Below are 67,946 nucleotides of genomic sequence, written 5' to 3'. Positions count from 1 at the left end.
AGCCCCTGCTCTGGCAGCCACTGCCAGCCCCAAATTCACATCCCCCCCCACCCCCCCAGTGTCACACTCTCCTGCACAACAGCTATTGTGAACACACGTGCAGCTGAAGGTGGGGAAGCAGCTGAGGGAACAGGGCTGGCCCTTTAAATCTGGTGGGGGAGGAAGGCACCTGAAGGCAATGTGGCTGGCCCTTTAAAGTAGGGGGAGTGCATCGGCAAGGCAGCTGGGAAGAATGGGGCTGGCCCTTTAAACCCTTTAAATTAGTGAGCCAGGATGGAGCTTGCAGCTGGGGTCAAGGCCAGGCCCAGTGCCTGCCAACAGGGGGCACAGCCACATACCATGGGGAGCAGCAGCGGGGCTCTGGGGTCCCTATAGCACCCCAAAGCTGCCCTCCGCAGATCTTCATAGCCAGTGCCCATTGCACATCGAACCCCCTGCCACTCAGCCACGCAGAGCCCGGCTCAAGCCGGTAACCGCCCAGCTGGCTGGCCCCTCTTCCAGGCTGCTACCTTGTTCTCCAGCGACTGGGCCAGGCGCTGGCTGTGCGGAAGCACCTGGGAAAATATCGAGGACAGGGAGACACGTAACACAAGGGTCCAAGGCAGCTCTCTGTGGCTATGTTCTCTGGCAGGCCAAGCCCCGGGAATAACCTCACTGCAGAGCCATGAGATGGGAAGGTGCAGCAGAGCTGTGAGCATTCAGGATCAGCCCAATGGGCAACATGGCCCAGTAGCTAGAGCATTCCTGGGTTCTATTCCTGGCTCTTCTGCATGACTTCAGGCAAGTCACTTTCCCTTCTGGGCCTCAGTTTCCCCTCCCACTCCTCATCTATTCAAGCTGTGAGCTCTTTGGGGCAGGGGCTGTCTCTCATTGTGTGTCTGTGCAGCCTCCAGACAGAGGCTGGAGGACTCCAACCCTGGTGGGGGTCTGGGCAGCACCTGGCACAATGGGGGCCCTGTGGAGGGCTGTGGAGGGCCTATCACTGCACGGTGGCCTGACATGACAGGGGCCTGATTTTGGTTGCTGCCTGTAGGTGCTACAGATAGTAATGTTCTCTCCCACTCCCTGTGCCAGGAGAGAGCTGGGAAGCCTCTACTGGGGGTCATCAGGGAATTGCCACACACAACCTATTGGGCAGCCATGCGATCTCCCATTAATGAAGTTCCAATTTAATGGCCTGAACAGCTGTTCACCGCGGGATCAGGGGATTAAGCGGCAGGAAAGCAAAAGATAAACATCTTCAATGGTTTTATATCTTAAAGCCATAAGGCTATTAGAAAGTACGGGACACGATTCAGGGAGCCAGCTGCACCGTAGGGATCCCCATAGCCTGGCAGCTGGTGGGACCAGCCAGGGGTGCTGATCAAAGCTACAGTCTCGCTGCCTGATGGGACCAACCCCCCTGTGGTAACGCCAGGGGGGTAGATCCACCCTGGTGGGGCTTGGCAGGGGGAACATGAGCCGTAGCGCAGGCCCAGCACAGACAACACCCCCTCATGCCCCAGAACATCTCCTCTTGTGAATGCAACCTGGTGCCTGCCCACCATGCTGGGGTGGGTCTCCCCTGCCCTATGGTGGTCTACAGGGCCAGGGCAGAGGGATGACTCAAAGAAGGGGGCAGATGGGCGGTTCTTAGCCCGGCAGCGTGGGGCCATGCTGGCAGCTGTGGGGCGTGGGTGCAGAAAAGTGGCCCAATGCACTCAGCTTCTGAGCTGGAGAGCAAGCACATGGGGCTGCGGGCAGCTGATGTCCATACAGGGATCTGAGGAGACAGGCAAAGGAAGAGCAGGTATTTAGCTTAACAAAGAGCAGGTTATGGGGGTGACTTGATCACAGTCTAAATGTACCCACATGGGGAACAGATATTTACTAATGGTTTCCTCAGTCTAGCAGGGAAAGATCTAACATGATCCAATGCCTGGGAGCTGAAGCAAGACAAATTCAGCCTGGGAACAAGGCGTAAATGTTTAACCACTGGACCCACTTAGGAGCCTTGTGGTGGGTTCTCCAGCACTGGCAATTTTTCAATCAAGAGGGGCCACTTTTCTCCACTCTGCTCTGGGAATGATTTGGGGGCAGGTCTCTGGCCTGTGTTACACGGGAGATCAGACAAAAGGATCACAATGGCCTTGGCATCTAGGAGGGAGCCAGGAGTCCAGGGAGCCAGGCCTTGGAATGATCAGGTATCAGAGTCTGGGCAGGAGAAGAAACGAACTGCAACTGGACAGCGCATTGTGTGTGCCCATGTCTGAGGGTGCTGTGCCCAGTGTGCCCAGTGTAACAGGCTGAAGGGTAGGAAAGAGACAGGCCCTTGGGGCAGACCGATTCCCCCTTCCCCGACCAATTCACGCTCTGCAATAAGAGTTGACCCCCCTGCCTCCAGTGATCCTCTCTGTGATCATGTGTCCCAGGATTGCATCTGCTTTCCCCTCCTCAATTCTGCAGAGGATCCGTTGCATTGGGAAGAGCCCCTTGGTTAGCCCACCACCGCCCTCTGCTGGAGGGGAGCATAGATGTGTGTCATGGGCCCCATACTGCTCCCAAAAAATGACAAATCCCGGATTGTCCAAGTGCTGGGGTGTGGGAGGGGCGCTGTCTGGGCAGGAAGTCTCTGGAAAGGCAAGGCTCTGCACAGTACAGCAGGGCGCACTTTCTGTGCAGGGGGCACTGGCAGGGCAGGTTACAGCCACGCTCTCCCTGTGTCTGGCCCAGATTCCCGGGCCCCCGGTGCCCAGAGCACAGCACTGCGTGTGACATCACAGCAGCTCACTGACCCACTTTCCAGCCAGTCAGCGAGCCCCACGAGCACAGAGTCCTTGGGACGCGGGGCACTTCCCGCACGCACTGATGCACACATGCAATGATACACACTCACACACACACACACATAGAGTGACATGCACACACACACCAATGCACACGCACTCACAATACGCACAGAAACATCAGATACATATGCTCACACACAGAAAGACACGCAATGGGCACTGCTGCGGGGAAGCTCGCAGTGCTGCAGGCAGGCTAGTACTGTTGCAGGGAAGCTTGCAGCTCTGTGCTTAGGCTGGCACTGCTGTGGGAAAGCTCGCAGCACCATGGGCAGGCTGGCACTGCTGCGGGGAAGCTCGCAGCGCTGTGGGAAGGCTGGCACTGCTGTGAGGAAGGTCGCAGCACCGTGGGCAAGCTGGCAGAGCCGAAGTCTGTAAAGTGACCCATGCCAGTGGCAGTGCAGACAATGCAGCGGGTCAGGTTACCAGCATGAATGTTTAATACCCCACAGCCCTGTCAGACCTTCTGAAACCCTAGAGGTGCCACTCACCTTACGCCCCCGCCCCCCACTCCAGCTGGGCCCTTCCCCCCACAGCCAGGCAGCTGATCCCCTCCCTCCCCCCCACCTTCAGCTGCCTCCGTGATTCATTGTCCCTCCCGCAGCTTCTGGGCTCTCCAGATCCTGTCTCTGTGGCCCTCTCCACTGCCTCTGGGCCCCAGCTCCTATCTCTGGGGCCCCCACTTCTTCTGGCCCCCAGATCCTGTCTCTGGTTCCCCACCACCACCCCCCACTGCCTCTGGGACCACAGATCCTTCTCTGTACTCCCCCACAACCCCACAACCTCCCTACACAGGGACACAGAGAAACAATTTTGCCCCAAGTAACAAGGGGGCGGGGGGCAGTAGGGTCCAGCCTGCCCAGAACATAGCCAAGGGCCCCTCTATCCCCCCCTTTCTGTCTCTCTTCATCCTCTGTCTCTCTCCTGCCCCCCCCCCATTGTGGGGGTGACCCCTGGTCTTGCGGGCTCAGCTCTTTCTCTTCCCTGGGGACAGTCCCTTCATCATCCTGCCCAGATCTGCACACCAAGCCTGGCCTGTCGTCCGCTGTCCCAGGCACACACCTGCCTGCCCTCCTCCCCGCAGGGAGCACAACTGACCAGCCCCCCACCCCAAAGCAGATGAAGGGGAGTTAACCCTTCCCATGCTGGGGGGGGGCATACCCAGGAAGAACCCTTCCCCCCAGGAGTTGGGGGAGCAGTCAAAGAAGGGGGGAATCCCTTTGTGGGGAGGAGGACCAGACTCAGTTATTGGTGCTATTAAATGCCTGACCCCCTCCCCCGCCATGATCTTCGGTGCTCACCCCATGCACCCCGCACGCCCCTTGCCAGTGTGGACCTGACTGCTCAGTGTGGGGAGGGCGGGAGGAGAGGCATAGGCTGGGGAAAGGGGGACAGGCACAGGGGGGAGGAGAGATGGCCCTAGGACACGAGTTAACACCCCACAGTGACCCATGGGGCAGTTCACCCCTCTCAGAGAGATCAGCTCAGGCCCTGTGCAGAGTCAGGCAGCGTGTCAGTTACACACGGGGCTGTTCACACCCCTCCCAGTGATGGGTTCAGGCTATGTGCAGCCCCAGGCAGGATCACTGCAACGCTCACACCAGGGTCACAATTTGATGTGTTTTCCGAAGGCAAGAAACTTGCTGCTGCTTTTTTAACTGCCAGCGGAGCTGGATGCAAACCCGGGAATCCTGGGCTGGGGCTGCGGCTTGGGGCTGCAGCACCTGGGCCTGAATCCAGAGGCCTTCACCTAAGATGATGGACGTGGAGGAGGCAACTGCATCTCCTCCCTCCCCTGCCCCATCACCCAGGACCCGGGCCTGGCCAGAGCTAAGGCATGGCCATGTTGGGAGCCAGCGCTGAGGTAGGTGCCCCCACCTAGGATCCCAGCCATGCAAGGGGCAGGTTAGTGCAGGGTGTGCTGGGCAGGTGGGGTGAACCCAGGGCATGCTGGCGGGCGCTCTCGCTGTCCCAGGCACACACCTGCCTGCCCTCCTCCCCGCAGGGAGCACAACTGACCAGCCCCGCACCTCCCACCCCAAAGCGGGCGCCATGTGGGTCGGAGGGGGTTGACAGCCCCTGAAGTGCCCACCTGGCACACACAGGCCCCTGCCCTCCTGCTGTGATACTGCCTGGTCCCTATTGTCTCCCCTTCCTCCTTTTGTGCCCCTCCCCCTGCCCTCCCCCAGCTCACGCCTCTTCCCTCCTGTGGTGCAAGCCCAACACCTTGCCAGGCGTTTGCAGCCCTGACTAAGCGAGAACCTCCCACTCACAGTGCCTGGCCTTTGTTAACCCTTGCCTGACCCCACTCCAGCTGGGGTGGGGGGGAGGCTGCCCTTGCTGGGAAGGGGGTGCAATGACAGAGAGCTCAGAGGGGGTGCTGCACCCCTCTTCCCAATCAGAACAAGGTACGCTGGGGGCATGGGCAGAAAGCATCCTTAAAACTTGGCTGGGGAGCCGTGGAGAGGGCGGGGGGAGCCATGTGTATGTGGGGCAGGGTTTTCCTCCTGGCAAAGCTGCACCAGTGCCCCCCCACTGCCCACTGGCAGGGCAGTGCCCAGAGGGCACAGATCCCCTGCTCAGGGACCCCTATCTCAATGGCCCTGGGGCAGTGAGGATGCTTGGGGGGCAGCCTCACCCCCTGGATTCTTGGGGGCGCAGAGGAGAGCTGAGGGGACTCAGCCCTGCTCCCTGGCTTCAACCCTCCTCCATGATCCCTTCGCCCAACACGCAGCCCTTTCACAGCATCTGTTCCCTGCAAAAATCGGGTTGTTTTCCCTTTTCTAGCCCCTCCCAGCGCCTTTGTTTACTCATCGCTGCCTCCTGCCCCCATGCCATCTTCGGGGGGAGGAGTCCAGCCCTCACCCCCAATAACATCTGGGCCCCTCCCCACATGTCCAAGACCCTCCTCCTCAAGCCAGCCCTCCCCTCCCGGCCCTGCAATGAGCAATCGGGGGTCCCTATGGGAATGGGGTCCCCTTTCCACACCAGGGCATGGGTTGAAGGCAGACAGAGTGGGGTGTGTGGGGCATGCTGCTGTGGGGGAGATCCATCACCAAGGATGATCTGACCCCCAAGGGCAGATGCCCTAGGCATTAGTGCCCAGTGCTGCTCGTCTCTCCCTGCCCTGACTGCAGCCAGTGCCCGTCTACACAGCAGCCAAGTGGGAGATGGCATTCCTGGTCCCTGCCTGCCAACACCCAGCTCTGCTGGGCCTGACCCCTCAAGGGTTAATACTGGAGGCTGCCTTCCCAGGGAACCAAGACAATGGGGGGGGGGGCGCAGAGGCCCTGTGGCCTGGAGACCCCAGCCTGATTGCCCCCTCCCCAGGAGGGTCAGGTCCCTCGTGCCCCTGCTTGGGGAAGAGACCACCCCAGGCATCAGTGGGGGGAGGGATAGCTCAGTGGGGGGAGGGATAGCTCAGTGGTTTGAGCATTGGCCTGCTAAACCCAGGGTTGTGAGTTCAGTCCTTGAGGGGGCTATTTAGGGATCTGGGGCAAAAATCAGGGATTGGTCCTGCTTTGAGCAGGGGGTTGGACTAGATGACCTCCTGAGGTCCCTTCCAACCCTGAGATTCTATGATTCTATGATTCTATGTGGCTGTGCTAGCCCCCACATTGACCCCCCCAGCCCCTCCCCACCTGGCCCATGACCCCCCCCTCGGGTGCCGGGATTAGAAGGGGCGCAGTCCGGCTTCTTCTAATAATCTTCCCTGCAAGGGGAATTATTTCCTCCTGCAAGGATTAGCATGGGCAGGGAGAGGGAAGTGAAGGGCTCTGGCTGGGCCGGGGGTGGGCCTGCCCTGATTGCCTGGCTGCCTCCCCACCGCTCTACTGCAGATCGGGGAGGTGTGGCATAGTGCCACACCCTGGGGTGGTCCCTCCCGACAAGCAGCATGGTGCTGCCACTGCCAGGTGGATGGCCCTGCTCTGGCCACTTGGGCTGCGCCTGAGGCTGCCGGGTGAGACCCCTCCACACCTTCCCCAACTGGTGTCTGCGCTCCCCAGGGCTGCAGAATGGCGGCCCCCTGTGCCCATGGGAAGGTGGCCCACACAGGATGGGCAGCATGGTCTGTCTGGTCATGGTGCTGCAGCACCACCGGCTTGGCATGCGCCTGCTGGCACCCACAGCTTCACCCATGGATTGAATGGGCACCAGCCAAGCCTCTGCCTCCGCCCTGCCCGGCTGATGTTGTGGGTGGAGATCTCACTGGGCAGCCAGCCACTCATGGGCCATTGCTCCGCTCTCCTGCTCCCGCTGCCCCCAAGGTGGTCTCCTCTGCCCCCGGGCAACTGGCTCTGTGCCCCACCCCCAATGGGCTTTGTGTGCAACTGCCCTGGGAAGAACTGGGACGGGATCCTGGCATCTCGGCACATGAAATAACCTCAGTGAGAGACAATGGTGAGAAAGGTCGTATAACACAAGGGGTCACTGTGGGGGCAGCCACCCCTAGTGTGGGGGCACAAGGCCTAGTGAAACCCTACCAGTGGGAGAAGAGTGGTGTCTAGTGGTTACAGCAGGAGGAGGGGCTGGGAGCAGGATTCCTGGGTTCTATCATTAGCTCTGGGGCGGGGGGGTTGTGGGGTCTAGTGAACAGAGCAGGAGTGGGCCTGGGAGTCGGAGTCCTGAGTTCTGTTCCTGGTTCTGGCACTGACATGCTATCTGGCCTTGGGTAAGTCACTTCTCCTTTCTGGGCCTCAGTTTCCCCATCTGGCCCATGAGGAGATCAATACTTACCCACCCCACAGGTAGGACGGGGAGGCTCCTTTCATGGGTATTTGCCAAGTGCCCTTTGTGTCACCTGCCCTCCCTGCGGGTGAGTGCATTAAACCCAGCAGTGGAGCAGGCTTTGCCCTGGAGCCCATCTTTTAATGGCAAACTTGGATCTCACCCCGGGCTTATTTCCTTGAAGCAGTGCCGGAAAGGGGAGCAGAGCGTTCCCTTCTTGCCCCTGTGGTTGGGGAAGCAGCCAAAGAGTTAATAGGGCCTGGCTTTCCCTCTTGCCTCTGCCCTTTTCCTGCCCAGCGTATAGGAGCACCCGCCCCCGTCTGATGGAAGTCTACCTGCTGCATCTCCCTGCCATCCGTTGGCATGAACTGAGATGGCAGCCACCAGCGTGGCGCTGGGCCAGAGGAAAGACGTGAGACAAGAACATCAAAGAAAGAAAGAGAAAAAGAAACTCTGCGTTTATTAACATAAATGGCCTTTAGATTCAGCCCTAGCCGATAAATCATATTTCCCTTTTCCCCTCTCTAGCCTGTTCCAGCCCCAGAGGTCAAAGTCCTTTGTCATTAACAAATTAGCCACATGACCCTCCCATTACTCCCTTTCGACAAATGGGGAGACTGAGGAACAGAGCAGGGAAGGGACTTGCCCAGGGTCACCCAAAAGGTCAGAGCCAGGAATAGAACCCAGGAGTCCTGGCCCCCAGCCCAGTGCTTTAATCTTCTTCAGTGTATCACATCCTTGCACCTGGATGTGATACATACTCTTCTGGCAATGGGCAAGCCCCTCCCCCCCCCCTTTTTTTTTTTAATTTAGTATGTATGGGAGGATTTGGTACCAGGCAGGAGAGGGGTCTGGGATTGCCATGGGCACAGGGCGAGGTGGTCTCAAGGCTAGGGTGACCAGATGTTCTGTTTTTAAAGGGACAGTCCCATATTTAGGCCCTCCTGCAGGCGTCCCGATTTTTTCTTAAAAATGGGCAAATTGTCCCATATTTTCTGTCTCCCCCCCATCAGTACTGGCAGGTCCGGCTGCTGGTCAGATCGCTGCTCGCCAGCCACCCGCCCACCAGTGGAGGGGGGGGAATCCAGTGGCCGCTGATGTGGGTGGGTGTGCAAGGCTGGTTGGCGGGGTGAAGATGCAGCATGTGGGGCTGGCCACTCCCCCTGCTGGTCCGTCAGCACAGCCCCCGCTGCGTGCTGGCTTTGGGCCTGCAGGGCCCCAACCCCTGTCCCACTTCCAGCTGGCGCTAGCTGCACACTGCAAACTGCCATGGCTGGTGAGTGTGGGCAGGAACCAGGCAGTGGCCAGTTACGGGTTGCCTCTGCTGCCCACCCATTGGCCCTTTACGTGCTCCCCCTCTCGCTGTCCTCTCCCTGCTTTGCCCCTTCACCCCCCCCAGCCCCGCTGCTCCTCCATATCCCCTTGGTGGGGCACGTCCCACTTCCAGCGCTGTGTGGTGCTCCCCCCTCCGTTGGAGCACTCAGCTCACTAGCAGCTGGGCCAGCAGGCTCCTTCCTGCCTTAAAGATAAGAAGGTAAATAGCAAGAATCCAACTACGCAGAATTTCTTTTTAACAGGAGCTCAGTCAACTTGATGTTAATTTGAATGTTTGTACTATATAGTTCTGATTGATTACTGTTGAACTCACTTGAATATTAGTAATTTTTTCAGGTGTCCCATATTCAGTGTAAGCAGTGTCAGGATGAGCTCCACCCTGACATCTGGTGGTGAGGTGTGGCAAGTTGTGGAAAAGAACTTCAGGGGCCAATCTCATTTGCATAGGCACACCCACCACGCCTAGAATGAGACCACAGCTGCCCAAATGGTCACTTTGGCTGCTGTGGGATCCCCAATGTCTCTGTTATTGGGGCAGGAAGAATAAATTGTTATTACCCTGATTATGGGAACTGTGCTTGGAACTGTACGTGGCCTTTTGTTATGATGGAGGGATTCACCATCAACTAAGTAGCACTCGCTAGGCAAGGGTCATGGGTTCCAAAAATCTGTGAATAGAGAGAGGCTTGGGACAAGTATTAATACTTGGTGGCATGGGCCCCTTGGTGAGGGCCTTACATGCTAATTGCACTTCCTCCTCTCTCCACTGTGGAATATCAGAACTAATTTTGATTTCATTAGAAGTCTGGTTATAGGCTGCTGAGCTCACTTTGGGCTGTTAGTGCACCAGCACTGGGGCACCCCTACTACAAGCTGAATTCACCTAAGAGCTGACATCACTGAGTGTTGTGTTAAGTAGTGGGGGAGCCTGAAGATATATTGTGGAGCAGTCCGATGTGGAGCAGTTTGTGGATGGCAGGAGCTGCTTGTGGGCCGTGGAGCTGAGCGAAGGAGCTCGTGGGGCAGCTGGCGGAGCGGAGTGCAGCTGAGCGAAGGAGTTTGTGGGGCAGCTAGCGGAGCGGAGTGCTGCTATGGAGCGGTCAGCTTCAGATCATGTAAGGTGCCTCTGACCCCTGTCCCATTTCCACCCAGGTTGGGAGGTAAAGCTCCACAGATAAACTTTCGAACTCTGGGGCTGCCCTGACCAGGGACAGAGACTTTTGGGACTTTGGGTGATTTGGGGTTGCTGGACTCAAGAACCAAAGGGAAAGGGCATGCCCCAATTTGCTTGGGGTGGGGTTTTTTTTGCTCATGGGTTGTGTTATGAATCCTGTTGGTGGTGTTTCCCCAACATAATGCCACATTGTTTCTCTCTGTTATTAAAAGGCTTTTCCTACACTCAGACTATGTGCTTGCCAGAGGGGAAGTATTGCCTCTTGGAGGCGCCCAGCGGGGGTGGTATATATTTGTCCCAGGTCACTGGGTGGGGGCTCGAGCCGGTTTGCATTGTGTTATTGGAATGGATCCCCTAGATATTGAACCCGGCCCTTGTTGCTGCCAACTCTGACGGGCAGTAGGGTTACATCAGCATAGGGAAATATGCTGAAACCCTACTAAGGGCTGACTGTTCGGGTCACTGGCTGAGGGCATGGCCTGCATTACCTCACTGAATTCTCCTTTGATTTTTGAAAAAAAGAAAAGCGAAGGAAATTCTCCCCTCCTTCCCCCCAGGCAAAACACCTGCTGTTAACCCCAAACTTCCTGCAGGGTTCGGCTGCTCTGACCAGGGCACCATCCAGCCTTGCTTTGCATTGCATGAGAGAGAGCATGAGAGTATGTGAGAGAGAGAGCCCTGCCCCACCCCCCCCGCCACACATGGCATCAGCAGCTGGGCCCTGCGTAGAGGAAGAAAGGGGCCAGGGACCCCACACAGTGTGTACAGGCTAATACGTGACTGACCCCAGCACCAGCCCTGCTGGAGCTGGCTCCTACGGAGACACATGAGGGCACCAGTGTGTGGTGGCACGGGGGAGGGCAGGCGGGGGCTGGACCCACCAGAGTCGGCAGGAGATGGGCACTAGGGCACAGGGGCTGGGATTTCCCCACAGAGCTTGGAGAGACAGAGCCTGGAGGCTGCACCCTGACACAGACCCCTGTAGTTAGAGCCTCACCTCCTCTTCCACTCATAGGTGCCCCCCAGCCATTAGCCCCTCTACCCATCCCAGGAATCTCAGCTCATGAGGGAGCCCCCTCCCAGGAGCCTTGCTCCCCCCACTCTGCTCCTTCCCTTACCCTGCCTGCTGGCAAGCCTCGCCCTCAGCCAGTGCGTCCATCATGCTTGCCGGTGGGTCCCTGGCACTGAGAGACGCAGCCCATCGAGCGGCAGAGTGGGATCCAGCTGCCACGCCTATCGTGACTGGGAGCACACTGTGCTGCCAAGATATTGAGGGGACAGCAACAGGGGACAGTCCCCCTAAATACAAACCCAGCTCTGGGCAATCATGTGGGTCTGGGCTTCAGCTCCACTAAGAAGAGGATGGGGCAATAACATCCATGTCACTGATACTGCAGTCCGAAGGACCCCCCACAGCCCTTTCCAGGGGCAAATGCAAATGCAGCCATCTCTGGGGGGGAGGCGCAGCAGCTGTTATTAACACCACAGCAGAAGCATTTAGGCAAAGAAACAGACCAAAGCGCTGCCGAAATGAAACTCCATGGGGCAGTGAGGGGAAGCAGAAGATAAATACAGGGCTGGAGTTGCGGGGAGGGGGGAGCGAGGAAATGCCCCTGTGCTTTTGGAAAGTAAACAGGCTCTTCTGTTATTGCACCTAAGCCAGGCCTCATTTGTCAGTCTCATCTGAAAGCTAGAACCTAAAACAGCACCGAGCCCCTTAATGCCACATTGGGGTCAGCACTGACTGTGAGGGGAGAGCACCCCCTATCTAGTCCCCCACTTCCTGCAGCACAGTGCCCCCGAGTGCTGCGCTGGGGCATTGGAGGCTGCACTGACTGTGGGGCGAGATGAAGCCCTACAGAGCCCATACCCTGCTCTTTGTAGAATGGCATGCCCAGTACTCCATTGGGGCCAGTCTGGAGTGGGAGGGAAGAGTGCCCCCTACTGAGCCCCGTGACAAATATAGGAATTTTTGTCATATTTGTATGATTCAATGCGTGCCTCAATTTCTCTTAGTGCTCCATGCGGCTGGCTATACACGGAGTGTAAAGCACAGGAGACCCGAGGCGTCTGGCATGTGTAACTGCATGGGGTGATCTGAAGGACTCATTAAGGGCAGACTGGCACCAATGCCAATCACTGGCAGAGCCTACAGAGACAATGGCAACCCCAATGACCACCACCAAAGAGCCGTGATTGCCAGTTGTTTTGCTGCACACACCGTCCCCAGCAAGTGAAGCTGAATGCCTCCCTACAGAGGCAGCTGAACATGTCAGCGCAGCCCAGTACCATCCGGAGCAGAGCAGTAGCAGGAACCTGCAGTGAATATTGGCCTCCCAGAGTCACTGGTGCTCTCCCCTGGGACCGAGACGAAGCCAGGAAGCCAAGGATGGTTCCTAGAGCAGCATGGCTCTAAGGAGCCCTGGCATAGACCAGGCTGAGCTCTGTCTCACCCTTTGCCTCTCCCTGCTGACCTCAGGCCTTCCCCATGCGTGGGGCCAGGTGACTAATAACCCTGGAGATGGCAGTCTGGGATCACTGCAGATAAGTGTAGAGGCGCGCTGGTCACTGGCCAGGCGTCTGGCTCAACTGGACATGCTGGGCGCAGTTTGCGGGATGAAGGAGAGCTGGAGCCAGAGGCTTGGTCTTGGAGGCGTTGAAGCCACATAGAATCATAGAATATAAGGGTTGGAAGGGACCCCAGAAGGTCATCTAGTCCAACCCCCTGCTCAAAGCAGGACCAATTCCCAGTTAAATCATCCCAGCCAGGGCTTTGTCAAGCCTGACCTTAAAAACTTCTAAGGAAGGAGATTCCAACACCTCCCTAGGTAACACATTCCAGTGTTTCACCACCCTCCTAGTGAAAAAGTATTTCCTAATATCCAACCTAAATCTCCCCCACAGCAACTTGAGACCATTATTCCTTGTTCTGTCATCTGCTACCACTGAGAACAGCCTAGATCCATCCTCTTTGGAACCCCCTTTCAGGTAGTTGAAAGCAGCTATCAAATCCCCCCTCATTCTTCTCTTCTGCAGGCTAAACAATCCCAGCTCCCTCAGCCTCTCCTCATAACTCATGTGTTCCAGCCCCCTAATCATTTTTGTTGCCCTTCGCTGGACTCTCTCCAATTTATCCACATCCTTCTTGAAGTGTGGGGCCCAAAACTGGACACAGTACTCCAGATGAGGCCTCACCAATGTAAATGGCCTGTCCTGGTGCAAAGGTGTGACCCTTTGGGGGTCTGGTGTGTTTAAAGGAGTCTTCCCAAGGGAGGGCTTCCAGGGAAGGCATAGCATAGAACCTGTAGATCCGTGACACCCCACCCTTGCTCCCTACAGCACAGCGCCCCCTAGCACCACGCTGGGGCATAGAAGCCAGCACTGACTGAGGGGACAGCACCTCCCACCACAGTACTAACCAGACCCAACCCTGTTCTGACTGGGTGATCACAGGGTGTCATGAGGCTGCAGCGAGTGGTGCGGCCAATCACCATGGAGGACACGGAGCCCAGCCAACTGGAGCAGAGCCCAGGACCATCTAGCCCAGTTTCCCATCTCCAATAGTGGCTGGAACCAGCGGCTGCCCTGGAAAGTGTAAAGAATCCCATAGGATCCGATGTGGGATAATCTGCCCACCCCCCACACACATTAGGTCTCATCATCATCACTAGTAATCAGAGATTGGCTTAAACCTCACAGCCGGAGCTCTAATATCCCTGCCCCAACGCAGGCAGCATTCACTAAAACTCAGCCTAATCTTGTTACTCACAGAAATGGCCAGTCCCTTTTTGGAGCCCTGCTGTTGGCCTCACTGCAATCTTGTGGCAGGCAGTTCCCCTGGCTAATGGTCTCTTGTATAAAATAAGACTTTCCACTCTTGGGGTGGGAATTTGCCCCCTTTCCACATCTCCAACTGTCCCCTTGTATCAGGAGACAAGGAAAGCAGCAGCTCCAGCTCTCCCTTTGGTATTTTATAGACTTCCATCCCGTCTGCGCCCACATCCCTTCTAAGGTAACAATCCCCCATTTCTTCACTCTCTCATCGTTGGAGCATGTTTCCAGGCCCTTGGATCATTGTCACCCTTCCTTGAACCCCACAAGATCTGCACTATCCTTCTGGGGATGAGGCGACTTGTGCAGCGCATGGTGTCCAGAGGAGACTGCACCATCCATTGATAGGAAAGCACTATAATATCCTCACTATTATTCACCATCTCGTTCCTTCGGCATCCTCACAGCTTTGCTGCTCCGACCGTGGCTGCACATTGAGCAGAGCTCTCCACTGATCTGTCTGCAATGACACCCAGGCCCCTTTCTGAGCTGCAACAATTATTTCAGACCCGTCAGGTGGGACGTGGGGTTCAAATTCTTCCATCTCCTTGCATTGAGCAGACACTGAATTCCAGCTCCCGGCATGTCGCCCGTTCCTGTCCCTCTGGGCTCCCTCGCTACGCCTTGACTGACCTCACGCTCTGGGTGTGCTCTCCGCTGCAGCTGCTGCCGCTTTGCCACTAACCTTCTCTGCCAGCACTCTAAGCGCTTAGACACGGGAACCGGTGCAGAGCCAGCAGACCTGGCATTAACCCGCTGCCAGGATGATCTTGCTCTCCGATTCCTGCCTCTTGGCCCGTTTTTGATCTGGGGCAAGACTTGAGCCCCTGTTCCTTAGATGCCACCTCCCGAGGAGCCTTGTCCTGAGATTCCTGGAAGCCCCAAGAGAGATGGGATATCACTGGGGTGGGGCCCAGATCCCCTAGACACAATCACCACCAGGCCTCATATTTGCCTTTTTATTTCCTCTGAAACATATGAGCAGAACAATAAATTAAATCCCCCCCCCCCCCGGCTGTGGAGCACCAGCGATGGGGGAGGAGAGAGACAGTGGGGCTTACAGAGAGGAGGGGGGCAGGGGCCCATTCCCACCTCTTCCTGGCCAACCCCTTTGCTGGCCCCCGGGAAGGGGATGCAGCACCACAGAGAATGGATGCAACGCCTCCATGGATGTCACTGGAAGGTGGCCAACTGTGGTTGCTCCCCAACGCTGCCCGGAATGACAGAGATAGCCTGTGATTTCAAGCACCTCCCTTCAGTACTGCCAACCCAGCGCCTGCACCCATCCCCCGAGAAGGCCGCAGCCGGACTCAGAACCCACTGTTGGATCTGATCCACCCTTAGTACTATTTGTGGACATGGACGTTTGCTCTCTCCCAAATAAGAGATGAATAGGAGTACCTGAGAAATATGCACCCGGCAGCCACTCACCCCAGACACCTCCCAGGGACTGGTTCTGCTGGGGTGGGGTGGGATCCACAGCCACCATACACAGCGAGATAGCTTATAAAATAGGGGAGGGGAAACTTGATCAACACTCCAGTGTCAGGAGACAAGAGTGTGTCTATAACAGAAGGAAACTTGATCAACATCCCAGAGTTAGCAGATAGAGGGTATCTTGGTGTGGAGTGGCCTGAGAAGGGAGGGGAAACTTAATCAGCACCCTGCATTGGCAGATAGAGGATGTCCTAGAAGAAACAGAAAGCTTTATTGACACCCTAGCTTTGGCAGACAGGGGACATCCTAGAAGAGAACATAAGAGTGGCCATACAGGGTCAGACCAAAGGTCCATCTAGTCCCGTATCCTGTCTTCTGACAGCAGCCAGTGCCAGGTGCCCCAGAGGGAATGAACAGAATCATAGAATCATAGAATATCAGGGTTGGAAGGGACCCCAGAAGGTCATCTAGTCCAACCCCCTGCTCAAAGCAGGACCAATTCCCAGTTAAATCATCCCAGCCAGGGCTTTGTCAAGCCTGACCTTAAAAACCTCTAAGGAAGGAGATTCTACCACCTCCCTAGGTAACGCATTCCAGTGTTTCACCACCCTCTTAGTGAAAAAGTTTCTCCTAATATCCAATCTAAACCTCCCCCACTGCAACTTGAGACCATTACTCCTCGTTCTGTCATCTGCTACCATTGAGAACAGTCTAGAGCCATCCTCTTTGGAACCCCCTTTCAGGTAGTTGAAAGCAGCTATCAAATCCCCCCTCATTCTTCTCTTCTGCAGGCTAAACAATCCCAGCTCCCTCAGCCTCTCCTCATAACTCATGTGTTCCAGACCCCTAATCATTTTTGTTGCCCTTCGCTGGACTCTCTCCAATTTATCCACATCCTTCTTGTAGTGTGAGGCCCAAAACTGGACACAAAACAGAATAGGTAACCATCAAGTGATCCATCTCCTGCTGCCCTAGGGTGACCAGATGAAATGAAGAAAATATCGGGACACATGGGGGAAGCAAAAAAAAAAAAAAAAAAAGCGGCCGGAGTTGATGAAGCAAAAAAAAAACGCCAGAGCGGCCTAAGCCGCAATATCAGGACAAATGGCGTCCCCACCGTGCATCGGTCGGAATGCGGGACAAAGACCTAAACATCTGGACAGTCCCTGTGCTGCCCATTCCCAGCTTCTGGTAAGCAGAGGCTAGCGACACCATCCCTACCCATTCTGACTAATAGCCATTGATGGACCTACCCTCCATGAATTTATCTAGTTCTTTTTTTATTAACCCTGTTAGTCTTGGCCTTCACAACATCCTCTGGCAGAGTTCCAGCAGGCTGACTGTGTGTTGTGTGGAGAAATACTTCCTTTCATTTGTTTTAAAAGAAACTTTATCAACAACCCAGTGTGAGCCAATGAGGGACATCCTAGCAGGGTGAGGAAACTTTTTGACCCCTCCATGTTAGCAGATAGGTGAAGGCTCAGTCAGGCAGGGCAGAGAGGGGGAAGTTGTGATTCAAACCCAGGACCTGGCAGCTACACAGTTTCCCCATCTATAACATGGGGGGAGGAGGGGAATTCTGATACTCACCCATCAGTTTGACAGATGAAAGTGGCTAGGTAAGTGCTAGAAATTATTATCCTGAATGCCCTGATCCAGCACCCCTTTCCATGGGGCAGATCTTTATGGGAAGGCGCGTCCTGATTTGGGGCTTAGGAGTGCACCCCGATCTTTGGTTAGCTATTTACAGCCATAGAGCTTTATAAAGTTCACTGCAAAAATATATAGATCTCTCTCTCTCTCTCTCTAGATATATATAAAAAAAACTATTAGAAATTCGACGCAGCTCGGCTATTTCCATGGCTCCCGCGTATTGAAACCTACAAGTGTTTCTTTTTCCTGCTCTTAGTGTCTCATCCCATCTGTTCGGCAATCGTCTGATGAGCGGATCTGGCATTTTGTTCTATGTCACCCACGCTCTCCCCCCCGCCCCCCCCCCCGTTCTCCAGCCCCCCCTATGCCTCAGTGTCATCAGCGCTCAGCATGCCATTGAGGGCCACGCCGTCCTGGAGTTTGACTTGGGCACTCTCAGCCAGGTCCGGGATCTCTCTGAGCGTCGTCTGGTCCTGGAGCAGGGTGCGCCGGAAGTAGCAGAGGTAGAGAGGCAGCAGAAAGCCCAGGAGAGAGAAGATCAGGAGGCCAAAATTGACCTGCGGGGAGGAGGGGGGGGTGCAAAGCAAGTGGGAGAGATTTGGAGGGGGGGGGAAAATCAGTGATTTCATCTCACAGCTGAGCTACCCACTCAGTGATTCAGCCACCAAAATATGTTCCTTCTCCACCCCCTATTAACTGCACGGCATGCTGGGAAAGGGGCCCGCTCCACAGCCCTGCACTCCTCCCCTGGGGGGGGCAAGACCTTTTTAGTGCCAACTGGGCAGCTTTGCCAATCTGGACACAGGCACCTGCCCCACCAGGGACTGTCCCACTCCAAGCCAGCCAGGCGCAGGGGCCAGCACTCCCTAGAGGGCAAAGACTCTGGGTCTTACCCCCCAAGCCAGTCAGTGACCCCATCCTGGGGTCAGATCAGAGCCAGTGCCTCGTAGAAGGGAAAGGCCCTATGTCCCATTCCCCTCTTCCCTGAGCCATCCTGTTCCTTCCACCCAGTATACCAAAAGATGCTCCTTTTCTCCAAGGGCAGGGAGGTCCCTGTGGCCCCTTCCAGGATGGTAGGAGGAGCCTGGGTCTAGCCCCACCCCTCACCTCTCCAGTGTCAGCTAATGCATTCAACTGGGGCAAATGGCAACCTCTGGTCTAACGGGGCCAGGTGCTCCACAGAGCCCCCTGCCCAGCCAGGGGAAAGGGCACCAGATCCAACCCCCCGCCCCAGCCTCCCTCACCCCTTGGTGGATCAGCCCCAGAGCAGGGCAGAGTCTAAGCCCTTGGGGGTGGGGTCAGGAACTGGTATTGCCCTGCCCCCTTGCCGTATGCTAGCTCCATGGGGTGGGGGTGGGGGAGGGGGCGGGGGCTCCCCAGCCTGAGGCCTGTGGGAAGGGGATCCCAGGACAGGGTTGGCCCCGGGTCATGGCCCTCTCACTTACCCAGAAGGGGTCGCCGGCCAGGGGCCCCACCACAACCATGAAGAGTGGCTGCTGCAGCAGAGCAAAGACGGCGCTGATCAGCGACTGCAGGCCAGTTAGAGTGCCAAAGTGACTGGACGGGAACCTGCAACCACAGGCCAAGCGGCCAGTGAGGGCTCTGCCCACCTGGCGCTCCTTCCGGGTAACCAAAGTCCTAGGAGTGACGCCCCCTTGATTAGTGACCCCCAAACCTCTCCCCTTGGCCCCAGCAGACAGGAGAATGAGAGGACTCAAGGGGGCAACCCCCCATCTCCCCTCCCGCCTGCCCCACATCCCAGCTGGTTTGTATCCCTCCCCCCATATATTTGGCCATCAAGAACGACTAACCCACACCGAACTCCATCAACCTTAGCCAGCTGGGCTTGGACCCCCAGGAAGATTAAGGAGGGAGGGAGACGGGGTCCCCAGCTACTGGGTCATGCCCCTGTGGGCATCCCCAGCCAGTGCTCCAGGACTGGGTGTGGTGGGGTATGCAGGAAGGTCGGGGCGGAGCTGGGGGGGGGCGACTCACACAGCTGCGTAGAGACCCCCGCAGGCGGAGTGGAAAAAGCCTCGCACCATGGTGTGAAGGACAAAGGTCAAAAACTGCAGAGAGAGAGAGAGAGAGATGGGGGCATCAGAACGGGGGATCAGCAGCAGACAATGACCATTGGGCCTGGGGCACAATGGGAAAGGTCAGGAGACTCAGTGCGGCACCAGCTCTGGCGGGCCATGAGGTGGGAGGGAGCAGGGCAGAGTGCCAGCGGTACCTGCAGAGGTAGGTTGTTGATGAGGCAGGTGACCCCAAAGCCCCCCAGCAGCAGGTTGGTGAAGGTGAAGGCCCGGATGGCGTTGGTGAGCTTCTGGATCTTGCGGTAACGGGGCCTAGCAGGTGACTTCTCAGCCCTGGCGCTGGGAACGGCAGGGGAAGAGTCACCAGCCAGCCCAGCGGGGTCAGCGCCCTGGGGCATGAGCACCAGGATTCACACATACACACACCCGTCCCCCCAGCAGGGTCCATGACCCGGGGCACCAGTGCAAGGATTCACCCCCCAGCTTCCTCAGCAGAGTCCATGCCCCTGGGCATGAGCGCCAGGATTCACCCCCCAGCAGCCCCACTAAGGTCTGCGCCCTGGGGCACCAGCACCAGGATTCGCACCCCCAGGCCCCCAAGCTGGGTCTGCACCCCGAGGGACTAGTGCCAGGATTCACACTCCCAGCCCCTCAGCAGGGTCCATGCTCCGGGTACACACTCTCACCCAGCTGCTGTGATGGCACCCATGCCCAGCGGCCCGTCCACACAGTCCTTCATGCGCCAGTCCATCACGTAGCCGATGAAGGGGCAGGTGACGAGGCAGAGCAGCTGCATGACCCCGAAGACGGAGGCGTAGAACCCAACTGTCCATCAGGGAGACTGTGAGAACTCGGTGCCCAGGCCCCGCCCCCAACCCCACTGCCACGGAGACTCCCAGGCCCTGTCCCCACGCCCATCAGAGCGGAGACCCCTGTGCCCAGTCCCCACCCCCAGTCCCTGATCAGGGAGGAGACCCTTATGCCCATGCCCTTCCCCATCAGGGGGAGAACACCACACCCAGACCCCATCCTTCTGCCCTATAGGGGAGAACCCTGCCTGCAGGCTCCGCCCACACATCACCTGGGGAGGGCATCAGTGCATCGGCCACCCCATGTGGGAGACCCCACTTCCACTTTTTGCCCCACTGTGGACTGGGGCTCCCCAGTCTCTTGGCAGCTCCATAACTTGCCAGAGCTGGGGCCAGGGACAGGACTCTGGGATGCTCCACAGCACTGCCTCTCTCTCCACCCCGGCCTGGCTAGCAAGGCTGGAAGGGCAGGGGGCAGGGCTGGCCTTGGCTACCCCCCAGGCGCTCCTACCTGTGTCCTCGGCCTGCTCCATCCGCTCCTCCGGCACTAGAGTCAACGAGGGAGAGAGACACAGACAGGGGATAAAGGGCCTGGAGAGAAGGTCCCCTCCCTCATCTTAGCTTATGTCCCTCCAACATCTTCTCCTCCCCACACCCATACCCAGCTCCTCCTGCTGGCCTCTGCCTCCCCCTCCTACCCCAACTCCCCACACACACAGCTCCCTCTGTGCTCTATGCCCTCCTGTGATGAAGTGATGATTTTCTGAGATATTTTTATGCATGACTCAGTTTCCCTCTGTATTTTGCCTTGCTACTTGTGGGCACAAAAGGATTAAAAGAGGTTCTGGGGGCAGGAGGTGTTGGGTCCCATAACAGCCTGGGGCCTGGCTCCACATCGATTGAGGGTCTGTAAAGCCAGTGGGAGCCCCAGCGATCCCTGGGATCCTCCTGCAGGTGGATGGACAAACTCAGCCCTTGGACAACAAACTGAGAGCCAGCTGGGCTGAGAGTTAGGGCAGGTTTGTGCTGAAAATCACATTGGCACGAAGAGTGGATGTGTCTGTGGCCAGAAGCCTGGCTTGCGCGGCCTCACTGAACAGAGCTCCCGGTGGATCCAAGAGGCAGGGAGGCCGCGTGACTGGCCATTAAGGAAGAGTGGGGCCCTCTGTGGGGCTCCTCCGAGGGACAGGGGAAACGACAGGGCACAGTACGCACCCTGTGGGTCCATGAGAGCAGGCCCCCACCTAACGCCTCCACCTGGCCTATGTCCCCTTGTGACCAAGTGGAAATTTTGTACTATGTTTATGAGCCCTATGCATGCCACAGTTTCCCTGTGCTTTGATTACTCTGCACAGGAGTACAAAGGATTAACCAGCTGTTCTTGGGGCAGAGCAAGAACCATGAGGTGTGTGTGTGTCCCGTGGCTGGCTGGGGTGGTACAAAGGGTAGGCAAAGGACTGGCGAAAACCAACCCACATCAATGGAGAATCCAGCAAGAGAGCGAGAACCCCAATGACCGGGCTGTTCACCCCAGCAGCCACCAGCCAGGAGGAGGGAGATATTCCCCTGGCCCTCAGATGGGAAGCAGCGCAAAGGCCCCAGCGGGAGAACAAAGGGGAAAGGAGGCTGGTGGCCAGGCCTCGGGGCTGACAAGGAGCCAGATGGAGATCGAGGCCATAACAGCTTGGCTGGCTAATTGCACCGGCGCTGGCCAGGCTGGACTATAGCTCAACCTTTGCCTCTCTGTGCTAACCCAAGGCCTTTCCGATGCCATGGGCAGGCGGGTAATACGCTGTTCCCCCGTGCCTGGGAAGGCTGCTGCTGTCGCTGCAGATATCACTGACAGTACAGCGCCCCGAAGGGCACAAACCTCCCGCAGGGGACTGGCTCAGCTGGATTCGCTGCAGGGAGCCACGGAGACAGACAGGGCTTGCTGGGGCCCTAGAGGCCATGGGCCTGCCCCTGTGGAACGAGGTGGGGCCTTGGGGGCCACGGACTGGTGAGAGGTTGGGCATGGAGCAGAGCAGAGCCTGTGGATCCATGACACCCCACCGCACCCCTCTGCTCCCCTCACCGTCTTGGCCGCCGCCTGTCACCTGGAACTCCAGCATCTTGTTCATCGCTGCCATGTAGAAGATGACGCGCAGCTGGGTCATGCCCATGGTGATCAGGCTCCACAGGAAGATGGGGGAGCAGACACTGCGGCGGAAGGGGATCAAGTCTGCAGGTGGGGGCGGGGGCAGGGGCAGGGAGAAGGCAAGGAGGAGATGTCACTGTCTGCCCCAGACAACCCCCACATCTCCTCCACCAGACATGATAGTACCCACCATCAGAGACACCATCACCGCAACAGCCTCAGCCAGAGCCATCCCCACACTCCCCTCACCGCAATTCCCGTCCCCCCCAACAGCCTCACCCAGAGTCATCCCTACGCTCCCCTGACCGCAGCCCCCATCCCCCCAACAGCCTCAGCCAGAGTCATTCCCATGCTCTCCTCACCGCAGCCCCCATCACCCCCCTACAAACAGACAGGGGTGTCTGTCACAGCCCACCTCTTCTCTCGTATGTGGGAAAGGTGAATCTCAAAACTGCTGGATTCTTGGCTTCTACTCCCAGCTCTGTGAGAGGGAGGAGTGGGGTCTAGTTACAGGGTGGAAGTCAGGACTCCTGGTTGTAGCCCAGCTTTGGTAGGTCAGTGGGATTTAGTGGTTGGGGGGGGGGGGGGGGGGGAGGGTGTTGTTGGAGCCAGGACTCCTGGGTTCTCTCCCACCTTGAGCCCAGTCTAGCAGCTGCGCAGGAGGCTGGCCGCGTGGGTGACAGCATGCTCCGTTCCCCCTGTGGGTTAGGGCCGCCCCAGATCCCGCAGGCAGAACCCAGCGCAACTTATCGGCGTCTGGCATATGGCCAGGGAAGGTCAGGCTCCCCGATCCCTCCAGCAGGTGGAGCCAGACACCCAGGCAGCACCCCTTGGCCTGCAGAGTCACTGCCTGATGCAGGAGGTACCTAGCCTTGCGCGGAGCAGCTGCCGGGCCATAAATTGGCAGGTTGGGGGCATAGCTGGCACCACCCACACACAGCTTGGGGAAGCCCCACGCACACACCACCTGCTGCCCCAGGCTGCACCTCCCAGCCTGGGAGAGCCCCTGCAGCACCCAGCCTGTTAGAGCTTGGCACCTCCCAGGCTGGAAGAGTCCTGCACCTCCCTACGGTGCCCTGTACCCCCAGCCTAGGAGAGCCCTGCACTACAACCCCTGCACCCTCCAGCCTGGGAGAGCCCTGCACTCAGTGCTGGGTTTACAATGGAGCCGGGCCCATGCTCAGAAGGGGCCCTGGCCTGCTCCATTTGCACTGTGCCCCGAGACCCCACTGGCTCCCTGCCCACCACTTGCTCATTTCAGCCTGCCCACTGGCTGGCCGAGGGCTCCTCTCCATCCTCATCCCCAGCCCCCTGCTTCTCTCTGCCCCCGGCTGGCCTCCAGTGCATCTCTGGCTCCGAGCAGTCTCTGCTTCCCACCACCTGTGGGGCCCCGCATGTCTCCCCACAGCTGAGCCGCCTGGGACTGGTCCAAAAGCCTGGCCAGTCTCAGGTCTCAGCCGGTGCGGGGGGATGACAGTGGTGGGGAGAGGGGGTCTGGCGGGCCTCTCCAGGCAAGTGGGTCCTCAGGGAGCCCAGCCGGGGCAGGTCCTGTTTGGCTGATCGCGCCACTCCCAAGGGGCCAGAGCGATTCCCGGACCTGGGACCAGCTCTGGCTGAGCTGACAGTTCAGCCTGGCAGACAGCCACCTCCCAGCAGAGCCGGTGAGCGCGGCCAGAAGGCAGGGCGTGGGGGAGTGGGTCTCTCTCTGTGGCGGTGCTGGGCTGTAAGGGGGCAGGGAAGATGTGTGTGTTGGGGCACTAGGAGTGGGGGTTCTACGGGGGGTGCAGGGCACTTGTGATGGGGTTCTGGGCAGGGGTGGTGTTGTGCAAGGCGCTGTGCATTTATGGAGGGGTGGAGAGGGCACTGGGCATAGTGGATCCAGGGGAGCCCTGGCCATAGGGAGTCGGGAAGTGTTGGTTGGGGGGGGGGGCTGTGTGGCACAGCATGGGCCCGCCCCACGAGGAAAAGGGGTATGCTGGCAGCACAGGGCCAGGCAGGCCACTGTGCGCTTGGCAACTGCTGGTTTGTAAATAGTGCCCTCGCACTGGGCTGGGCGGAGCAGGGCCGCCCCTGCCATGCCATGTCCCATTGCCCATGGCTGGCCTTACTCTAGGGACTGACCTCCCCGCGCCATGCTCCATTGCCTTCATGGGGGCCTACAGATATGTTTGGGTGCTGGGCCCACAAAAGGTTAATCTGGCCCTGCCTGCACTGCACCCCCATGCAATCCTAGCCTGGGAGAGCCCTGCAACTCCCTACAGTTTCCTGTAGCCGCAGCCTGGGAGAGCCCCGCACCCGCCCGCACCCCCCAGCCTGACAGAACCCCTTCACACACACTGCTCCCCGTGGGGGTGTCAGACCCTCAGACACTCTTGGGTGGCCCTGTCATACTGCCGTCCTCAGAAAGCGCTGCCTCCCACCTTGGCAAAGCCCTTCCCCCTTAACACCTTGAACCTCCCCCCCACACACTCTGGGGAAGCCCAGCAGCCCCCAAACCCTGCCCACCCGGGGCGCACACAGCCCAGCAGGGAGCGCTGCAGCAGGACTTCCCTCACCCAGAGACCCTGCCCTCTGCAAGGTACCCTGAGATCTTCCCCCATGGGTGCTGGGGCCACCCCAGGCTGGGTCCAGCTGGCACTCACACTCGGCAGGCATCGTGGCCCCATGGCACAGGTCCTGCGTGGATGGGCAAAGCTCCTTGCCCTCCTGCAGGCACAGCCCCTTCTGGCTCAGGCGCTGCCCCACGGTGGTGACATGGGTGTAGAACCGATCGCCTGTCACCCTGTGATCCAGTGCCAGCCGGCTCAGCTTGATCTTCTTCCTGACCCAGAAAAGGGGGGGTGAGAGGAGAACCAGCGCCCCCTGCTGGGGGAGACCTACCACTGCCCCCCATTACACCCCCTGCTGCGGGAGACCGGCCACTGTCCCCATAGCGCCGCCTGCTAGGGGAGACCTGCCACTAACACCTGGTAGGAGAAGCTGAAGCTGGAGTAGCCGGGAGCTCCCCCCACAGCCAGTGCCCCCGCTCTGCTCCCTACAGCGCCCCCTGCTGGGAAAGGCTGGAGCTCCCCCACCCTCACTCACGTGTAGTTCGCCTCCTCGGGTGCCGGGAAGGACTCCTTGGGCCAGTTGACCAGGCAGTTGAGGAAGATGAGGCAGGCCAGGCCTGACCAGGTCAGCATAATGGCAATGAAGGAGACGCCAGCGTCGTAGATCAGCTGGGAACAGGGGAGCAGGAGGTTAGGGGGGCGGATGTGGACAGGGAGGATCTGGATGGCCTCTTGGGCAGGGGTCACCCCGATACCCCTGATTTCTCCCCACGTAACCCAGGGGTGCTGATAGCTCTCTGTGAGCCCCCCAGTCCAGCAGCCCAGGCCACCCACTGCTCTAGGCCAGGAAGAGGGGGTTGAACCTGCCTTGACTGCGGGGAAGGTGACGGCCGAGGAGGCGTAGGAGCCAATCATCAGCGCCATGAAGGTGGAGCGCAGGTTCCCAAACATGTTGGGCAGCTGGGGAGGACACAGAGCAGAGAGGTTAGTGGGGGGAGAGGCACGGGGGGGTGGGGGACAGCTCCCTCCCCCTCCAGCCCATGGACACCACTTCTCCCTGCTGCAGGCCCCTCCCCGGGCCCGGCTCAGGCCCACTTTCCCTGAGGGGCCCACCTCTCCTCAGGCCTGGGGTAGCCGTTTCCCTTTGACCCCCGCTGAGGGGGGTGTCTCACTAGGGGAGCAGCGGGTGGGGGAAGGGGACAGGAGACCTGGATTCCCCCTGGGGAGGGATCCTAGATACAGGGTTAGGGTGCCATGGGGGAGGGTTAGGGCTGGATCCCAACTCTGGACAGTGTCGGGGGCCCCATGGGGGAGGGGATCAGGGCTGTTCTTCCCCTCCCACAGATACAGCTGCAAGCAGCAGGGCACCTTGGTTTAGTAAACAGGCCAGCACGTGGTTGGGGCCCTAGCCCAGCTCCAACACGTGCCCTGCCTCCCATCCCCTCAGCAAGGGGGTGTGCCCCACGATCCTGCCTTCCTATTGGCTGCCCAGCTACCTGCCCAGATCACGTGACTGCTGGCAGGTGTGGGGGGGGGCTGTGCCTGTGCCAAGATGCAACATGACCCCACAGGGGTGGGGAGTGTGTAACCCCTCATATGCTGGATGGAGAGATTCCCCTCCCCTGACCCAGGCAGTGCCCCATGCCAGAGGCTGCAGCACTGCCCACTCTGCTCTGCCCTGACCATATAGAGCAGTTCCCATCCCTTTGCCAAGGTCACCTGGCAGCCCAGCCTTGAGGGCTCGCTGGCACCCAATGCTGGCACACTTCCCTGCTCAGAGTGCTGCATGCAGCGTGTGCACAACCCCCAGGTCAGACCCCATCACAGAGAGGGCAGCATGCGGGCTCATGCTGGCAGCTGGCATGTGGATATGGCCCCCAAGAACACCCCAGACCAGTTCCACCAACTGGGGACCCAGCCCCGCCCCCAATGGAAACCCTGCAGTGACATTCCCGCCAACCGGCCTTCTCTGTGTGCCCAGAACCGCAGTGCCCAGCTGCGCACCCCCCAGAAACCAACACAGACAGGAGCATTCAGCATGGGGCGAACACAGCCCCAGCTGCCACCTGACCCAAGCGGGCGCACAAGGCCCTCCTGTGCCAGGCTCAGAGCTTGGCCCTGTCCCCACCCCACAGGGCAACCAGCCCCACCCAGCCACGCTGGGTGCCGGGTCAGTGCCCCTGCCCCACCGGACAAGCCACCAGTCGGGCCCATGCAGAGGAAGCCAGGAGGCAGATGGCTCAGAGCCTGGCCCAGAGCGATGGGAGCCGTGGACGTGGAAGGCAGGCGAGTGGCACATCAGCCCGAAGCAATGAGGGGAGAGCATGCTGAGCCTGGGAGATGGCGAGAGACAGCACAGAGCCCCCTGCCAGTGAGCACGACGTTTCGCACCCCCCCCCCACACACACACACACACTGGGGACCCAGGCTGGGCCCCACCCTGAAAGCTGGGTGCTTCGCCACGCTCCTGAACCAAACCTCACATGGGGCAGGAGTGGCTGAGTGAGCTGTGACGCCTCCATTCTTGGGCACAGGCCTCCTCAGCGGGGCAGGGCACAGCACAGCAGGGAGTCGTGGAGACCCAAAAACAGGCAGGGGAGCTAGTCACTCCCCTGCCATGTGACTCCAGGCCAGGGTCCTGTCACACCACCTGCCTCCTCGGTACTCAGCTGTGGGGTTCAGGCCCCCATGGCAAGACCTGGGAGGAGACCAGGGCACTGACCCCTGTGGGCATCAAAGGGGGAGCCTTGGGACCAAAGATATTTTGTGCCCCTGGGGAGGGCTGGCATGCTACCTCTTCCTCCCCTCTGCTCCCCCCAGCCAGCCTTCCCAAGGGGCTCAGCACTCCCTCCTGCCCCACAGGGACAAGCACAGCCCCTCTTCCCAGGGGGGCACAGATCCCACACTCACCGTCAGCGAGGTGAATGTCAGGCAGATACCCCCGAAGCCATTCAGGGACAGGCCGAGGAAAATCAGTGGGGAGAGAACTGGGGGAGAGAGAGATGGGGAGAGTAGATGAGTCTGAGCTGGAGAACTTGAAAAACGGGAGAGCAGAGGAGCACAGGGCTGGGGGAGGGATAGCTCAGTGGTTTGAGCATTGGCCTGCTAAACCCAGGGTTGTGAGTTCAATCCCTGAGGGGGCCATTCAGGGATCTGGGGCAAAAATTGGGGACTGGTCCTGCTTTGAGCAGGGGGTTGGAATAGATGACCTCCTGAGGTCCCTTCCAACCCTGATATTCTATGATTCTATGACGGGAGAGCGGAGGAGTGCGGGGCTGGGGATTTGGGGAGATGGGAGAGCAGAGGGGCACAGAGCTGGGTGTTTGGGGCATGGCAGAGCAGAGGAGCACAGGGCTGGGGTATTGGGAGACTGGGGAGCAGAGAAGCGCAGGGCTGGGAGACTAGGGGACGGCAGAAAGCAAGATAAGCAGTGGAGATGGGGGGACTGTGTCAGTGGAGATATGGATCGGCTTCAGGAAACAGGTTGGGGAGACAGAGGGGTGGGGAGCTGTGGGAAGGGGCCCTCACCTCACCTGGGGGGTTGTAGGCAGCCAGGGCCATCACAGCACAGGAGACAGCAAAGCTGAAACTACAGGGACACAGGGTAGTAATCAGCATCCCCTATGGCCCTTCCCCAACCCTGGGATCCCTCCATCCCCATGGCCATCTCCCACAGTGCCCCCAACCTTGAGATCTAGCCACCCTAAGCATATCCCTGAGCCCCCCCCCGACAGGACCAAGCCTCCCCCATGGGCACCTCCTGCACCCCCCACCTTGGGACATCCCCAGTAGACACCTCCCCCTCCATTTACCTTGTCCCAGCCACTTCTCCCATCTTAGGACCCAGCCCTGTTTCCTCAGGGCCACAGCTCCCAATCCATGGGCCCCGCTTCCACACAACCCCCACCCAGGGGGTTCCTGACCCCCAGACTCCCCCGCACCTGCCGAGGAGGCGGAGGGGCCGGGGCCCCAGACGGTCCATGAGCACCCCCAGGGGCAGGGTGGCAGCGCTTAGCAGGAAGGACCCGATGGTGAAGCCCAGGTTCAGCATCTCCTCCTGCTCCACGCAGCTAGGCCAGTGGTTGGGGGGCAGCTCCAGAGCCGAGCCGTTGGTTCCGTTTTCACCTGGGGACATTTGCAGTGTCAGACCAGCCCCCCCCCCACTCACCCTGACCCCCCTTGCCCCAGGGCCGTACCCACCTCTCACTCCATGACTGAGACAGGGGCCCCTGGCGGAAGCTATTTGGGGGGGAGCACAGAGTCTCGTCAGGGAGCAAGAAGGCTCATGCGGGGCAGGAAAGCTCTCAGTGGGGGAACAGGAGGCAAGAGGTTTCAACTGTTGAGAGCAGAACTCTCAATGGGGGCAACAGAGTCTCTATGAGGGTTGAGGGGGCCCTATGGGGGATAAGGGGCAAAGGGGGAGCAGGGGGCTGTCAGGGGGAGGGTCAGGGTTCCCATGGGGAAACAGGAGGCAAGGGGGGATGGGAGGGGCAGGGGTTCCCATGCAGGGAGCAGGATCCCATTGGGGGCAGGAGTGAAGGTGGACCCTGCGGGTCTCCAGCCTCCCAGCCCTGGCTCAGGAATGCTGTACGGCATCACGCCTGGCAGGGTCTGTGACAAGCACCGGTCTTGCTGTCACCCTGTCCACAAGCATGCTGCAGCCCCATGGGGTGAATGTCAGGGGGGCCAAGGCAGGATGTGTCCCTGCACAGCCTGGCACAGGGCAGACATGTACATCAGTGCCCAGGGCCCACTGAGGGGGGCCTGGCCTGGCCTGGCCCTAAGCAGCTGGGGTCAGTGGGAGGAGCCAGAGGCATGGTGCCTGTCAATCCCCCACAGGTCCGTCTGTGCCTCCCCGGGCTGTGTCTGGCTGGCTGTGCCTCGTGCCAGGCAGAGGACCCAGACCCTGTCAGATCCATCCACCCCGCCGGGTCTGCCCGCCTGCCCGCCCGCCCGCCTGCAATGAGGGGCCAGAACCAGCCCGGCTGATCTGGGGAGGAACCCAGCTATGTGGGGCCTCTGGCAGGGACTGAGCCCCAGCCATGCCCCAAACACACCCACATTCCCCCATTCCACCATCTTCCTGTGGCTCCTCCCACCCCATCTCAGCTCTGCCCCATCTCATCTCAGGCTCTACCCGTTCCCTGCTTGGCCACACCTGTCCACATCTCAGCTCCTCCTCGGATTGCCCACTCCCACTGCTTCCCTTTGCCCTCCATTCCTCATATCATCCCCCACTCCTCTGCTGATTGGCCCCTCCCATTTTATTGTTGTCCTTCCTTTTTCATGTTTGGCCCCTCCCACTTTCTCTTTGACCTTCCTCTCTCGTCTCCAGCTTGGTCCCTCCCACTCTCTCACTCAACCCCACTCACTTTCCCTGGGCCCCTCCCCTCTCACCTGTGCACATGTGGGAGTAGAAGCCCTCATGCTTGAGCATGATGAGCAGGGAGCCCCAGCCCAGCAGCACGGCGGAGAAGAAGAGGTTCTCCAGTACGGCGGTGCATGCCATCCACCAGCGCCGATGGTACGCCTGCTGCAGAGTCAGCGCCATCCTGGCTCCACTGGGGCCACAGGCTGAGGACACAGAATGACTGGCTCATTCTTTGCCCCTCCCGTCCCCTGCTTGCCCGCTCCCACTTTCTCTCCTTGCCCCTCCCCTCTCTAAATAAATGGTAAAGCATAGGAGGGGGGTGCTGCAGAGATCTGGTCTTATTTAACCTCTGCCGTACCAGTCTGGAAGAGGGAGTAAACAGCACAGTATCCATCTGTCAAAGAGACTTACCAGGCCTGTAGTGTCTGAGCCCCTCAATGCCTTTGTAGCCTCACACAGACAGGCCAATTATCCATTTTGTACAGATGGGGAAAACTGAGGTACAGAAAAGCCAAGTGACCTGCCCACGTCTGTGGCAGAGCAAGGAACTGAACCTAGGTCTACTCAGTCCCAGGCTAGCACCCTAACCACTGGGCCATCCTTCCTCCTATTGAAAGTAACAGATGCTATGAGCCAGGCCAGGGAAATACCCACCAGGGCTGGGAGAGCTAGTCCACCTGGGCAGGAAATGGAGACTGGCTGTTTTTATAGATCTGCTCTAGCTCAGCAGTGTTTGCAGGGTCGTTGTAGCTGTGCTGGTCTCTGTAGAGCTGAAAAACTGGACAGAAGTTGGTCCAATGAGCGGGGTTACCTCACCTACCTGGTCTCTCTCTTTCAAACACAGACTCGGTCAAGGCAGCTGGAGGTCAGACGAGCGGTTCACAGTGGGCCGGTCTGGCCTTGGGATCTGTGACTCTCAAATACCAACACGGGATTTCACATGGGAAAGCCAGTGCTTGATTTGTAACGAAAGAGTTGCCAGGCTCAAGCAATTGTTTTGCTTTCTTAACTGACACAGCAAACTCAGAGGTGTGGGGGCTATGATCTGCCAAGCCCAGCAATGTGGGGGCTATGATCTGTCAAGCTCTGAGGTGCCGGGGCTGAGCCCTGGCATAAATTAAGCACTGGGGAAAGCAGCAGCCAATCCAGTTGGAACAACCCGATCCCAAAGCCAGGCGCCCCCCCACCGGGGCTGAGGGCAGAGACTTTGAAAGAGACCAAGGTGGGGGAGTGGGGCAGCGCTCCCCGAAATGAGGCACAAGTTTGGAAGCTGGAGTGAAGAGGCCGGAGCAACATGGGGCTGGAAACCACGCCATCCCAGCCAGGCTTGCCCTTGGCCTGGTGCTGGGGCTGATCCTACACGGGGCTCATTTCCAAGGGGAGACAAAATGTTCGGAACTCTGTTGAGTTTGCAAATCTCCAAAGGTGGGATGAGAGAACATTAAGAAAGAGGAATTTAGGTGGGAAAATGGCTTCAAAGGGGAATAGCCCCCTGGGGGAAGAGCCAGGAGCCCTGTCGCTCCCTTACAGGGGGATGGATCCAGCCAAAGATTTGTTCCCTGGGGGAAGATCAGCCCCTAGACCAACCCGTGTACCTGAGGGGCTTGCCCTGCCCCTGGGCTGTCCCACAACCCCCTGGCGGGAGTGGAGGTGCTAGGCCTTCCCCAGCTGCCAGGATTCTCATGTCAGGCTTCTCTGGCAGCACTCTGGGGTACCCCCATCGCAGGGGTCTCCTCTCCAATGCCCCTGTATCCCTCCAACATCCCAGCTCTGTAATCGACTCAAGCATCCTCTTCAGCATGGCTTCCCGCCACCCGGCAGCCTCCGTGAGTCCCCCTCACCTTCTCTTCTTGTTCCAGCACAGCCAGCCACATGGCACTACCCCTCCCCAAAAATAGCCCAGAGTCAATACAGGGCTGGGCTGGGCCCGGCCTGGCTGACCTGCCACGTGGACCGCACAACGATCGCTTTGCCCCAGTCACACACGTGTGACACACTCCAGTCCCCTTGGCCCAGCTGGCCCCCTCCCCAGCCACCACCTCCCCTCACACCGCTCCCCCTTGGCACCTCCCACCCAAACTTACCCTCCGGAAGAAAGGGGTCGGGGCTGGGGGGGGCCCAGCTCGGTGATCCCGGGGCAGGGAGAGGTTGAGCAAACTCTCCCTCTGCCTCAAGCCACTGGCTAAGCGGGTTGTTTTTTTTGCCTGCTGTTTGCTAACAGCTGGGGTTACAAACGGCTCCGGAGTTGAAGAGCGTTTGTGTGTGTCTAGCAGTGCAGGAAGTGAAAAGAGCATGTGCCTGTCTGCTTTATAAGGGCATCAACTCTGCATATGTGTTTGAGAAAGAGAGAGCAAGAGCCAGGAGATGGATAAGAAGAATAAGGAAATATGAAGGAGCTAAAAAGGCAAAGAACAAAATAAAGAGGGAATTGAAAAATGAATAAAAGAATGAATGAGTTAAAGAAAGACTGAAGGAATGAAAGAACTAATGAGCAAAGAAAGAGTGAATTAAAGAAAGACCAAATTAAAAAAAGAACAGCCAAAAAATGAATTGAAGGAGGAAAGAAAGAATCAGTGAAAGAATTAAAGAAGGAATGAAAGGCAGAAGAAATGAAAGAACAAACTAGAGAGGGAAAGAAAGAGTGAGTTACAAAAAGAATGAATTAAAGAAAGAACAAAACGTGAAAAAAAGAATGAACTGAAGGAAAGAATGTATGAGTGAAAAAATTAATTAAAGAAAAAAACAGCAACGAAGAACAAATTGAAGGAGGAAAGACAGAATGAGCGAAAGCATTAAAGAATGAATGAAAGAAGAAATGAAAGAACAAACTAAAGAAGGAAAGAATGGGTGAAAAAGAATGAATTCAAGAAAAAACAAGCAAAAAATGAATTGGAGGAAATTCAGTGTTGATAAATGCAAAGTAATGCACACAGAAAACATAACCCCAATTCTACATACAAAATGATGGGGTCTAAATTAGTTGTTACCACTCAAGGAAGACCTTGGAGTCATCATGGTAGTTCTCTGAAAATATCTGCTCCATGTGAACTGGCAGTCAAAAAAGCGAACAGTGTTAGGAACTATTAGGAAAGGGATCGATAATAAGACAGAAAATATCATAATGCCACTATGTAAATCCATGGTAAGCCCACACCTTGAACACTGCCTGCAGCTCTGGTCGCCCCATCTCAAAAAAAATGCATGAGAATTGGAAAAGGTGCAGAGAAGGGCAACAAAAATGATTGAGGGTCTGGAACAGCTGGCACCTGAGGAGAGATTAAAAAGACTGGGACAGTTCAGCTTGGAAAAGAGGTGACTAAGGGGTGACATGACAGAGGTCTATGGAATCAGGACTGACGTAGAGAAAGCGAATGAGGACGTGTTATTTACCCCTTCACGTAACAGGAGAACCAAGGGTCACCCAACGAAATGAATAGGCAGCAGATTTACAACAAATGGAAGTACTTTTTTCATACAACGCACAATCAACCTGTGAAAGTCGTTGCCAGGCGATGTTTGGAAGGCCAAAACTACAACTGGGTTCAAAAAAGAATTAGGTAAGTTCCTGGAGGACAGGCCCATCAATGGCTATTGTCCAAGATGGTCAAGGGTTCAACCCCATGTTCTGAATGCGCCTAAATATCCAACTGCCAGAAGCTGGGACTGAACAACAGGGGATGGATCACTTGATAATTTTCCTGTTCTGTTCATTCCCTCTGACACACCTGGCACTGGACACTGTTGGACAACAGGACACTGGGCTAGATGGGCCATTGGTCTGACCCACTCTGGCCATTCTTATGTTCTTGTGAAAGAATTAAAGAATAGACAAAAGATAGAAGAAACAAAATACAGAATGAACTAAAGAAGGAAAGAAAAATGAGTGAAAAAAATGTTAGAAAGAACAAAGGAATGAAGGAAAGAACTAAAGAAGGAAAGAAAAAACAAGTGAAAGATGGAATAAATGAAAGAAAGAAGGATTAAGGAAAGAAAACAGGAAAAAAATGAATGAGAAAAAGAATTAAAGAATGAACTATAGAAATAAAAGAATGCATTAGAGAAGGAAAGAAAAATTAAAAATTAAAAGGGGAAAGAAAGAAGAAAAGAATGAAAGAGTGACAGAAAGGAAAGAATGAACTGATAAAAGGTGTGGGAGAGGAAGGAAAGTCATGCCTGACAAATCTAATTGCCTTCTGTGATGAGATAACTGGTTCTGTGGATGAAGGGAAAGCAGTGGACGTGTTATTCCTTGACTTTAGCAAAGCTTTTGACACAGTCTCCCACAGTATTCTTGTCAGCAAGTTAAAGAAGTATGGGCTGGATGGATGCACTACAAGGTGGGTAGAAAGTTGGCTAGATTGTCAGGCTCAACGGGTAATGATCAATGGCTCCATGTCTAGTTGGCAGCCGGTATCTAGTGGGGTGCCCCAAGGGTCGGTCCTGGGGCCGATTTTGTTCAATATCTTCATTAATGATCTGGAGGATGGTGTGGATTGCACCCTCAGCAAGTTTGCGGATGACACTAAACTGGGAGGAGTGGTAGATACGCTAGAGGGTAGGGATAGGATACAGAGGGACCTAGACAGATTAGAGGATTGGGCCAAAAGAAATCTGATGAGGTTCAACAAGGACAAGTGCAGAGTCCTGCACCTAGGACGGAAGAATCCAATGCACCGCTACAGACTAGGGACCGAATGGCTAGGCAGCAGTTCTGCAGAGAAGGACCTAGGGGTGACAGTGGACGAGAAGCTGGATATGAGTTAACAGTGTGCCCTTGTTGCCAAGAAGGCCAATTGCATTTTAGGATGTATAAGTAGGGGCATTGCCAGCAGATCGAGGGATGTGATTGTTCCCCTCTATTCGACATTGGTGAGGCCTCATCTGAAGTACTGTGTCCAGTTTTGGACCCCACACTACAAGAAGGATGTGGAAAAATTGGAGAGAGTCCTGCGGAGGGCAACAAAATTATTAGGGGCCTGGAACACATGACTTATGAGGAGAGGCTGAGGGAACTGGGTTTGTTTAGTCTACAGAAGAGAAGAATGAGGGGGGATTTGATAGCTGCTTTTAACTACCTGAAAGGTGGATCCAAAGAGGATGGATCTAGAGTATTTTCAGTGATAGCAGATGACAGGACAAGGAGTAATGGTCTCAAGTTGCAGTGGGGGGAGATTTAGGTTGGATATTAGGAAAAACTTTTTCACTAGGAGGGTGGTGAAACACTGGAATGCGTTACCTGGGGAGGTGGTGGAATCCCCTTCCTTAGAAGTTTTTAAGATCAGGCTTGACAAAGCCCTAGCTGGGATGATTTAGTTGGGGATTGGTCCTGCTCTGGGCAGGGGGTTGGACTAGATGACCTCCAGAGGTCCCTTCCAACTCTGATATTCTATGATTCTATGAGTGGATAGAGGAGAGAGACTGGGAGAGAGCAGAGGGAGAAGGATGTGGGGAAGAACAGAGTGGAGATTTCCAAATGGGACAGAAGAGAAGAAAGTGAGGCAGGGAGAACAGAGGAAAAGACCAGGTTGGCTGGAGCATATACTGGGAGCACGCAGATCTCACTAGTGGGGGTCACCCTTGGGAAACACCAGCATCACATTTGTGCAGGGCGTGTCTCACCCTTTCCTTTATGTCTCCCACAGGTCTCTGGTGCAGTTGGAGCCCTTTCCCCTCCCAGTTTCTCATTGGCCAGTGACCAGCCTTTAGCTGCTGTGATGAGTCCAGTTGCGCTAACACAACCTACAACTCAACCTTTAACTCCCTGGGTGCCACCCACAGGTGCCCCCTCCCCTGGCCGGCCTACGTGTTTGTGCTGCATGTGCACATTCATATGTGTGTATAGTTGTGCCTGTGGTTGTGTGTACAGATGGTTGTGCATGAAGAGTGGGTGTACATATAGTTGTGCACAGTGGGTGGTTGTACATGGTGTAAACATGCATATGTGGCTGTGTGTGTGAGGTTGTGCATGTGCGGCTGTGCCTGGTGTGGTTATGATAGCATTTATGTAGCTGTGCAAGGTGTGTGTCTGTCCCTGTGTGGTTGTGTGTGACACTGCATGGTGTGTGATTGCATGTGTGGTTGTGCATGGTGTATGTTTGTCCGTGTCATTGTGTGACGTGGATCCACAAGATCAGTGCTACACCCCCAGCTTTAGAACAGTCTCTTGGAGGAATCCTTCAGTGTGCCAGACCCCCGAAGGGTCTCACCTTCCTTCAGGGCAGGCCGTCGGGCCTCACTGCCTCCTGTGACTGACCCTCCTGCCTCACCCCATGAGCTCAATTCAGTGGGCCCAGCTGGGACAGACTCCCGGCACAGCCTTATCTGCTCTTAATGCCCCTCAATAAGTATTTGAGGGGCATTAAATAAATTAAATAAGTAAATTAAATAAATTAAATAAATACTTAATGCCCCTCAATAAGTATTTGCAGTGAGGCTCAGTGTTGTCCAAACAGCCGGGTTCAGTAGTCAGCTGTTGCAGAGCACAGGAGGGCCGTAGGTGAGCACAGAGAAACAAAGGTTAAAGCATGGCCCAAGTCCATCCTGCTCAGCCCAGAGCCCAGCCAAACTGTGGTGAACCCCTTGTTCAGGCTCTGTTTCAGTCTGACCTCCGTGGCCAGTTCCCAGGTGAGAGCCCCGACCCCTTCCCACAGCCAACTCCTAACCCCACCTGCCGCCTTCCTGATCTTTTGTTCTCCAGCTGCGGGGTTTGCTCAGCCTCCAAGCTGAGAGGTGGGGAAATCCATCCCCCTCTGGGTCACAGGCTGCTAGGCATTCACGTCCTGGTGTGTGGATTTGTTGTCTTAGGGGGCCGCCCTCAGCCAGTCCTTCCTTTTTAATGATCCGCTCAGGCAGCCACATAACATTCACACCGAGGTCTCCCAGCCTGCCCAGAAAGCAAACTGTCCTTTTTCCCCACTGTGGTAACAATACAACATAAAAGGGGGGGGGGGGGTTGTGACATTCTATACCTAGGGGGAGCCTGCTGTAACCCCCATATTCCTCATTTTCATATAATCATGATCTTATGTATAATGCATGCCTTGGAAGGTATCAGGGGAACAGTTATGATCTGCTGAAAGTCTTTTCTCTGTCCATATATGTGTATAATTAATGCATATGAAGTTATGAGAATTATGTTGTATGGGGGTCACTAAAGCATGCTGTAACTTGGGGGAATCAGCCAGATATTAGCTCCCCAGAGGCAATGGCAAGGAAACCAATGCCCGGGCGGGATGTCAAACAACCCATCAACAGCAATTGTCAGCAAGGGGGCTACAATGCAGTGACTCACCTGCATTAGGCCACACCAGAAGAACTGCTCAACCTTGCTTGGAGAGGTTCCAAGTAATACTCACCTGACTCTGAAGGGGGTGGCAAAGCCAAGAGGGAGGAAAGAACATGACAAAAGGAAGAGACGTTTGCGATTCTCTTCCTCTATCTTCCACCTATATCTACAGCAGGGATCTCAAACTCAAATCACCACGAGGGCCACATGAGGACTAGTACACTGGCCCGAGGGCCACATCACTGACACCTTTTCATACAAAGATACAAAAGCCCCCCCTCCCTGCCCCTGGCTCCGCCCCCACTCCACCCCTTTAATGAGGCCCTGCCCCACCTCTTCCCACCCCTTCCCCAAAGTCCCCACCCCAACTCCGCCCCCTCCCTGCCCCTATTCCGACCCCTTCCCCAAATCCCCGCCATGGTCCCATCTCTTCTCTGCCTCCTCCCCTGAGCATGCTGCATCCCCGCTCCTCCCCCCTCCCTCCTGGAAAGTCCTATGCACCACCAAACACCTGTTTGGCGACGGGAACCGCTGGGAGGTAGGTGGAGGAGTGGGGACGCAGTGCGCTCAAGGAGGCGGGGAGCTATGGCGGGCCGCAGGAAATAACTCTGCGGGCCACAAGCAGCCCGCGGGCCACGCGTTTGAGACCCCCTGATCTACAGACACCACCACCAAGCAACTGAAGTGCTGACCAAAGGGGAGAGCCTGGCTGAAGAGCAACCAGCCAGTCTGTGGTGAGACGCATCTAAGTTTGTAAGGACATTGAAAGTGTTAAGATCAGCTTAGAACGCATTTTGCTTTTATGTCATTTGACCAAATCTGACTTGTTATGTTTTGATTTATAATCACTTAAAATCTATCTTTATAGTTAATAACTTTGTTTGTTTATTCTACCTGAAGAACTGTGTTTGGTTTGAAGCATGTCAGAGACTCCCCTTGGGATAACAAGCCTGGTACATATCAATTTCTTTGTTAAACTGACAAACTCATATAAGCTTGCAGTGTCCAGCGGGAATTACTGGACACTGCAAGACTGAAGTTCCTAGAGTTGTGTCTGGAACCGGAGATACTGGCTAGTGTCATTCAGTTGTAAGTAGCTGGGAGCAGCTTACATGACAGAGGCTGTGCATGAACAGCCCAGGAGTGGGGGTTCTCACAGCAGAGCAGGGTAAGGCTGGCTCCCAGAGACAAGGATTGGGGTGACCTAGCAGATCACCAGTCCAGATAACACCAGAGGGGAATGTCACGATGCTAAAGGGGGCCGGTTCCCCAGTCCCATGACCAGAGACACTCAAGGGTATTAACTGCTAGGAAACAGGCAGCTGTCCTTCCCAGGACAGCCTGTGGATCTCCCCGCCACTGGATGTCAGTGGGTTAAACGCTGTGGTGGGGTTTGTGGAGGGGCTGGGGAACGCTGGGAGCAGAAAACTCCTGGCCTGTAGCCTCAGCTGATGGCTGGGTTCAAGTGGGAATGGCCCACGGGTGGCATAAAATAGCTGGCAAGGTGCTCAGCTCCCAGATGGCAGTCTCACCTGCAGGCATCAGCGTGATCCTGCAACAGTTCATGGCTCAGAGAGCACCCCAGGGGCCATGCTGGGAGACCGCTCCTCCCCAAAGCCCACTGCACTAGAGCCAGTTAGTTCTCCTTCCCCCTCTCAGGGTCTGTATGAAGTCACCCTGGGGCACAGCATCCCCAATGCACCAGGGAGACTCAGAGACTGTCCCCATTACTGGGGCTGGCTCCCACAGCCGCCCACTCCTGTTGGGGCCTGGCCCTCTGTCCCCTGTTCCCTACCCCCTCCACACACACACAGCCCCCCACCCTCCAAAGTAGACTTGTTTCCCTTGGGCTCCCCTCCCCACCACTGCAGCTTCAAAGCCCCGCCCTCCTCCCTCCTGGGTCTAATGCCAATGGCCTGAAGCCAAAGCAAAAGAGGCTGGAACTAAGGGGCTCATTTTAGGCCATTAACCCTTGGGGCCCACTGTGGCACGGGGCAGATTCTCCATCACTCTGAGCTCTCTCTTTCTCTCTCTCCGAACGCTCCACTCGGGCTCCACCATGCAGGCCGCTCTGGCCTGGGCTAGCCAGGTCACACTCGTTGATCACACTGCTGGCCTGGGAATCTAGGAACTCTGTCCCTCCACCCATCCAGCTTCATGCTGCTCCCCTGCCCCCAAACTGCCAGCCGTTGGCATCATTCCTGCCGTGCCTCCTTCTCTGTCCCTCCCCACAGCTGTTGCCCTCCTAGGCCGGCTCCTATACGTCCCGGGATAGAATAACCACAGCCACATGGCTGCCAGTATCGTTAAACCAGCACTACCCTCAGAACAGAGAGGTGCCTTACACCTGTACAACTTAGCACCCTTCCTCTATAGCAGAGGTCCCTAAACTGTGTGGTGTGCCCCCTAGACATTGGGGGGGGCACAGTGGGCTAGGCCAGCCCCCATCGGGGGCAGCGAGGGAAGGCCACTCAGCCCTGCCCTCAGCTCTGCTCCAGCCCCGCCCCATCCCAGCTGCATGCCTGACCCCATCACCAGCGCAGCTCCGTACTTGGCTGGGGCCCAGCTGCTGCCCCGACTCCAGCCTCAGCCCCTAGCCACAGCTCCAGCCCTCTTATCCCGTCCATGCCCCACCCCCTCTGTCCGTGCACCCCCTGCTCCTGGCTGTGGCTCCAGGGGTGCACGGACAGAGGGAAGGGGAACATGACCCTCAAAAGTTTGGAGACCACTGCTCTCCAGGAATCCTATCCCAGTCTAAGCATCTTTCCACCACTGTAACTGCATCCACCCATCAGGGCTTTGCACCACTTGAAGCCTGGTCTACACTCAACGCTTGCACTGGCAAAGCTATGTCAGCAGGGGGGTGGGGCAAAATTTTACTGCCATCGATAAGCCTTGGTGTAGACACACACAGACTGGGGAAAACATCCTTTTGCCAGTACAGATTGAGGATGCAACCCTGTGTCATAGAGTACCTTGAGATCCGCTGATGGCAAGTGCCACAGACAAGTTAGATGTTAGGATTATGTTACACCAGCAAAAGAACGCTTTTGCTGGGAGAAGCTGGGTCTCAGCCAAAGCTCCACCGGTTTATCTATCCCAGCAAACCTTTTCTAGTGAAACAGGGATTCACTCTACGGGGAGAGCTGAAGGGGCAAACGGGGTGTGTGCAAACAAGACTGTTTCTGCTACCACAATGAATGCTCGGTTTGTCTGGCTGTCCTCCCACCTCAGGTGTGTCTGTCTATCTGCAGACTGTGATCAAAGTAGGGCAGGGACTATCCCTTCCTGAAGGTCTGGGAAGCCCCCAGAACACAGGGGTGTTTCCACAATCTAGCAGCCAAAGATCTAACAAGATGCAGTAACTGGAAGTTGAAACTAGATAAATTCAGACTGGAAACAATTACAAAATGTGAATGGCGAGGTAACCCCGGAAACAATCTACCAAGGGCTGCAGCAGATTCTCCATCACTGACAATTCTTCTGTCAAGATGGGATGTTTTTCTAACAGATCTGTTAGTTCAACCAGGAGCTAATTCAAGGAAGTCCTCAGGTCTGTGTTACGCAGGAGATCAGACTAGATAAGCACAGCGGTCCCTTCTGACTTTATAATCTATGACTCCTCATTATTACAGCCCATTCCTCAGCACATTCCCCACATACAGCATTTTCCCCAGCAGAGAGGCCACCACCCAGCCAAGATGAACAAAACCTCAAATCAGTTAAAAATAACTCCCAGCTGGTGCCTTTTAATCCAATTCTGATCTCTAAGTAGCTGGGATGGGAGAATTCAGCCTCTGGCAAAACAGAGCTGCCATGTAATTAACCTGCAGTCACAACTCTAAATGAGACAAAGGCAGGGAAACAACCCAATTAAAATCCTGGGTTGTTAAACATGTAGCACAGCCGGGAGCTGTTAGACCAACATGGTTATTAAGGACAATGTGCTCTGCAGGGAGCAGCACGCCCCCTGGTGGGCACACAATGCACCATCAGTCCACTGTGCTTGCCAGGATGAGTTGACTGAAATAAGAGACAAACGCTTCACACATGCATGGATCTGCAGCCACCTCTGGGGTGGGCGGTGATTAAAGGAGAAGAGTGACATCCCTCTACTAGGAGTTTGGGACAGGAAGTGAAAGGTTAACTGCAGGGGAGGGAAGGTTATCCAAACTTGATCAGGACCCTGCCATTCACACACCGATCCCAGTGACAGTACCAAGGATATTTAGTGTGCACAGCAGAAGAGGAGCTGAGCTTTACAGCGCACCAGGAAGATAGGCCCCTGCCCCAGCAGCACAGCGCCCCCTAGAGCTACACTGGGGTGCTAGCAGAGGAAAAAACAGGCAGATGTCAACCTGGCCTCCTGCAGAACTGCTCCCCATGCAGGAACTGACCTCCATTAACCCTTTTCTCCCATGAAGTGGTAAAAGGACAGAACAGGGCTCTTAGCCCCCGCCCCCGGACTGGCCTACTAAATGGGAGGGTCAGCTGGACAGGGCAGAACTGGGATCCTATCCACTCAGGGATGGAGCAAGGTGGGGGTGGGAGGGGGAAGCGGAACATCCCATTGGTGTATCCCAGCCCCTGCTCTTTGAAATGTCCTTGCAGGAAAAGACCTAGCTTATACACAACTGCAGAGGTTTTATTGATGGGGGGACACAGGGTTGAGTCCAGGATACAATGCTGGGGCCACTGGGCCAATCATGCACGCTGTCCATGTTCAAGAGGAAGCCCCTACACTGGCCCTGCCCCCTGCTGCATCCTCTTCATCAGCTCCTCATCCTGCATGGAAAGCTCTGTCAGTTTCTTGCCCATGCGCTCGTGGATGTCCAAGTACTTGGAGACACAGCGGTCCAGGCACACAGACTCCCCCTTGGAGAGCTCTGCCTCCTTGTAGTGGGGAGGGACGCACTTCCGGTGACAGGCGTTGGTCATTCTGGGCCACAGAAGGGGAGAGCATGAGAATCCACAGGCGCCCCTTTGACCCCAGTCCTGCCTCCTCCCCACAGACCCCCTACTATCCCAGCCCTGAGATCCCTCCACACCCTGCCCACAGTTCTGCCGGTGCCCCTGAATCCCAATCCACAACCCCTGCTATTGCAGTTCTGGACTCTGCCAATTCCTCTCAATCCCAACCCATGGACCTTTGATGTTCCAGTCCTCAGCTCCAGCACACCCACAGCCCACCAGTTACCCTTCATTGTGACCCACATCCCATCTTGATTTAAAACTCATCACTGATGGAGAATACACCATGACGCTTGGTAAATTGTTCCAATGGTTAATTAATTTCACCATTAGAATCTGATGCTTTATTTCCAGTCTAAATTTATCTAGCTTCAACTTCCAGCCATTGAATCATATTAGACCTTTCTCTGCTAGTCTGAACACCCCATTATTAAATATCTGTTTCCCATGTAGGTACTTACCAACTGATCAAGTCATCACCTAACCTGCTCTTGGTTATGCCAAATAGATTGAGCTTCTCGAGTCTATCACTAGGCAAAAAGAAAAGGAGTACTTGTGGCACCTTAGAGACTAACCAATTTATTTGAGCATAAGCTTTCGTGAGCTACAGCTCACTTCATCGGATGCATACTGTGGAAACTGCAGAAGACATTATATACACAGAGACTATGAAACAATACCTCCTCCCACCCCACTCTCCTGCTGGTAATAGTTCATCCAAAGTGACCACTCTCCTTACAATGTGTATGAAAATCAAGGTGGGCCATTTCCAGCACAAATCCAGGTTCTCTCTCACACACACACCCCCAAATACACACATACAAACTCACTCTCCTGCTGGTAATAGCTCATCCAAACTGACCACTCTCCTTACAATGTGTATGATAATCAAGGCGGGCCATTTCCAGCATAAACCCAAGTTTAACCAGAACGTCGGGGGGGGGGGGGGGGGGGAAACAAGGGGAAATAGGCTACCTTGCATAATGACTTAGCCACTCCCAGTCTCTATTTAAGCCTAAATTAATAGTATCCAATTTGAAAATGAATTCCAATTCAGCAGTTTCTCGCTGGAGTCTGGATTTGAAGTTTTTTTGTTTTAAGATAGCGACCTTCATGTCTGTAATTGCGTGACCAGAGAGATTGAAGTGATTGAACATTGAAGAGATTGAACACTTCAATCTCTCTGTAGCTCACGAAAGCTCATGCTCAAATAAATTGGTTAGTCTCTAAGGTGCCACAAGTACTCCTTTTCTTTTTGCGAATACAGACTAACACGGCTGTTACTCTGAAACCTATCACTTGGCAGCATATTTTCTAATTCTTTAATCATTCTTGTGGCTCTTCCTTGGACTGTCTCTAATTCTGATGAAGACAATGATCCCTGCTGGCTTTCAAACCTACGACACCCTAGCAAGCTGCACTCGGGCGGGGGGGAGAGATGGGATGCAACCCTGCCCTTGACAAGGAGCTGCCGCGATGGGGTCATTACCTGTTGTACATGTCAGCCATCATCTCCACCTCCAGCTCGGCTGCCAGCTGCTGGGCCCTGAGAGGATCCATTGCGCCCCAAGTGACCAAGTCCCCGGCGTTGGGCTGGGAGGCAGCGACTTGCTCCTGGAAACACACAGAGCCTGTCAGAGCTGCCACTCCCGCCCCCTAGTGCAGCCCCCCCATGCCCCAGGGTCGCAACACGCCCTGCCAGGGCACCCTTGGCCCCCCACCACTACACAGTGCACTTCCCCCACCCCCCCCCCAGGGCGGCACCCAGCCCCCCAGCACCACCCTGCGCAGTCCCCTCCATACCCCAGGGCGGCAGCACCCCCCGGGCAGTCCCCCCAGTGCGGCCACCCCGACACGCTCCCAGGGGAACGCCACCGCCCAGCCGGGCCAAGCGACCCCAGCCAGCGCACTGGGGGACTCCGGCTCGCGGGGAGGGCACGCCCCACACCGCAGAGCTGCCCCCGGCCCTGGGCGGGGACCCCTCACCCTCCGCGCCCCTCGGGGGATCACTGAGCCCCGGGGTCAGAGGTCAGGCCCAGGCCGGCCGCTTTCTCCCGGATGTAACGTGACTTTCCCCCGCCAACCGGAAACACGCGAGGAACAGGCGCTTCCGGCATAATGGGCCCCTCTCCCCTCCAAGGTACAATAGAGTCAGGTTTGGGGGAGAGAGCGGTCCACTTCCGGTGTGTGGCGGACTCAGCTACTACAGAGTTACCTGCAAGAGAGGAGGAGGAAATAGGCAGGAGACTAGGGGGGCCAGTTCCAAACCATAGAGATGAGAAGGGACTGGAGCTAGAGCGGAGAGGCGCTGATTCCAGAGGAAGGCGGGGAATCCAATTAGAGCACAGAGCTGGGGAAGGACCTAGGCTAGAATATACCCGATGGGAAACGAAATGATGGACGCAGCCATGTTACCATAGAGATCTAGCTGTTGCTAGACAGGCTAGGAGGTCTAATGACCTTAGAGTAGTCGGAGGGTCAGTGTCCCACCACGGCGGGAGGAGGGGGTGTAGGGGCTCAGACCCAGAGGGTTCAGGGGAGGGAGAGAGGCCCCTGGGTCACCTGCCTCAGGTTGGGATCCCGCAGGGCTTCGGGGACAGCAGGGATGAGAGCAGCTGGGAGAGTGTGGGGTTGGGGTGATCGCAGTGGGGCCTGTCAGGTAACAAGGGCTGTGGGAGACACGGGGTGGGGTCTGTCAGGCGGTGGGGTGACAAGGGCTGTGGAGGTTCCAGGGGTGGGGGATGATCACAGTGGGGGCCAGCAGACAGTGGGGCTGTGCTGTTATTTGCAGTATGCCTCCAGAGTCCCCTGTACCTGGAGCAGGAACAGGACAGGAGCAGAGTTGCCAGAACCCAGGCACAGCCTGGCTCCGCCAACCACTCTCTCCATTTGACCCCAGGCAGCACCTCCCGCCATAAGCCCTTGGGAGAAGTGGCAGCACCACAGTGTGGGACCTGGGACTGACCCTACAGCCAGTGGGGCTGGAGCGGGCCCTGCCCGATCGCTCCCCAAACACATCACAAAAACGTGCCCTCCCCTGGCTGCCAGTCTTACCACCTGCCCGCCACTTACGAACGCCCTGGGCTCAGTGTCCCTGTGGCAGTGCCTGTCTCTGCTGCTGCCGATTTTACATGGAAAGGGGCGTCTGCCTCTGAGCCAGTGACGGTCTGAGCCTCCTGCTAAACAGAGTCAGGCAGCTCGTCCTAGGCAGTGTGTGTGCCCAGTTTGTCACACCCCACCACCATATTATACATGGGGAAATTGAGGCACAAAACGAGGCAGGGACTTGCCCAAGCTCAGAATCAGGACAGAACCCAGCTCTCCTGACTCCCAGTTCCTGGCTCTACCCGCTAGAGCACGTAGCTTTTGCCTTTAGAAGGGAGGCAGCAGCACAGTTGAGCCTGAGATGCCAGGGGAGGCAAGGAACAGCTGCAGGAGAGCCACCCAGGGCCTGGATTAGGTGAGACCTACCCTGTCTTTTCCTTCTGCCCCATAGATGGTGCCCATGTGACTGCCTAGCTGGCTGGGTTGGCATGCCAGGCCCCAGAGCTGCCCTGGGGACTGAGACAGGTTGTATTACATAGAGTGGCCTAGATGCTCCACAGAGACATTCATGAGGATTGGGAGGTGGGGCATTCTCCTTCCTGATTGGCTGCCTGTGCAGTGGGGAGTGACCCCCAAATCCCTGATGCTCCAGCAGCCAAGTGCCTGCATCTCACAGGCTCAGGAGGGGGACCCTGCCCAGTGTTTGAGTGTCCCCAGCAGTGCAGAGAGGAGGAGATGCCCTGTGGTCCCCCTTGCACTCCCCCATGGCTCTGTTAGCTCCAGCCCTGGGGTGCGAAGCTGAATGGCTGGTGCCCCCTGGAGCAGGGGCAGTACCCTGGGTTGGAGGAGGGAGAGGCTCCAGGAGCTGTCAGGGTGGGATCCCCTGTGGCTGTTTGTCCTTTTGATTCACTCCCCATTTGAGACCTCTCAGCACAAGAGTCCCCTGCCAGGGTTAGTGGCTGCACTTTCTGCCTGGTGAGGTCCCCCCTTAGCCCCTCAGGCTCATCCCAGGGGGTCTCACCAATGTGACCCTGGGAGAGTGGACCCTCCCCCCCCCCCCCCGGAGGACCAGGGGAGCTGGCATTTTGGAGGAGTATAAATGAAAGTAACATCTGTTCCTCTCCTGGTAAAAATAGGCTGTGCTGCCCTGGGAGAGGGGCTGTGCCAAGGGCGGTGACACAAAGAGCGGGACAGACGGGGACTGAGCCCAGAACCAGCCCGCCCCAAGGAGCAGCCAGCAGGTGGGTGCAGCCCTAGCCAGCACCCCTATACCAGGGAGGGCCCAGAGGGGGGGAGGGGGGCATTGAATGAACCCCTCTGGTAGGGGGAGCTGGGTCGGGCTGGAGACACCACCTACCCTGGCTTATGGTACTCAGGGTGCAGAGAGGGTCCACTGCCCATTGCCCCGGCTCAGGATCCCCCAGAATCACCCCAACCCCCTTTCTTCTCTCAGGCACTGGGGGAGCCCCTGGAATCACCCCAACCCCCTTTCCTCTCTCAGGCACTGGGAGAGACCATCTGAATTAAAGGCAGCTCATGGGAGCCCAGGTCTGGAATAACAGGGGCTGCAGGTTGGGATTGAGGGGCACTGGCAGAGCAGGGGGGAGCCCTGGGCTGGACTAGCAGGGGGCAAGGGGGTGGGACTGAGGGGCACTGGAAGAACTGGGGGGAAACTGGGGCTGAGTAGCAGACAGAGGTGGGTCAGGATAGAGGAGCACCGGAAGAACTGGGGGAACTGGGTAGCAGGGAGCATTTGGGTGGGATTGGGGGGCACTGGCAGAACGGGAGGAGCCCAGGGCGGGGTAGCAGGGGGCAATGGGGCTGGATAGAGAGGCCCTGGCAGAGCTGGGGTGGAAGCCCATGGCTGCAGGCAGTTTACCATGAGGAGGGTGGCAGAGCCGTGGTTGGCAAATCCCCCATTCTCTGGGTCTGGCAGAGCGGTAAATGTCAGGGGTATATTTAGCTGCTGAGGAGGGGGGTCACCTGCCCCATCTCCAAGGTGCCCTCCCCCCACTGCAGGTTTGGGGCCTGAGTCAGAGGCCTGTTCCAGCCCCTGGAGATTGTTTAGGAGGGGATGGGGGGTGGGGCATCTTGCTTTAAAGGGCCAGCATTCAGCCTGGCCTCCTGTTCCACTTGAAAGAGTTGACAGCGCAGCCAGCCCAAAAGGGCTCTCTCCTTGGCTGCCTCCCCAGCTCTCTCAGGTTTAGGTAGGTTCTACAGTATTACTGCATAGTCATACCTCGCTGGTGTTCATTGCATGAACCAGGGGCTCCCGGCACCCCTCCATACCCCTCCACAAGGTCCCTGGGTGCAACCCTCCATTGCAGGGACACCCTGCAGCTCCCCCACACTGGGGGCTGTGTGTGCCCCCATTTCCTCTCCTCCCAGGTTTCCCCAATCTCTCCCCAACACCAGGGTGTCTGTGTACCCCCCATTCTCCCTCCCCCGCTCAGTCTCTCCCCCAGGCTGCATTCCCTTCCCCCCACCCCTGAGAAAAAGAACTGCATTGGAGCTGATGTAAGCTCCCTATTGCAGGCCCCACAATGCCATGGTATGGCCAGCAGAGGGTGAGCCGATGCCTCCTGCCCTCTCCCCCCCCCCCCCAAACTTGGCAATGATGGGGCTCAGGGGTGGGGGTAGACAGAGCGCTGGGGGGGATCTGGTAGGTCGGTTCCTAGGCAGACCAGTCAGGGGGTCTCTCGCAGCCCCTATCCAGGTCTCTGCTGCCCCCATCTGACCTACATGCCTCTTGTCTCCTTCCAGAGATGGAGGCACAGGAAGGCACCCCTCGCCCCAAGCCAGCAGCAGAGGTCCCCGGGGCCACGGCTAAGGAGACTGAAGGGGTGGCTGGGACTGGAGCCAAGGAGGTGGCTCGGGGTGGGGATGGGCTGGGGGAGAAGGGGAGAGCTGGTGATGCTGGGAGCGATGCTAAGGAGGGTGGTGAGGCTGGGGGAGCAGGGGATTCTGGGAGAGATGCTAAGGAGGGCGGTGAGGCCGGGGGAGCAGGGGATTCTGGGAGCGATGCTAAGGAGGGTGGTGAGACAGGGGGAGCAGGGGATTCTGGGAGAGATGCTAAGGAGGGAAATGAGGCCGGGGGAGCAGGGGATGCTGGGAGTGATGCCAAGGGGGATGGTGAGGCCGGGGCAGCAGGGGATTCTGGGAGTGATGCTAAGGGGGGCGGTGAGGCTGGGGGAGCAGGGGATTCTGGGAGCGATGCTAAGGGGGGCGGTGAGACAGGGGGAGCAGGGGATTCTGGGAGTGATGCTAAGGGGGGCGGTGAGACAGGGGGAGCAGGGGATTCTGGGGCTGGAGCACAGGAGAGGGAAGACAGAGGGCAGGGGGCTGGGGCAGAGGAAAGGGAGGCAGTAGGTGGGTCTGGGCCTGAGCCGCAGGATGGGGCTGGAGGGGCCGAGCCAGAGACGCAAGGGACTGAAGCCGAGGAGGCCAGCAGTGCCATGGCCAGAGAGGTGAGTGTCCCCCTGGGTCAGATGGGGTAATGGGAGGGAGGAGGGAAACCCCCACACACACACCTCCCCACAGGGCCAGCTTGCCCAGAAGGTGCTGCGGGTGCCCATGTGCCCTCCCTGATGCTGTGGGGGCACAAGCATGCCCAGGCCATTGCAGGGAGCGGCCCAGGGCTCGGGATGGGCTGCGGGACTCAGCCCCAGTGGTAACCCCCAGGGGAGGTGGGTTCAAATCTCACCTGGGGGGGGGGGGGCAGGGAGGCCATGCGGGGGAGGACAGGAGCTGGGGCCAGCAGCAGGGGTCTGGGATTTGGGAGGCAGGGGCCTGTTAAAGGGCTTTGTTCCCTCCCAGGGGCATGGTGGGAGCACCTCAGAGGAGTCGTTGTCCCCAGAGATGGGGGGCGAGGAGAAGGCGTGGGGTGAGCCTGCACCCAGCTCCCCCGACGAGGGGCTGGCCAGCCCCACAGGGGACGCTGCCTTTGGGAAGGAGACTGGGGCCCCCCAGCCGGGTAAGGCCAATTGAATCGGGGAATGAGGGTGGGGGAAGAATACAGGGAGAGGACACCCCCTCACCATGCCCCGCACAGCCCCCAGTCCCTCCTCCCACTCACACAGGGTCACCCCCCCCAGCACAGCCCCCCAATCTCAGATACCCAGTTGAGCTTGTGGTGACTGTTTTTAACATCAAAACTTCGTAAATTCCTTTCAGGAGGCACCTCCCAAGGCCGAGAAGCCACTCCAGGTGGCAGCGCCAGGTGAGAACACCCGCAGGGGTCCCCAATATCGGGATAAGGGACTCCTACCCCCAGCACAGTGCCCCCTAGTGCCAGGCAGGGAGGTGGAGGCATACAGCCAAGGATGAGGAGAGCCTGCCTCCCCCCTCCCCCGCCCACCACAACACACCACCCCCTCTCTTCCTGGCCCATTCTCTGATCCGCTTCCCACCTCTTCGCAGCACTGGAGGGACAGCCCACCAGGACAGTGCGCAGAGCCCTGCACCTGAAGGAGCTGCGCCCCCCAAGGAGAAGCCAAAGAGACCAGCGCTGGATCGGAGGGAGCTGACCCGACCCCGCCTGGCACCCAGGGCCCAGTCCCGCAAGGCCCTTGTGGAAAAATTTGGGGGGTGCGCAATCCCATATTAACCTCCCCCAGGGACTACGAATGAGCTGGCCTACACACGAGAGGGCGGAGCTTGGAGGAAAGGCCCTGGTCGGTCAACCAATGGAGAGTGCCCAGTGCCATTAAAGAGAAACACGCCAAGAGAGGGTGTAGGGAGGGGCACCTAGTCACCTGTGGAACTCACTGCCACTGGACATTAGGGGCAAAGTGCTCGGGGCAGCTCTTGTGGCACCAAGGGTACCATGGGGGTTAACCCCTTCAGCTCCTGACCCACGCAGGCTCAGGGGCTGGTGGGACAGGGAGGAACGGCCGAGGGATGCGGGAGGGAGGGGACCTGGCCAGTCACTGCCCTAGCTCTGGGGCTCTGCAGCAGAATGCACATTGTCCCTTCTCTCTGTGACACTGGCCCCTCCATCCCCCCTGCAGGGCAGCCAGCGGCCCTGCCCCCAACATCAAGAAGACTGGAGGTGCCAATGCCATCAAGAACATGCTGCTGGAGTGGTGTCGTGCCAAGACGCGTGGCTATGAGGTGAGAGGCTGGCAAGGGTGAGGTAGGTGCCTTCATGGGCGTGACTAGACCTGGCCCCGGCGGGAAAGATGGCAAGGGAAGGCAGCTGGGATAGCCCCTGGGAAGCATTGGGGTAGGTGGCTGGCCCAAGGGGTACAGCATCCCCAGGTAAGCAGCTCTGCCCCAAGGCCCTGGGTCACCAGTGCTGACTACAACATGGAGAGGAGGAAAAGCAGGAGACCGCCTGCTGCACCAGGCAGGCCGCTGCACCAGGCAGGCCTCTGCCACGCTGGACACAGCGCTGCCACCCATCCACTGTGGAGATGGCCAGAGAACATAGCTGCCAGCTTTCTGCCCCAGCCTCTCTTCCTAGTGCATGGGAGGGGTGGGCAGCCCACAGGATCGGGCACCCCCAGACCCTGCAGTGTCCGCAAAGAGACTAGGTGGGAAGCCCACCCAGTGCTAGTGGGGCTGACTGGCTCTCCCTCTCTGTGTCCCTACTCTACTGCCCGGCTGCCAGCATGTGGACATCCAGAACTTCTCCTCCAGCTGGAGTAGTGGCTTGGCCTTCTGTGCCCTCATCCACAAGTTCTTCCCTGATGCCTTCGACTACACAGCCCTCGACCCAGCCAACCGCAGGGAGAACTTTGCTCTGGCTTTTGCCACTGCTGAGTGAGTGCACCCTACACCTCACCCCCCCCCATGGCCAGGGTAGCCAGCCCCACCCAGGGAAGGGCCTCTGCCACCCATCTGACATGGGGCTTGGAGGCAGAGTAGGAATCTGCAGTTGCCCAGTAGGGGTGCTGTGACACCAGAGATGGGGAGGAGCCTGCACTGCCCAGCCCCACCCTCCCCAGCAGCGGGCGTTGGGTGTAGCACCCCACCCTATGTCAGCTGGTGTAGGAGGCCCTGCCGGGTACTGCATCCAATAATTGAGGCTGTTAGCTAATTAGCGGTACTCCCTCTGCAGCTTGGCCACCCTGTGGCTCCTCGTAGCTCTGCCCTCTCCCCTAACCAACTCCCTGAGGCCAGAGCACAATGACCCTGACAGTGTGGCCCCAGCCAAATGCAATCAGGGCAGGGCACGACCCTGCTGGGACGGGGCTGGAAGCAGCTCCAGGGATGCACCCTCCAGCCTGGACTGGACACTGAGCCCTTCCCTAGGGCACCAGCTCCGCGGTCCCTTCCCATCCCCTGTCACAACAGGCACATCCCGGGCCACTTCCTCTTTGCCCACTGGCATCAAACACTGCCTGGTTTGCAGAGGGGCCATGGCTCAGGGTATGGGGTCTTTGGCCAGAGAGGTCAGTGGGACAGCCATGCCCAGGGGACACACAGAGCAAACCAAGGGCGCCGAGCCGAGTGGCCGAGGGCAGCACTGCTGTGCTGACCCCTTGCCTCTTGCCCCACAGGCAGCATGCTGACTGCGCCCCACTGCTGGAGGTGGAGGACATGGTGCGCATGAGCTTCCCGGATTCCAAGTGTGTCTACACCTACATCCAGGAGTTGTACCGCAGCCTTGTGGACAAGGGGCTGGTGAAGACCAAGAAGAAATAGGTGGAGGGGGAAAGCAGCCGGCTGGGGAAACAAAGATAGCGCCCGGTGGCATGGGTGAGGAGGGGCTGCCCAGACATTCAGCCTGGCACAGGGGGGCATGGGTGAGGAACTGCAGGGGGTGCTACCCTCCCTCTCACTGCCCACATGGGAGCGAGGGGCTCCCCGGTGCCTGGACATCACCTCCCCTCAGAGGGGCAAATCAGGCTAGGTATGGGGGGGTGGGGTGCTGCGTCCACCCCAGCAGTCCAACCCCACCAGGACACCACTATGGGGTGTGTGTGTTCTTCCTGCAGGCCCATGCAGGATGGGGCACCTCCACCCCCGCTCCAGTCGGCCTAGCCCAGCCCCTGGCTGAGCTTGGAGCCTATGTCTGAACGCTCCATGGGGGCAGGGCAGAAGTGGGCATGGGTGGGGAGGGGGTTTCCTGCTCTGGAGAAAGACCTTGCCCCCCCCACCCCAGAGCATGATGGGGAGGAGCTATCCTCTCCCTCCCCCAACCTCCTGAATAAGAAGTGCAGGGGGCTCAGCACTGCCCCTGTGGTGGTCCCCTCCATGAGGCGGAGGGGGGGGGAGGGGAGGGAGAGAGAAGAGGGTCCAGCAGGGCAGGGCAGCTCCAGGGGCATCTTCTCTCCCGTGCCCAAGGTAGGGAAAGGGGCATGGGGTGGTTACAACAGATTCTTTCTAGTGGCCTCTTTTCAACAGAGCCCCCCCAAAGCCTGGTTCAGCCTTGTGTGCAATGATCAGCAGTGGAGCCCACTGCTCGGCAGACCTGCTACGGGCAGGATACCCGGGCCTGGCCCCTGCCCCCTCTCCCAGCCCCTGGAGTCCTTGGCTGAGGATGCCCCAGCTGGTGGGAGAGAGAGTGAGCTTCCAACAAGTGCCACCAACGCCTCACTGGGGTGTGTGGTAGCTGGTAGGGACCCCTCCAAGGCAGAGTTCCTGAAACAAGGCCCCCGTCAGGCAATCTCCTCGGGCATTCGACCGCCACAATACCTGCTCCCACTCTCCCAACAGGTCTGTCCTGGAGCTCTCCTCAAATGTGGCATCTCTTCCACTGGTAACCCTCCACAGCCATCTCCTGCCTGCCCCCTTCCCAGTGCTGCAGGAGCCCCCGGCTCAAGCGTGCACGAGAGACCCTGGCAGATCCAGTAAAGCAGAACTGCTCCAAGCTCAGGCAGACCCGGGCAGTTTCTTGTGGTTCGCTCGGGAAGGTCAAGGGCTCCATCAGCGTGGGCCACATTCCTTGGCCAGGGCGCGACAGCTGTGGCTGGGGCTGCAGCCCAGTCAGGAGCGATGCCCATCAGCAACAGGAAGTAACCTCTGCCCCCTGCCAACGCCAGATGAGCACATTTCACCATAGGGCTGGGGCCAGCGCCCCTCATGGATCCCAGCTGGCAGCAGGTGTCTGGAATGTGTCTTTGGCTGACCACAGTAGGGCTAGTTCTCCTGGCACTCCCAGGGTCCATTAGAACCAAGCGCCCCACACATAGGGCTACCCCCACAGGAGCTGCCTGGCTCCAAGTGACAGTGAACCAGGGCTGCCTTCCTGCTGGTGCCAGTGTGACACCCAGCTGGGTACCAATGATCTTCCAAGCTCTGAAGGGCCTTGTCCAAGTGCAGGCTTCTGCTCTGGGCCTTGGCTCAGCTCTGCCAAATCCCACAGCAGGTGCTCAGCAGAGGGCCTGGAAGTCTCATGCTTGTGCACAGACCCCTGCTCCCTTCCAGCCCATAACTACAGGCCCCATAGCTCTGTGCTGCCCTCTGGTGACAGAGTCTTGTTAGTGCTAGGTTGTGGATGGTCCAGACTGATGACAGCACCAACAGCAGCCACTTCTCCCAGCTCCAGGGCACAAGGCAGCAGCTGCTCAAGGGACATCAGAGATGGCCCTGGCCTCTGGAGGTGCAGGTCAGGGTGCTGAGGTGACCTGCATTTAGGACAAAGTGGAGGAGTGGACCGTACCAAGGGAGGAGAGAGAGGGGTAGGGTGTGATCACCCGCCTGTGGGATTTTTAATGGGCACAAGCAGCCAAAGACCTCAGTTTTATGTCCCCTGGGAATGCAACCCCCTCCGTGTGCTGTCTGGAGCGGCCCTATAGGATCACACACATGGCATTGGCAGCTCTCAGCTGGGCAACTCCATGGTCTGAACCTCAAGCCAGCTCATGGTAACTGGAGAGGGACGGGCTGGGGAAAGCTGACTAGGAACAGCACCCAGCTCCATGGGAACATGCTGGCCCAGGGAGCTGGGACAGGACTCAAAGCCCTTCCCCTCCAGTGCGGAGCGGAGATCAGAATGATTCATCCTCAGGGCATCTGCTCCAATCCCACCTCAAAGGGGGAGGGTGGAAGTGGCTGGGGCAGGAACAGCAGGAAAGAGGAAGAGTCTAGAGATAGTCCAAGGTCCCCAGAGATTGGCCCCACACCAGGTTGGGGCGGGAAAGGCAGCTGCCTGGGAAATCATCCAAGGGGGGGATCTGCACATGGGAGTGGAGGGATCACGGTCCATTTTTATTGACCAGAAAAAGGAAGTTATTTCACACACACAACCCCCCACCAACAAAGGGTCTATTTTAAAAAAACATTTCTCATCACACTATTCCAACCCAGAATCACCCTCCAGCCTGACACCCCCCCCCCCCCCCCCCACGCAGCCCCAGTCACCTGCCTAGCTGCAGGGCTCCTGGGGGGAATTCCTCCCCCCCCCCCCATCGCTCCCTGTCTGCATAGGCTGGGTGCGGGGAAGGCATTTGGGGCTGCTCTCCCCACCCTCCCCTCCAGTCTTTGCAGCTGAGGTTTTAAAGTGCCAGGCGACAAACCAAAATAAGATCAACAAAGGAAGTGGGGTTCGTGGCATAAAGCTCAGTGCCCAGGGAGCAGCCTTTGGCCCGGCCACTCCTGGCAGGCCTGGGGGCCACCCAGTGAAGACAGGGTGAGCAAAGGAGTCAATCAATGAAGGGAAGGGGAAAGCCCACGCACCCAACTTCAAAACCCCCTGGGGCTTCAGTGCCCCCTCACAGTTGAAGGGCTCCTACAAGTGACAACAGTGCTACCGTGAGGTGCTGGGTCCCCCCTTAGTCTGGGCAGAGGTGGGGCACATGCCCCAGAATTCCATGGGGTGCATCGCCATGACAGCATGCAATGGTGGGAGAGGCCATTTTGGCCCCACCCACCCACTAGATTTCACCCACTAAGTGCATAGGCACCACCCCTGCCTGGGACAGCGAGTCTTCCCCACCAGGAGTCAGCAGCAGGGTGCCAGAGCAGGAGCAGGGTCACTCGCAGGGCCGCTTCTCGCTGAATTTGCGGGTGTGATCCTCGGCGTTGCGCAGGAACCTCTTGTAGTCACGGGTGAACTCCTCGGCCAGGTCGGCGCGCAGCGGGTGGCCCGGCTCAGGCTCGTTCACCAGCGCAATCAGAGCCTGGATCACTGCACAGAGGGGCAGGGAGGGGGTGAGCATGGCATGGAGTGGGGCAGGGTGTGCCTGCTCCCACACACTGGCCCCGGCCCCCCAGACACCCCATACAGTAGCAGCCTCACCCACCCACGCTGCCTGCACCACCAACTGCCCCACAGGATACCAGCCTCACCCACCTGCACTGGTCCTGGCACATAAACTGCCCCAGCCCGCCATCCTCACTCACCCCTACAGCCACATCACTGCCACCCTTGTTGTAACCCCCCAGACTCCACAGGCCCAGCACTTCTGGGCACCACCCCCACTAGCTCCCTGGAGGCATGTACATGTGGCAGGGGGGCATGTACCTTGATCCGTCTTGGTGGCGGGTTTCCAGTTCTCAGCACTGATGATGGGCAGGCAGACCTGCCCCTTCTCGTCCACATTGGGGTGGTAGATTTTAGTTTTGAAGGTGACCTTGGGGGGCTTGAAGGGATACTCGGCTGGGAAGCTGATCTCGATTCGGAAAGCACCTTTGTTGTACGGAGGATTGTCCTGGTCATAGGGCAGGAGAGAGAGGGCAGAAAGCTACAGAGCCAGCAAACACTGATCCCTGGGAAGAACTGGGGGCTTGCCCCATCTGCCTTGGGCAGCACAGACCCTTCTGGGGCAAGCAGCCTGTGCTGAATCCCCGCCCCCACCCCTCTAATCTCCCAGTCCCCACACTCACCGGCACTAGGAGCCCTTTCCACAGGAGAACATTGGTGTCGTCCACCTCAATGTCCTTCAAGCAACGGGACCCAGACCTCTTCAAGTCATCCAGCTCCTGCAGTGGGAGAGAGCCGAGTCATCAGGGACCACACACCACCCCCACCTCAGAACTGCCCCCCAATTGGCCCAGCCTTCTGCTCCCTAAAATTGCCACCCCAAAAGGCCTCAGACTCCCACTTCCCCATCTGCCCCCATGTAGCAGCACAAATCAAACCACCAGTGGCACCAATTCAGATCTTTTTGAGGGGAAGGGAGGGGTGAATTCCAGTTCCTGACACACATACACACCAGGAACCTGGTCTAGTCCCCACTTGTCACCCCCTCCACTGGGTAAATTTATAAGTGCATTTGTATGACAAGGCTGCTTGTGATGGCAAGGACTGGGTTCAGCAGCCCTGGGGCTCAGTTCCAGTTTATGTCTTGTGTTCCCGATGCTCATGCTTCAGGATTTCAGCCACAGCCACCCACAGGAGTAAGGAAGGGATTTCCCATCTCTCAACATACTCTGGAAGAGTTTTTTTCTCTCCTTTGAAGCATCAGGGATGGCCACAGCTGGAGATGGGATATTGGGCGGTCAGGCATCTACCATTCTCTCTCAGAGGTGCTTGGCAGGCTGGATCCTGCTCACATGCTCAGGGTGTAACTCAGGGGTGGGAAACTTCCGGCCCGCAGCAAGTCTCCACACTGCAGGCCAGAAGCCCCGAGCCTCAGCACGCCCCTGCGGGGCTGGAACCGTGAGCTTGCCCCGCTGCAGGGGAGAGGATTGCCAGGCTCTTAGAAGTCCGGTCGGCTCTGCGCAACAACCGGAAGCATGCCCCTGTGGCCCCTAGGCACAGGGGTGATCAGGGAAGCTCCCCGTGCTGCCCACGTGCCCAGCACTGACTCCGCAGCTCCCATTGTCCAGGAACCACAGCCAACGGGAACCACTGCCTTTGGATGGAAGGGCAGCTGGGCCAAATCCGACTGGTACTGTGACCCTATGTGCCAGGTTGCAACGTCACTCACTGAAACGTGACCTGGCCACTCTCCCGTGAGGACAGAGGGACAACCGGGGCAAATCTGAGCACTGCTGAGACCCTGGCAGCCAAAGCGACGCTCCGGCAGCAGCTGTACTGATTTAGTATGGGACCACTGCTTAAAAGTGGTCGGCCATGGCACTCCCCGGCTCTGGGAAGTATGGAGCATTGAGCAAATGCAAACACCCTGGGGCGGTGTTCACCCATCCCGTAAAGGCCACACAACTGGGATGGCTGCGAGCCACCCTCTCTCGCCCATAGTCTCCCCACACCAGGGCTGCAGCAACCAAGAGCTGGACTGAGCTCTGCCCAGGCACATTTCTCAGAAACTCATTGAAGGGGGAGGGGGGGTGCGGGAGTCAAACTCACTTCCTGCTCCCAAAGGCAAACAAACAGAGCCTCCTGCTGCCAGCAACCCAGCTGCTCACCTCCCCCTAGTGGGGCATCCCAACTCCCAGGGACTGGAGGGAGCCTTGGGTTACCCAGTCCCCCCACCTCACCCTACTCTAGGGTTACCCTCCCCATGCCCCTGAGAAACATCACTCCAGAGAAGAGAGTCCACTCCCTCAGCTCAGCCTGCACCCCCTGAGGCTCCCCATTCATCCTCACCCTGCGCTTTTGGTTTCCAAGAAACCAGCCAGGGACTTTCCGAGGCAGCAGCCATAGAAAGTGAAAGCACCTGCCTTGTCCTGACACTTACTTTTAGACATGCCTCCTTAAACTAAATGCCTCCTTTCCTCCTGCTTCATCCCCACTTCGACCTGAACCACCCCGCCCTCCCCTCCCCCACAGCTCCCCCTCCATGGCAATCTGGCCTGGATCCTTTATAAAGCTGGCACCACCAGGGTCAGCATGGTGCATTTGTCCGAAGTTGGCCAGGACACAAAGGGTGAACTTCTGTGTCAGCCCCCATCACCTCGCCCTAAGGGGGTCCAGAGCCCTACTTTTTTCTGTAGGTCACTCCAGCCACCCCACCCCCACCAGCGTGATTTTGATACATTACGAGTCATTTTTTTCAATCTGGGTTTTATTCCCGTCTGGTCATGGGGTTGGGCAGCCAGATGCTGATCAGAGCTGGAGACAACCGCCCAACCCCCTTGCACAGGGGTCACAGCTTCACCTTTGATCCGGCTCCAGGCACATGACAAGCAAAGGGCAGGGGCAGGTGTGACGGGATGGGGGGGTGGAGGGAGAGACACAGGAAGGGGTTAACCTCATTGCAGGGGCCTTTGGAGCCGCAATGGGACCGGGAGCCACAACAGAGACCTGGGGTGGGTCCAGCACCCCCCTGGCTAGCCAAGGGCACCCAAACAAAAGTGAAAGTAATGCAAAGCTCCCACCGCAGCCTTACCTTGTGTCCCACAACCACCCCGCACCCGGCCTCTCCCCAGCCCCCCAACTCACCCGGCCCGGTCCCGCCATCATCCTCAGCCCCCCCGCACTCCCCGCCCCGCCCCCCGGGCCGGTGCCATCAGCCCGCGGGGGGCTGCGAGGGCCAGAGACCCGGCCCGGCCACCGCACCTTGCCCACTCTCCTGCTCGCCGCCATCTTCCCAGCCTGAGCCCAGCCCGGCCGGCTCAGCGCGGAGCAGCGACTCTGCGGGGTGGTGGCGAGAGAGGAGCCGCCCCCGCGGCCGCGCACCACCGCCCTCCCCCTTCCCGCCCCCCGACCAGGGCGAGGGGCGGGGCCAGAACGCTCCCTCTCCCCCGCCTCCTCAGGGATCACAGAGATAGGGTGTGGAGGGGCTAGAACTCCCCCACAAGGATCATAGAGAGGGGCTGGGGGCTAGAGTGCCCCCAGGCCTTCTCCGTAGGGCTGCCAACGTTCCAGTGTCACGAAACCGAACACTCTAGCCCCGCCCCTTCCCTGCCCTCCGCTCATTACATTCCCCTCCCTCCCTTTCACTGGTTGGGGTGCGGGAGGGGGTGAGGGCTCCGGCTGGGGGGGCCGGCTCTGGGGTGGGGCCAGAAATGAGGGGTTCAGGGTGCAGGAGGGGCTCCAGGCTGGGGCAGGGAGTTGAGATGCGGGAGGGGGTCTGGGCTCTGGGGTGGAGCTGGAGATGAGGGGTGCAAGAGGGGGCTCCCAGCTGGGGGGTGGCGCCTAGGGATTCAGAGTGCAGGAGGGGTTGAGGCAGGGGTTGGGGTGCAGGAGGGGATACAGGCTGTGGGTGTGGGCTCTGGGATGGAGCCAGGGATGAGGGGTTTGGGGTGCAGGAGGGAGCTCCAGGCTGTGGGGTGGGGCTGAGGGATTCAGAGTGCGGGAGGGGGCTGCAGGTTGAGGCAGGGGGTTGGGATGCAGGAGGGGATACAGGATTCAGGCGGGATCTGGGATGGGGCTAGGGATGAGGGGTTTGGGGTGCAGGAGTGTGCTCCAGGTTTGAGGGAGGGCTCAGAGTTGGGGCAGGGGGTTGGGGCACGGGCTTACCTTGAGCAGCTCTCGGTCAATGGTGCAGCAGGAGGGGGGCTAAGGCAGGCTGCCTGCCTGTCCTGGCACCGTGCTGCATGCGCCCTGGAAGCAGCCACCAGGGCCGGGTCCTAGGTGGGGAGAGGGGGCAGGAGGCTCCATGCACTGCTCTTGCCCACAGAAACCGTCTTCCCCAGCTCCCATTGGCTGGTTCCTGGCCAATGGGAGTTCAGAGCTGGTGCTTGGGGCAGGGGCAGTGGATGGAGCCCCGTGACCCCCGCACCTAGGACCCAGACCTCCTGGCCACTTCTGGGCACAGCATGGTGCCAGCCAGGACAGGTAGGGACTAGTCTGCCTCAGTGCCACAGCTCCACCGACCAGACTTTTAACGGCCCGGTTGGTGGTGCTTACCAGGGCCGCCAGGGTCCCTTTTTGACTGGGTGTTCTAGTCAAAAACCGGACACCTGGTCACCCTAGTTTCACTGGGAGTCTCTCGGAATCATGCTCAATCTCCCAGAGGCTACTGAAGCCAAACCAGGAGATTTTAGGCCACTAATGGTCTGGCAACTCAGTGGGGCTAAAGCAGGCTCCCTGCCTGCTCTGGCCCTGCGCTGTTCCTGGAAGCAACTGGCACATCCCTGTGGCCCCGGGGAGGGGCAGGGGGTCTCCACACACTGCCCCCCCCCCCGAGCACCGACTCCGCAGCTCCCACTGGGGCCTTTAGGAGCTACCAGAATAGAAATAATGTACAACGGTGGAAAGTGAAGCCAAGAAGAAATGGGCTGTGTAGCAGAGGTTAGCTGGGGAGCCAGCAAGTGAAGGAGTTTATTGTAAGACATGTTGGTGGTGTAAGGATAAGGCCTTTGTCTGCAGCCATATTGTAAGGCCTAAAGCCTAAGGCCTTTGTCTGCAACCAGATTAAAAGAGCATCCAAGCAGCAGCCATTAGCTGAGAAGCAGAAAGTCACATCCTCACATTTCATCTAAATTACATTAAAACAATGTAATATCAGGCTTTTAAGAAGGAGACCCTGTCCTAATGGCCCCCACTATCACCAGGTAAAGAAACAGATCTTAAGATGGTTAACGAAAACTTAGTTTGATATCATTCTGTCTGTCAACAAATCACTTACAAATAGTTATGGTTGTGAAATCCTCATTTTTTTATTGTTTTGTCATTATGGTCCTCACTTGCCTATTGTTTATCTGTATGAAGAACAGGAGTACTTGTGGCACCTTAGAGACTAACAAATTTATTAGAGTGTAAGCTTTCGTGGTCTACAGCCCACTTCATCAGATGCATAGCATGGAACATATAGTAAGAAGATATATATATATATATACATACAGAGAAGGTGGAAGTTGCCATACAAACTGTAAGAGGCTAATTAATTAAGATGAGCTATTATCAGCAGGAGAAAAAGACTTTTGTAGTGATAATCAAGATGGCCCATTTAGACAGTTGACAAGAAGGTGCGAGGATACTTAACTTAGGGAAATAGATTCAATAACTGTAATGACCCAGCCACTCCCAGTCTATATTTAAACCCAAGTTAATGGTATCTAGTTTGCACATACTAACCCACAGAATCCTTCCTACCAACACTACAAAAAGAAGGATTCTGCGTGGACTCCTCCCGAAGGTCGAAACAACAGACTGGACTTCTACATAGATTGCTCCCGTCGACGTGCATGGGCTGAAATTGTGGAAAAGCAGCATCACTTGCCCCATAATCGCAGCTGTGCTGAACAGAACGCCATCAACGTCTCAGGAACAACTCTGACATCATAATCAAAAAGGCTAACAAAGGAGGTGCTGTCATCATCATGAATAAGTTGGAATATGAACAAGAGGCTGCTAGACAGCTCTTGAAGGGTATGTCTACACTACGAAATTAGGTTGAATTTATAGAAGTCGATTTTTTAGAAATCGCTTTTATATATCGATTGTGTGTGTCCCCACACAAAATGCTCTAAGTGTATTAAGTGCATTAACCCAGTGGAGTGCTTCCACAGTACCGAGGCTAGCATCGACTTCCGGAGCGTTGCACTGTGGGTAGCTATCCCACAGTTCCCACAGTCTCCGCTGCCCATTGGAATTCTGGGTTGAGATCCCAATGCCTAATGGGGCAAAAATATTGTTGCGGGTGGCTCTGAGTACATGTCGTCAGGCCCCCACTCCGTGAAAGCAATGGCAGACAATCGTTTCGCACCCTTTTTCCTGGGTTACCTGTGCAGACAACATACCACGGCAAGCAAGGAGCCTGCTCAGCTCACTGTCACCGTATGTCTCCTGGGTGCTGGCAGACGCAGTACTGCATTGCTACACAGCAGCAGCTCATTGCCTTGTGACAGCGGACGGTGCAATAGGACTGATAACCATCATCATCATGTCCAAGGTGCTCATGGCCGCCTCAGTAAGGTCAGTCAGGAGTGCCTGGGGAGACATGGGCGCAGGGATTGAAATAGGAGTGACTCGAGCAGGTCATTCTTTTTAGTCCTGCCGGCAGTCGTATTGCACCGTCTTCTGGTGAACAGCCAGGAGATGAGGATGGCTAGCAGTCCTACTGCACCGTTTGCTGTCAGCCAAAGATGTAAAAGACAGATGGAGTGGATCAAAACAAGAAATAGACCAGATTTGTTTTATGTTCATTTGCTCCCCCCTCCCTCCCTCCATGAAATCAACGGCCGACAGTCATTTCGGTGAGGTCTGTCAGGGGCACCTTGAAAATTTTAATGGAGATTCAGTCCTGCCTGGAATAGTGGCGGGAGGGATAGCTCCGTGAGTTGAGCATTGGCCTGCTAAACCCAGAGTTTTGAGTTCAGTCCTTGGGGGGGGCCATTCTGTGTGACAGTTGTTTCTGTTTTTCCTTGATGTAAAGTCACCCCCTTATTTTAATTCCCTGTAAGCCATGTCGTCAGTCATCCCTCTCTCCGTCAGAGCAATGGCAGACAATCGTTCAGCGCCTTTTTTCCATGCAGACGCCATACCACGGCAAGCATGGAGCCCGCTCAGATCACTTTGGCAGTTAGGAGCACATTAAACACCACGCACATTATCCAGCAGTATATGCAGCACCAGAACCTGCCAAAGCGAAACCGGGCGAGTAGGCAACATCAGCACAGTGACAAGAGTGTTGAGGACATGGACACAGACTTCTCTCAAAGCACGGGCCCTGGCAATGTGGGCATCATGGTGCTAATGGGGCAATTTCATGTGGTGGAATGCCAATTCTGGGCCTGGAAAACAAGCACATAGTGGTGGGACTACATAGTGTTGCAGGTCTGGGACGATTCCCAGTGGCTGCGAAACTTTCGCATGCGTAAGGGCACTTTCATGGAACTTTGTCACTTGCTTTCCCCTACCCTGAATCACAAGAATACCAAGATGAGAGCAGCCCTCACAGTTGAGAAGCGAGTGGCAATAGCCCTGTGGAAGTTTGCAATGCCAGACAGCTACCGGTCAGTCGGGAATCAATTTGGAGTGGGCAAAACTATTGTGGGGGCTGCTGTGATGCAAGTAGCCAACACAATCAAAGATCTGCTGATATCAAGGGTAGTGACTCTGGGAAATGTGCAGGTCATAGTGGATGGCTTTGCTGCAATGGGATTCCCTAACTGTGGTGGGGCCAAAGATGGAACCCATATCCCTATCTTGGCACCGGAGCACCAAGCTGGCGAGTACATAAACTGCCTGGTGTACTTTTCAATAGTGCTGCAAGCACTGGTGGATCACAAGGGACGTTTCACCAACATCAACGTGGGATGGCCGGGAAAGGTACATGATGCTCGCATCTTCAGGAACTCTGGTCTGTTTCAAAAGCTGCAGGAAGTGACTTTATTCCCAGACCAGAAAATAACCATTGGGGATGTTGAAATGCCTATAGTTATCCTTGGGGATGCAGCCTACCCCTTAATGCCATGGCTCATGAAGCCATACACAGGCACCCTGGACAGTAGTAAGGAGCCGTTCAACTACAGGCTGAGCAAGTGCAGAATGGTGGTAGAATGTGCATTTGGACATTTAAAAGCGCGCTGGCGCAGTTTACTCTCTCACTTAGACCTCAGCGAAACCAATATTCCCATTGTTATTACTGTTTGTTGTGCACTCCACAATATTTGTGAGAGTAAGGGGGAGACGTTTATGGTGGGGTGGGAGGTTGAAGCAAATCGCCTGGCTGCTGGTTACACACAGCCAGACACCAGGGCGGTTACAAGAGGACAGGAGGGTGCGGTGCGCATCAGAGAAACTTTGAAAACCAGTTTCATAACTGGCCAGGCTATGGTGTGAAAGTTCTGTTTGTTTCTCCTTGATGAAACCCCCCGCCCCTTGGTTCACTCTACTTCCCTGTAAACTAACTACCCTCCCCTCCCCACTTCGATCACCACTTGCAGAGGCAATAAAGTCATTGTTGCTTTACATTCATGCATTCTTTATTAATTCATCACACAAATAGGGGGATAACTGCCAAGGTAGCCTGGGAGGGGTGGTGGAGGAGGGAAGCACCGGGTGGTTGGTGGAGGAGGGAAGGACAAGGCCACACAGCACTTTAAAACTTTAAAAATTATTGAATGCCAGCCTTCTGTTGCTTGGGCAATCCTCTGGGGTGGAGTGGCTGGAGGCCCCCTCACTGCATTCTTGGGTGTCTGGTTGAGGAGGCTATGGAACTTGGGGAGGAGGATGGTTGGTTACACAGGGGCTGTAGCGGCGGTTTATGCTCCAGCTGCCTTTCCTCAGCTCAACCATATGCTGGAGCAAATTAGTTTGATCCTCCAGCAGCCTCAGCATTGAATCCTGCCTCCTCTCATCACGCTGCTGACACCTTTCAGCTTCAGCCCTCTCTTCAGCCCGCCACCTCTCCTCGCGTTTATTTTGTGCTTTCCTGCACTCTGACATTGTCTGCCTCCACGCATTCGTCTGTGCTCTGTCAGTGTGGGAGTACAGCATGAGCTCAGAGAACATTTCATCGCAAGTGCATTTTTTTCGCCTTCTAATCTTCGCTAGCCTCTGGGAAGGAGAAGATCCTGTGATCCTTGAAACACATGCAGCTGGTGGAGAAAAAAAATGCGACAGTGGTATTTAAAAAGACACATTTTATAGAACAATGGGTACACTCTTTCACGGTAAACCTTGCTGTTAACATTACATACATAGCACATGTGCTTTCATTACAAGGTCGCAATTTGCCTCCCCCACCGCTTGGCTAATCCCTTCCCCCTCCCTCCTCTCCCCACCGCGTGGCTAACAGCAGGAACATTTCTGTTCAGCCACAGGCAAACAGCCCAGCAGAAACTTGTGGCGAATGGGGGAAGTCCCAGATGACTGGAAAAAGGCTAATGTAGTGCCAATCTTTAAAAAAGGGAAGAAGGAGGATCCTGGGAACTACAGGCCAGTCAGCCTCACCTCAGTCCCTGGAAAAATCATGGAGCAGGTCCTCAAGGAATCAATCCTGATGCACCTACATGAGAGGAAAGTGATCAGGAACAGTCAGCATGGATTCACCAAGGGAAGGTCATGCCTGACTAATCTAATCGCCTTCTATGATGAGATTACTGGTCCTGTGGATGAAGGGAAAGCAGTGGATGTATTGTTTCTTGACTTTAGCAAAGCTTTGACACGGTCTCCCACAGTATTCTTGTCAGCAAGTTAAAGAAGTATGGGCTGGATGAATGCACTATAAGGTGGGTAGAAAGTTGGCTAGATTGTCGGGCTCAACGGGTAGTGATCAATGGCTCCATGTCTAGTTGGCAGCCGGTGTCAAGTGGAGTGCCCCAGGGGTCGGTCCTGGGGCCGGTTTTGTTCAATATCTTCATAAATGATCTGGAGGATGGTGTGGATTGCACTCTCAGCAAATTTGCGGATGATACTAAACTGGGAGGAGTGGTAGATACGCTGGAGAGCAGGGATAGGATACAGAGGAACCTAGACAAATTGGAGGATTGGGCCAAAAGAAATCTGATGAGGTTCAATAAGGATAAGTGCAGGGTCCTGCACTTAGGACGGAAGAACCCATGCACAGCTACAGACTAGGGACTGAATGGCTAGGCAGCAGTTCTGCGGAAAAGGACCTAGGGGTGACAGTGGACGAGAAGCTGGATATGAGTCAGCAGTGTGCCCTTGTTGCCAAGAAGGCCAATGGCATTTTGGGATGTATAAGTAGGGGCATAGCGAGCAGATCGAGGGACGTGATCGTTCCCCTCTATTCAACATTGGTGAGGCCTCATCTGGAGTACTGTGTCCAGTTTTGGGCCCCACACTACAAGAAGGATATGGATAAATTGGAGAGAGTCCAGCTAAGGGCAACAAAAATGATTAGGGGTCTGGAACACATGACTTATGAGGAGAGGCTGAGGGAACTGGGATTGTTTAGTCTGCAGAAGAGAAGAATGAGGGGGGATTTGATAGCTGCTTTCAACTACCGGAGAGGTGGTTCCAGAGAGGATGGTTCTAGACTATTCTCAGTGGTAGAAGAGAACAGGACAAGGAGTAATGGTCTCAAGTTACAGTGGGGGAGGTTTAGGTTGGATATTAGGAAAAACTTTTTCACTAGGAGGGTGGTGAAACACTGGAATGCGTTACCTAGGGAGGTGGTAGAATCTCCTTCCTGAGAAGTTTTTAAGGTCAGGCTTGACAAAGCCCTGGCTGGGATGATTTAATTGGGGATTGGTCCTGCTTTGGGCAGGGGGTTGGACTAGATGACCTCCTGAGGTCCCTTCCAACCCTGATATTCTATGATTCTATGAATGGGAACCTCTGAATGTCCCCTTAAGAAAAGCACACTATTTCAACCGGGTGACCATGAATGATATCACTCTCCTGATATCCTAATGATATCACAGAGAGATAAAGAACGGATGTTGTTTGAACGCCAGCAAACATACACTGCAATGCTTTGTTCTGCAATGATTCCCGACTACGTGCTACTGGCCTGGTGTGGTAAAGTGTCCTACCATGGTGGACAGAATAAGGCTGCCCTCCCCAGAAACCTTTTGCAAAGGCTTTGGGAGTACATCCAGGAGACCTTTATGGAGATGTCCCTGGAGGATTTCCGCTCCATCACCAGATACGTTAACAGACTTTTCCAATAGTTGTACTGGCCGTGAATGCCACTGCAAATTAGTCATTAAACACGCTTGCTTTTAAACCATGTATACTGTTGAAAAAGGTACACTCACCAGAGGTCCCTTCTCTGCCTGGCGGGTCCAGGAGGCAGCCTTGGGTGGGTTTGGGGGGTACTGGCTCTAGGTCCAGGGTGAGAAACAGTTCCTGGCTGTCGGGAAAATCAGTTTCTCCGCTTGCTTGCTGTGAGCTATCTACAACCTCGTCATCATTATCTTCCTCGTCCCCAAAACCTGCTTCTGTGTTGCCTCCATCTCCATTGAAGGAGTCAAACAACACGGTTGGGATAGTGGTGGCTGAACCCCCTAAAATGGCATGCAGCTCATCATAGAAGCGGCATGTTTGGAGCTCTGACCCAGAGCGGCCATTTGCCTCTCTGGTTTTCTGGTAGGCTTGCCTCAGCTCCTTAAGTTTCACGCGGCACTGCTTCGGGTCCCTGTTATGGCCTCTGTTCTTCATGCCCTGGGAGATTTTGACAAACGTTTTGGCATTTCGAAACTGGAACGGAGTTCTGGTAGCACGGATTCCTCTCTGTCAAGGTTCCTTCCCCACTCTGAACTCTCGGGTACAGATGTGGGGACCTGCGTGAAAACCTCCTAAGCTTATTTTTACCAGCTTAGATTAAAACTTCCCCAAAGTACAAACTATTTTACCTTTTGCCCTTGGACTTTATTGCTGCCACCACCAAGCATCTAACAGATATATAACCGGGAAAGAGCCCGCTTGGAAACGTCTTTCCCCCCAAAATCCTCCCCAAACCCTACACCCCCTTTCCTGGGGAAGGCTTGATAAAAATCCTCACCAATTTGCATAGGTGAACTCAGACCCAAACCCTTGGATCTTAAGAACAATGAAAAAGTAATCAGGTTCTTAAAAGAACAATTTTAATAGAAGAAAAAGTAAAAGAATCACCTCTGTAAAATCAGGATGGTAAATATCTTACAGGGTAATTAGATTCAAAACACAGAGAATCCCTCTAGGCAAAATCTTAAGTTACAAAAAGACACAAAAGCAGGAATATCCATTCCATTCAGCACAGCTTATTTTCTCAGCCATTTAAATAAACAGAATCTAACGCATATCTAGCTAGATTACTTACTAAGTTCTAAGACTCCATTCCTTTCTGTTCCCGGCAAAAGCATCACACAGACAGAGAGAGCCTTTGTTTCTCCCCCGCTCCAGCTTTTGAAAGTCTCCTCATTGGTCATTTTGGTCAGGTGCCAGCGAGGTTATCCTAGCTTCTTAACCCTTTACAGATGAAAGGGTTTTTCCTCTGGCCAGGAGGGATTTTAAAGGTGTTTACCCTTCCCTTTATATTTATGACAGTCTCCCCATACAGTGATCAGATCCCATACCTCCCGTTCGGTCCATGCTGGAGCTCTTTTGCGATTCTGGGACTCCATCATGG

At 56.6% G+C, this 67,946-nt stretch overlaps 4 protein-coding genes across 8 annotated transcripts; 1 reads left to right on the top strand and 3 right to left on the bottom strand.

Moving 5' to 3' along the window:
- Positions 1 to 17,345: 17,345 nt before the first annotated feature.
- SLC43A1 (solute carrier family 43 member 1) lies at positions 17,346 to 32,307 on the bottom strand. The gene is made up of 15 exons (XM_075129219.1): positions 31,970 to 32,307; positions 29,912 to 30,088; positions 28,456 to 28,639; positions 28,048 to 28,103; positions 27,425 to 27,501; positions 25,382 to 25,474; positions 25,050 to 25,183; positions 24,608 to 24,786; positions 21,903 to 22,049; positions 20,340 to 20,375; positions 19,706 to 19,844; positions 19,217 to 19,358; positions 18,979 to 19,052; positions 18,429 to 18,552; positions 17,346 to 17,540 (listed from the first exon to the last, which is right to left on the bottom strand). The coding sequence occupies exons 2-15, from the start codon at positions 30,063 to 30,065 to the stop codon at positions 17,346 to 17,348; spliced, it is 1,734 nt and encodes a 577-aa protein (XP_074985320.1). The 5' UTR covers positions 30,066 to 30,088; positions 31,970 to 32,307.
- A 9,487-nt stretch (positions 32,308 to 41,794) lies between these two features.
- TIMM10 (translocase of inner mitochondrial membrane 10) lies at positions 41,795 to 44,267 on the bottom strand. Of its 2 annotated transcripts, none has more exons than XM_048852306.2 (3): positions 44,128 to 44,267; positions 43,631 to 43,755; positions 41,795 to 42,109 (listed from the first exon to the last, which is right to left on the bottom strand). In XM_048852306.2, the coding sequence occupies exons 2-3, from the start codon at positions 43,699 to 43,701 to the stop codon at positions 41,908 to 41,910; spliced, it is 273 nt and encodes a 90-aa protein (XP_048708263.1). In that variant the 5' UTR covers positions 43,702 to 43,755; positions 44,128 to 44,267; the 3' UTR covers positions 41,795 to 41,907. The 2 variants fall into 2 exon arrangements, with proteins under 2 accessions (XP_048708263.1, XP_048708264.1); XM_048852307.2 differs by lacking the exon at positions 44,128 to 44,267 and adding an exon at positions 43,945 to 44,119.
- Positions 44,268 to 44,466: 199 nt separating this feature from the next.
- SMTNL1 (smoothelin like 1) lies at positions 44,467 to 53,002 on the top strand. Of its 4 annotated transcripts, XR_012668812.1 has the most exons (11): positions 44,469 to 45,601; positions 46,323 to 46,427; positions 47,327 to 47,393; positions 47,950 to 48,653; positions 49,003 to 49,159; positions 49,360 to 49,405; positions 49,606 to 49,773; positions 50,196 to 50,298; positions 50,798 to 50,949; positions 51,690 to 51,888; positions 52,849 to 53,002. XR_012668812.1 is itself a non-coding variant. In XM_048852300.2 (10 exons), the coding sequence occupies exons 3-9, from the start codon at positions 47,952 to 47,954 to the stop codon at positions 51,832 to 51,834; spliced, it is 1,473 nt and encodes a 490-aa protein (XP_048708257.2). In that variant the 5' UTR covers positions 44,467 to 45,601; positions 46,323 to 46,427; positions 47,950 to 47,951; the 3' UTR covers positions 52,849 to 53,002. The 4 variants fall into 4 exon arrangements, 1 of the variants encoding a protein (XP_048708257.2); XM_048852300.2 differs by lacking the exon at positions 47,327 to 47,393 and having other exon boundaries at positions 44,467 to 45,601; positions 51,690 to 51,834; XR_012668810.1 differs by lacking the exon at positions 47,327 to 47,393 and having other exon boundaries at positions 44,470 to 45,601.
- Positions 53,003 to 54,385: 1,383 nt separating this feature from the next.
- Positions 54,386 to 58,687, bottom strand: UBE2L6 (ubiquitin conjugating enzyme E2 L6). The gene is made up of 4 exons (XM_048852305.2): positions 58,538 to 58,687; positions 55,960 to 56,055; positions 55,598 to 55,784; positions 54,386 to 55,261 (listed from the first exon to the last, which is right to left on the bottom strand). The coding sequence occupies exons 1-4, from the start codon at positions 58,562 to 58,564 to the stop codon at positions 55,107 to 55,109; spliced, it is 465 nt and encodes a 154-aa protein (XP_048708262.1). The 5' UTR covers positions 58,565 to 58,687; the 3' UTR covers positions 54,386 to 55,106.
- Between the last annotated feature and the right edge of the window lie 9,259 nt (positions 58,688 to 67,946).

This window comes from Caretta caretta, chromosome 6 (assembly GCF_965140235.1).
Source record: "Caretta caretta isolate rCarCar2 chromosome 6, rCarCar1.hap1, whole genome shotgun sequence".
Lineage (NCBI taxonomy): Eukaryota > Metazoa > Chordata > Testudines > Cheloniidae > Caretta > Caretta caretta.
Note: the sequence above shows the minus strand (reverse complement) of the source record. Positions and strands in the feature narration are given on the sequence as shown.

Coding starts and splice junctions, on each gene's coding strand:
- SMTNL1 (XM_048852300.2), top strand. CDS start 47,952: ATGGAGGCACAGGAAGGCACCCCTCGCCCCAAGCCAGCAGCAGAGGTC. Junction 49,160..49,359: donor GACTGGGGCCCCCCAGCCGG/GTAAGGCCAATT, acceptor AATTCCTTTCAG/GAGGCACCTCCCAAGGCCGA. Junction 49,774..50,195: donor CTTGTGGAAAAATTTGGGGG/GTGCGCAATCCC, acceptor TCCCCCCTGCAG/GGCAGCCAGCGGCCCTGCCC.
- TIMM10 (XM_048852306.2), bottom strand. CDS start 43,701: ATGGATCCTCTCAGGGCCCAGCAGCTGGCAGCCGAGCTGGAGGTGGAG. Junction 42,110..43,630: donor ATGGCTGACATGTACAACAG/GTAATGACCCCA, acceptor TCTGTGGCCCAG/AATGACCAACGCCTGTCACC.
- UBE2L6 (XM_048852305.2), bottom strand. CDS start 58,564: ATGGCGGCGAGCAGGAGAGTGGGCAAG. Junction 56,056..58,537: donor CGAGCAGGAGAGTGGGCAAG/GTGCGGTGGCCG, acceptor CTCCCACTGCAG/GAGCTGGATGACTTGAAGAG. Junction 55,262..55,597: donor CGCCACCAAGACGGATCAAG/GTACATGCCCCC, acceptor CCCTCTGTGCAG/TGATCCAGGCTCTGATTGCG.
- SLC43A1 (XM_075129219.1), bottom strand. CDS start 30,065: ATGGCGCTGACTCTGCAGCAGGCGTACCATCGGCGCTGGTGGATGGCA. Junction 19,845..20,339: donor GGAGCAGGCCGAGGACACAG/GTAGGAGCGCCT, acceptor CCTGATGGACAG/TTGGGTTCTACGCCTCCGTC. Junction 19,359..19,705: donor GGTGCCATCACAGCAGCTGG/GTGAGAGTGTGT, acceptor TGCCGTTCCCAG/CGCCAGGGCTGAGAAGTCAC.